The sequence below is a fragment of the Myodes glareolus genome, chromosome 15 (assembly GCF_982192425.1).
Source record: "Myodes glareolus chromosome 15, mMyoGla1.1, whole genome shotgun sequence".
In the NCBI taxonomy this organism is placed as follows: domain Eukaryota; kingdom Metazoa; phylum Chordata; class Mammalia; order Rodentia; family Cricetidae; genus Myodes; species Myodes glareolus.
The window spans coordinates 20,815,957-20,871,890 of record NC_142040.1 but is presented as its reverse complement, the minus strand read 5'-3'; the positions used below and the strand labels follow the sequence as shown (position 1 = coordinate 20,871,890).

The following is a 55,934-nucleotide window of genomic DNA, read 5'->3' as shown; positions in this document are numbered from 1 at the left end:
CAGCAGAAAAAAATAATGACATCTTGAATTTTTCAGGAAAATGGATGGAGCTAGAAAACATTATTTTGAGTGAGGTAACCCAGGCATAGAAAGACAATTATCACATGTACTCACTCATAGGTGGTTTTTAAACATAAAATAGAGAAAACCAGCCTAAAATCACACTTGTGCAAATTCAGTATCAGGAAAGAGGCCCACGGCCCAACCTAAGGCCCAGTTCTAAGGTGCCCAGCCCAACAGATTGGAAAAGAGCCAAGGTAGCTATGAAGGGTTGGAGAAAGTTGAGCGCAGTGTGGGGTACAAGTGTCCAGTACATCATAGAAGGGAGGCAATACCTACCGAGGGCATGCTAATTCCTCAGGGCAGCCATCCTCCGAGACAGCTGGTCCTCCTGGCTGCGCACAGAGCTTTCGCCCACAGCAGAGGCATCCTCTGGAAGCTGTCTGAGCTGGTCTAAGACCTCCAGCCCATTTTCCTCAGCAATCTGCATGATGAGGCCGTCAACCTGCTCCTGAGGTGTGGTCAGCGTGGTGGCTGAGCTCCTGGAACCTTCCGTTCCCGATGTGTGCACATCCAAGTCTGCACCTGCTGCTCAAACCTGTCCATCACTGCAGACACCCTTCTGAAGATCCGTGGCACTGAGCGCCTTGTCCAGAGCTTTGGTCACCGGTGCCATATTCTTGGTCACCCCCTTCATGGTCACAGCTGTCTGCACCTTGGAGGCTACTGCAGCCACACGGGACGCCATCCGGAGCCAGTTTACACCTTCGTTCTTCTTGCGGATGGCGTTCTCAGCACACCCGCGGGCACACTCCACATTTTTCTGCTGAGGGGCCTTCTTCACTTTGGCCTGCTTAGCCTTGGAGTCCTCCTCTGCCTTGGCCAGTTTCTCTAGCTGCTTCGCTGTTAACTTCAAAAGGAACTCGAGATCTTAAGGATATCCGGAGGACTTCCAGGGTTGCTAGCATTTCCGGTCGCGCAGCCTGCTCTCGCGAGAAGACCCATTACGTTATAATTTTTTAAAGTATTTAGGCAAATGTAAAACAAAGAGCAGGTTAAAAACGGTCACTGTTCCATGATCAACAGACAACTACCCTGCCCTGCACTTGAGGCTGCTTCCAGCTCCTTTCGGGTTTGTTCAGCCTTTGTTTTTCATGTAGAACTTTAAAGTTTTCAGTCATTTCTGTGGGGCCCATCCATTATAAGCTAAGTCTGGACAGGTCACCCAAAGGAAGTTCTTTACTTCCAACCATTACAGTCCATCACCTGGGACTCTGGCCGAGATTGCCCGACCCCCACCCAAGAGCAGACCATTCAAAGGAAATGCCTGGCATTCCGAGAGCTACAGATAGAGACACCTGCCAGCGCACCTCAACAGGACACCCCTAGACAAATGTCAGACAATCAGGGGCCCTAAACCTCAGAGACCCCTCACCCCACCTCTTCTACTATAAAAACCCTATTCCAATTGAGCTCGGGGCTCTCCGGATATTCCTATACGTTGGACACACAGAGAGACCAAATTTGCAAACTTGATTAAAATAAAGATTCTTTGCTTTTACACATGGGACTCTGTCTCCTTTGTTGGCTTTTGTGGGGACCCCGCGAATCCGGGCATAGCAATTCCCATTTTGCCCTTTACATGTGAGACCCTGTACTTGTAAGATAGTGCAGGTATTTCTATTAGAAGCACTGTCACTAGAAACTGCTGAGGCTGTTTGACTGGGAGGTCACTGAGAGCGTACCCACTTCTTGAGAACTGGCATTGAATGCTCCTGCAAATGCCAGGTTTGTGCTCCTCTTGCCAGGTGTAGGCCAAGCAGATTACACTGCACCAAGCTCTTGCAGGGTATCACTTCCTCGTGTAGTGATCTTGAATCTTCGCCTTTGTCAAATATTTGGGCACTGAATGGAATTCTTAGGGGCCTGGTCTGGCAGCTTAAATGGGTCATGGGTACCTGATCCCAGATCAAGGTCAGAGACCTGCAACCAGCCAAAAGGGCAGTGTGCCACCGAGCAGGCAGCGACCTCAGTATTTTTTTTTTTTTCTTATCTTGCTTCTCGGTGTTTCCACCCATCTCGGAGACCAATCTCGACGTCTCCTCCTTCAGGCAGCTTCCCAGCTAGCCCCTGCCCCAAATCAAAGGCTGGTGGGCGTGTTGGACCTGGCCAAGGCTGGGAAAACCAAGCCACTGTATAAAGAGACTGCAGCCACCAAGCAACACAGGCTTTGCTACGGGACTGCTCACCTCCAGTCCATAACTGTGTCCAGTGCCACTTACTACACCCGAAAGATGGCACCGGTGGCCGGCAAGAAGGGCAAGAAGGTAAGTCTGTGGGGAGCCTGAGGGCACTCTCAGAGACGCCACCAGCTGGGCACCTCCAACTTCAGTGAGGGCAGAGCGATGTTTGGGGCCCGGCTGTGGTCCTCCTAGTTGGCGGCCTTGGATCAGAAGGGACACCCAGAACTTCTGTGTGACCTGGCTCTTCTACAGAACGCACTCTAGACAGTTTCTGTCCCCGCTCCCCCCTCCCCACATCTCCGGTTCCACTTCGGACCACGGTGCACCCTGAATGTGTTGGATGATTGTCTTCTGAACCCAAGGCACCCCCGCCCGCAACCACCTCGGAAATCAGGGCGTCCCCTCTCGCCCCTCTGATTCTCAACACTTCCTGAGCGCAGCACGCTGAAGATCGGGGAGCTCTCACAGAAGCTGTTCTCGGCCCCAGGGTGCAATTTCCCACCTAGTGGAAGTGGCCCCAGCTGGGGGCTTGCGGGGTGTCTGGAGGGGTGTCGGTGCAGGAGGAGCAGGTGGCTGCGGAGCCCACCTGACTGCCCGACGGTTCCTAGCTCGCGCCACCTCTCACCCGACATCCCACCAGCTGCCGCTAGGAGAACCGGACTGTAGAGGAGTAATGGTAGGTTTCATCCACAGCTTGTTTCAAGACCACAGAAAAATGCCTCACACGAGCACCAAAAAAAGTTTCAGAAAAGAATAAGTAGATTGATTGTAAAACACCGAGGAAGGGCTGTTCATAGAGTTCTAAAAACCAAAATGCCCTCGGGTCCCACTCCTGCCTGACAAGAAGCACATTTCTGCTTCCCAGTGGCCTGCTGGACACAGGAGTTCAGTCCAAATCAGACCTTCTGGGTTAGAGGAAGGAGGGATGGATGGGGAGGAGGGTATAAACTCGGCTATGATACCAAGTCCACCCACAGAAGACCCCAGGAGATGGCTGGGAGACAGATGGAGCCAGGCTGACTCAGTACCCTGCGAAAGTAAGGCATGTCCTGCTGAGAAACCACCTGGTGTGCCCAGTTTGTGAAGGGAGAGCCACCAACTCAAAAAGACATCTGCTCAGGGGAGAAAGCTAATCTTGTTCAAATTTGGCAACACCGTGCCCCAGAGGTTGATGGAATAAGAAGGATGTACAGTTCAAGCTTTTGAATTATTGCCAGCCCATAATTTACTAAATGATGTCCCCCATCCCCACCCCCTCCACACACACTCGTTTGGCCCCATTTGTAAAACCATGGATTCTAATCCACGCCCCCAACTCAAGCTTAGAAACGCCACCATTTTAACGATGACTCTCTAGCAGGGTCTGATGGCACGGCATGAAATCCCAGCACTCAGGAGAAACAGGCAAGAGGATCCTAGATTAAGACCAGCCTTAGTTGCACAGTGACACATGTCTGAAAAAACGTGTGTGTGTGTGTGTGTGTGTGTGTGTGTGTGCGTGTGCGTGCGTGTGTGTGTGTGTGTGCGTGTGCGTGCGTGCGTGCGCATGCGCGTTGGGGGGGTCTTTAGAGAATTATCAAGAAACAAGTGGCGTAAGGGTGTCTCCCCAATACATAAATGCTAAAATAAGGGCAATAATATATAAGGGCATGCCTATATAGCTGCATTTAAAAGATGTTACAAGGACACATATTCACTGCAAAAAAAAATGGTTAAAATACAAAGAAAAGAGCCTGCAATGTATTGATATATATTCTGCCAGTTACCTAGGCTGATACATGCTTTAAAAAAATAAGCTGATGTCACATATACTCCTTTGTAAAAATTTCACACACACACACACACACACACACACACACACACACACACAGAGAGAGAGAGAGAGAGAGTCTAAGTTTTCACTACTATGCCTTAGAGATCCCGGAAACAAAAATGCCTCTGATCTGCAAGCCCCTTGCCCAAGGACAGAGAGTTCCCGAAATGCTGAGGCTATTGTTTATGGGAGATAACAAATCAAAAGTTTCACTCCCCTAAACAAGTTTGTTCGATGATTCTGCACCAAATGCGCTCATTCACGTGTGGGCGGGAGGTTCACAGACTGGAGGTTTGTCAGGATGTATGCTTGCCCCTGATGGGAAACACAATGAATTATGGGTTTTCCTTCTTACGCCGCTACAGACTGTGAGTCTGGACCATTTCCTGTTATTCTGGGTATGGACCTTACCAGAGCCCATTTACCTGGCCAGTATTTAATTAAATCTTGCTTCAAATTTGGCTTTAAACTGTGGTAGTGGTCTTAGTCTCAGCCAGTGGGATTAACAAAACAACATTGCACTGTTTAGCTTAGAAATAAAGAAATTCTGATGTCTAGGGAATTAAAAACTTAGTAGAATCTAAGAGTATGCTGGCATAATCTCTAAAAAATATGATTGGCATGATAATTAAACCACCACTCCGCCTATTTCCAAAGATCAGATTCCTGGCTGTTCTGTGTATTAAAACGTTGTGGTACTAAAACTTGAGAATATGTTCAGTGAGCACTGTTAACTGCCACAACCTCATTAGTTATTTCTGCCCAGAGCGAATCATAGCTTATTTATGGGACCATTGTTCATGTGACTGATACATACATATATAACACATACATATATGGTTATGTATATAGAATATGTATATATGTGTGTATACACGTACACATATATACTACATATGTATACTTGTTAGTTTAAGATGTAGTATTTAGACACATTATAGTCATGATGAATATTTGGACTTCAAGAGTACACAATAGCAACTCTGTATCTTTAGAGTTGTTTGTTAACTCACAGGCTTCCAGGCTTGAAAGTGGTTGGGGTCTGAAAGGAAGAGAAGGCAGCAGGGAGCACACTTCCCCAAGTAATTTCCAGCTCCGCTGTGAAAATGCCAATGGTTTCTCGCTGAGCACTTGCTCTCAAAATGGCGTGGGTGGGGCTGTGGAGGTGGAGGGTGAAAATGAAGGAGGCTTTCAGAAGATGGGGAGGAATTTTGGTGTGAAAGCCTGTGACTCCTCGAGCGGTTCCTGTAGCCCGTGTTCTCGTCTTGTTTCTAAAAACCCACTGATGCAGCTAGTAAACCGAATGTAGTAAGGCTGCACACTGCAATGTGTCCCCAGAAAGATTCCCTTTCTCAGAGCTGCCCCACCCCCTCACCTCTGTCTGAAATCAAATCTAGAAGCCGCTTAAGGATGAGATAGTCATAAGGGCCTTGAATAAATTATTCACAGACTCTGGGCTTTAATTTCCCATTTCTAAAACCAGAGAGAGAACTTAAAGATAGGGAATGTTTAATTTAAAGTTCATGATTCTTAGAAACTGCAAAAACAGTTATACTAGTAAATTACTTTTGAATCTATAAAATCCCTTTCCAATTCACAATTCAAAATTCATCTCTTGCACCTGAGCACAGTGGCAACCGTTGCACAGCAGTGAAATGGAGTAGCTACGGGGAGTGGACTGGAAATCATCCATGAATGCTATGCCTGTCACATCCCTGTTCTTGGCACGGGATACAGGATGTGCGTACTTACAAACTCATGGGTGCGTAACCGATCTGCCGTTGCAGAGAATGCCAAGAACAGAGCCCATAAGTGATTTGGCCCCTTCTGTTCTAGTTGTACCAGGTGTCACGTGACTTTTCAGTCTTCTCCCAGACAGCATTCTATGCTACCCTGACCTCTCTGACAGTGTTAACCCTCTCTCTAGTTTCTTGATAGAGCAAGAAGGCTGTCTGTCATCCTTTAAGAATATGCACCACCGGTGATGGATCTCAGTAGTAGAGTTCTTACCAAGCATGCGCAAAATCCCAAGTTAAATTCCCAGCACTTCTAAAAGAGAAAAAAAGATGTACTACATCAGAGTGGCCATAGTTTACAATCTATTATGTATTTTATAAGGAGCTAGAGGAAAAGAATTTAAGGATCCCAACCCTCTCAATTATAAATAATTAATGAAATTGAAATCCTAATTGCCCCAATTTGCTCATTACTCACTGTATATGAATTGAATTAATTCATATATAGTGAGTAATTTATGCCCACAAGTATGTAAAAATTTAAAAATATATATGCAAATGGGAAAATATGTGCTCTTTTTTTTTATGCTGCTGGGGATAGAACCCTGAGTCTCAGGCATGTTAGGCAAATGCCTTACCACTTTGCTATACATCCAAGTACTTCTCCATGTGTACTGAAAGACACCCAGGTTCTGCACTTACCACAAACCCAGTACATACACACAAGTATGCCAGTTTTCAATAGCTGAGCATTCTAAATAAATTAATGTATAAAACGCATAATAAATTAATGTATATAATACATATGTATTTTTCTGACGTTGATGAAAAAAAACCCAGCTCTCACCTCACAGGGATGAGACGTTTATTCTGGAATCACTCAGAGTGGTTATGGCTCAGGTCACTCTAAGCTCCACGTCCCACTTTTGTGCCAGTTTGATGAAGCTTTATAGCCATACAACAAAGATAGTTATAAGTCAAGGCGCTCTTTCAAAACATTGGTGAAAACATTAGTTAGACCAGTTATGGCAGAGCAGAGAAACTCTGCTCCTGGCCTCAGACACTATCCCAGTTACAGCACAGCAGAGCTACTGGCCTTGGACACTATCCCTTAGCATTCATAGCCCTTTGGCTGCTTGGAAACTGGGGTCTGTTCCAGAGGATTTACTTAATGATCACGATGATGTTAGGTCATATACACATGCACATGAAGACAATTAATGGTCATAAAAGGGACAAACATCAGAGATAATTTGACTCTGAACTTCAACATTTGAACCTCTCCTCATGACTGAAGTTCTTTTTTTTTAATTAGTTTATTTATATTTTTGTATATGATTGCCATATCTGCTTGTACCCCTTTATGACAGAAGAGGGCACCAGATCCCACTACAGATGGTTGTGAGCCACCATGTGGTTGCTGGGAATTGAACTCAGGACCTTTGGAAGAGCAGCCAGTGCTCCTAACCGCTGAGCCATCCCTCCAGCACTGCCACTGAAGTTATAACTAGCTAGTCATCCTCACAAAGGTGGAAACTCATTCACACTAAGAGTGCTACAGAAACTATGCTTTTCGAGACTACGTTTGCAAAAGCACTAAAAGTAGAACTTCCCTTTGAAACTCATCTTCCTTCTCTCCCTCATCTGGAAATTCAGGGCATCTTAGAACGTCTAAATGCCGGAGAAGTTGTGATCGGAGATGGAGGATTTGTCTTTGCCCTGGAAAAGAGGGGCTATGTAAAGGCTGGGCCCTGGACCCCGGAAGCTGCTGTGGAGCACCCAGAGGCAGGTTGGTGCATGCTCCATTCTAAACTATGGTAATGTGTGCTATGAACTGCAGAGCCAACCACGAGACAGGAGCATGCTTGCAGGGTTTCCCATACCTGTTACTGAACCTGAGCGCTTGCTGCTAAGCACAAAGGCTGTCCCTGCTTCTATCGGCGGCCACCTGGCTCCTGCCCTTCACTTTACATGAGTCTAGAACTTGGATCATCATCCTTTATTCTGGGCCTCCCCCCACCAATCTATGTGTGTCCAGTGTTCATAAAGACAATCCACTTCGCAGTTTGGTAATGCCTGAATCTCCTCTCCAGTGAACTTTTGTTTTGTCGTACCTCAGCCACCCACCCTAAAATTTTCCATTACCAAGAGATGCCCACCTAGGATGTGCTGACAACAAACCCCATTTGGCTACTTCCTCCTGTCTTCCGTCCCATCTCCGTAGTTTGCCAATTCCTTCGTCTCATGAAGACTCTCCACCTTTCGTTCCAACCAGCTTAGTGTCTGGTCATTCTTCCCCAAGTGTCTATCATTCTCTTATACAAATTAGGGTCCATGGTGCCACATCATGTCCCTCCATCATGATTAGCCAACTAGTCCTGTTCACACTACTGCAGCCCAGGCCCGTCTGCAGTCTGCTATCCCCTGTCTATACCCTTCCCGTGTGCCTTCTTCCCACTTTACTCTTGAAACCACCAATCGATAATGATCAGAAAGTGCTGCTGGGATTAAAGGTTTGCCCCCCACCACCCAGCTGAGAGCTCACATCTCATAAGGAGGAGGCAAAGTGAACCCCCAAAATGAGGAGTCTTTTTAAATCTCAAATCCGGGCCCCAGTGATACACTTCCTCCATCAAAGCCACACCTTCCAATCCTTCCTAAATAGTTCCACCCACTGGAGACCAAGTATTCAAACATATGAGCCTGGGGAATGTGAGGCCTTCTCAATCAAAACACCACAGGACCCTTTCTCAAAAAACAAGCAAACAGAAACTCAAAATTATCTTTAAAAAAAAAAAACAAAAACACTGGGATAATCGCATAATATCCCTGAGGTCCAGAGCATAATCTTTGGGGTGCCAGGCTAGTAAGCCATTTACATTCTGTTTCCTTTTCAACTGTATGTCCTGCCACTCCCCAGCATCTCTTTGGTGTTTGTGTAGACTTCCAAACCAGACCCTTCCTTGTGTTTGCTCAGGCTGTTCCTACTGCAGGGACTTCCCTTCCCCACCTCCACCTGGCAAGAACCTGGACAGCTCCCACCTGCAGCCCCAGTGACTTCCTTTTCCAGTGGTAGTAAGTAGCTTCTGCAGAGCCCCTCCACACACTGCTTCAGTCAGGTATCCTTGAATGGATCATAGATTTCCCAAGGACAAGACAACATTGTCCCCTCGTGTTTATTAGTGACTTTCACAAAGAATCAATGAAGGAAGAGCAAGTTGTCAATGAGCAGACTAAACCAAGAACACAGCGCCATAACCCCTGCCCTCTCCAGCCACCCCACCATCCAGCCATGACAGTCTTGAGAGAGGTTTCAGGAGACCCAGAGTCCCCCCTCCTTAAGCCCAGATGTGGTGAGTGCCGAGCCGCTGAAACAGCCATTCTGATGTCTGCTCACCTGAGAGCCTCTCTAGAAAGCATTGCACGTGGGTGATTGGGTGACGTCACGTGGGTGATGGGTGACATCACACCTTTGCTTGTGCCCTCCCCAGTTCGCCAGCTTCACAGGGAGTTCCTCAGAGCTGGCTCGAACGTCATGCAGACCTTCACGTTCTACGCCAGCGAGGACAAGCTGGAGAACCGAGGGAACTACGTGGCGGAGAAGATATCCGTGAGTACCGCCCACCACGGCCACCGCCTGTGAAGGACAGCTCAGACACGCCACTCCCGAGAGAAAAAAACTAGAGTTTTGTTTTATTACCAAAATAAGAGACGTGTGACTCACTCTCGGGACTGAGTTGCACGTGTTAGGATTAACCGGAAGGCATTTAGGAAGCAGATTAAGACTGTGCAACAATGTATCCTGCTCCTCCATTGCTAAGCAAAGTGGTGACTTTGCAAGTCCACACATCTCTCCCCGTTTTTTGAGACAGGCTCTCGTTATGCAGCCAGGAACTCACAGAGATCTACCTGCTGCCCTGCCTCCCAAGTGCTGGGATCAAAGGTGTGCTGAGCACAGGGGGACAGCAGCCCGAGCAGCGCCCAGTTCAGCTGCGGTCGCTTCTGTCGGGGTCAAAGCACTTGCCCACCAAGGCTGAGATTTGTGACCTTTCTAAAATGCATTGGGAGTTCTAAAATTCCAGCAGCTGAAATGACCTGTGGTACTGGGTGTCCTGGGGGTTTTCTTTATTTTGCGTGTGTGTGTGTGTGTGTGTGTGTGTGTGTGTGTGTGTTTGGGGTTTTTCGAATGGTGGTTGGTTGATTAGCTTTTTTTTTTTTTTAAGGATAAAGTGGGATTTTGTGGCTGTTGTCTGCAGAGTGAGGGGTGGAACCCAGTACCTCAGACACATTAGTCAAGAGTCCTGCCCACAAGCTAACCCCCCAGGTCAGGTGGTCCCACGTGCACCCCTAGCCACTCAGGACACTGAAGTGAGAGGGTCACTTAGACCCAGGAGTTAAAGGTGACAGGGTGAGACCATCTCAGCATGAAACAAGCTGGCCTGGCTTGCGCATGCCTGTGATCCCAGCACTTGAGAGATGAAGGCAGGGGTATCAGGAGTTTGAGGGCATCCTGGGATAAATGAGACCCCACTTCAAAAAACCAAATGGAAATGCCGTCCTCCAGGCCAGTTCAATCTTACACGTCTAAGCGATTAGAATGTGCCTTACTAGGTGTGTATTTATTGTTGGGTGAGAAATACACATAGTCATAAACTTAGTCATCATCCTAGCTGAATTTCAGTCTTATTGATCGTAAAAGCTATTACCCATTGTCACCACCACAACAGTTCAGGCTAGGTGTTAGAAAATTCTTCTTTAGTTCTTTTTTCATGTACAAACTGTTAATCCTCTCATAGATTTTTGACAGAGCTGGAGCCTAGATGTGACCACTGCATTCATTGTAGTCTTCGTGATTATTAATGTAGTTTTAAAAACTGCGAGGCCCCATAAACCACTGATCTACATAACCCTGGTTTTCCGGGATGAAGGCGATGATTTTGAAAGTATAAATTGAAAGGTGGGCATAATTTTTTTCAATTTCACGTGTCAATTGAGATGTGTCCTCCACTCCCCACCCTAGGGTCAGAAGGTCAACGAAGCAGCCTGTGACATTGCGCGGCAGGTGGCGGATGAAGGAGATGCTCTGGTGGCGGGAGGTGTGAGTCAGACACCGTCATACCTTAGCTGCAAGAGTGAAATTGATGTCAAAAAGATATTCCAGCAGCAGCTGGAGGTCTTCATGAAGAAGAACGTGGACTTCCTCATTGCCGAGGTAAGCGAGGAATTCCATGGCCAGACCCCTGTGTATAACCTTCTGCTCTCGCGATGTCAGCGATGTCAGCGTGAGGTGGTGGTCCAATCTCAACGAGGGACAATAACATTTAGCTTCTGAGATCTTTTTCCATCTCAGACTTCTGCTAGCGTTGACTCAGTTCATCTGACACAGTAATTTTCAAACCTTTTCCTTCGATTCACACTAAGAAACTGTCACTCCGACCTATTCTGCGTCACAAATGCTTAGTAAATGGGCTATCATTAGACGGATCCTTAAGTAATAATAGGTAATAATAAAAAATATAATAATATTACTTATATGGTTATATTTATAATTATTATCAATAGTATAATAATTAATAGATATATAATAATAATAGATATTCTTAGCGTTTTGTGGGAAACATGACTAAGATGTTCTGTCCTTCACTGATTTCAGTATTTTGAGCATGTGGAAGAAGCTGTGTGGGCAGTAGAAGTATTAAAAACATCTGGGAAACCTGTGGCTGCTACCATGTGCATTGGGCCTGAAGGGGACCTGCATGGCGTGACCCCCGGAGAGTGTGCAGTGCGTCTGGTAAAAGCAGGTAATGATAGATTTCCGTTTGCCTAGTTTGCCTCTAGTGAACTTTTAAAATAACATAAAGAAAATGCACGCTGTTTCAGGAATCCATACATGCTGGGGCATGTACCAAGGAAATACATACAGAAAAGCCACACATTTACTTTGTATACATGTGGAGGGATATGCATGTCTACATGTTCGTGTGTGTGTCTGTGTGTGTGTGTACGTACATGCACATAGCATGTGTGTGCACATGTGGAGGTCCAAGATGACCGTTGAGTGTTTACCTCCTCTATTGCTCTTCACCTTACTTCTTAAGGCAAGGTTGCTCACTGAACCTGGAGCTTATGGATTAGCTAGACTGGCTTGGCCACTGAGCTCCTGGAAGCCACTCGCCTCACCACAACAGCACTAATGCTACAGGCGTGTGCCACTGCACCCAGCTTTGTACGTGGGTGCTGGGGATCTGAACTCAGGACCCACTGAGCCATCTCCCCAACTCATGAAATTTATGGCTTTAAGGAACAGTAAAGTTTCATTCTTGGATCCCCAAGCCACAAATGCAGGACAGCCTTCTGAAAGGGGCAGCCAGACATATGGCTGGAGGTTTAATGCTTAGAAACAAGAAGAATGTTTGGGTAAGTCAGAAGAAACGTTAGGAGAAATTGTGTTTTATTTAAACGTGTCTCAAGTCGAGACTCTTTAAACATTAATAACTTCAAAGTTAGTTGTCTCTTTGCCAGATTTTTTCCTTTCTCATAGTGGCTAGCTTGCTTTGCTTCGTGTAATTGGTATAATAAATCAAAAGAAACTTTGATATGAAATACTGACCACCTAATATATCTTTTTATCCAATTTCTGTTCCTAACAGTGGGTTTCATTTCAATTAGGGGAAACTCACAGGCTGTTTTCTAAACTGTCGCATTTTAAATCCAAGTTATAAGTCAGTGTCGGGGGAGAGCGAGCCCAGTCTGAACTGGAGACACTTCGATGATGTGTTTTATTTATGATTCTTATCCACCTCCTGATTTTTCATAAAAATCATTTTCATACTTGTCATTAACAGTAACAAATATTTATATTTAGGAAGGAAATTGTATAATCCTAATTTTATGGGAAATATAAAATGAGGGAGGTAAGTTAGCTATCTTTAAGAGGATCGGAGGGCAATTCCATCATTTGTGTCGGTGATTGGCAGGCATGCGGGGCCTGCAGCTAGGCCTTGCCCGTCATTCAGCTGACCTTTTGCATTCTGTGCTTCAGTTATAGCCTTCATGGGTCTTCACTTATTTCATTCATCTGTTTAAAGTCTGGCCCCCCACTAGATTAACATCTGTGAAGGTGGAGACTAGGTCTGCCTAGTTCAGCCCTGAGCACTCTGTGGCTAGAACATAGGTTTTTAATAACCCCTGTCTAACAAACCCAATCCACCTTCCAATGTTTAGCTCCAATTTTATTTCCACATGTCTGCCACGATCATCTCCGCCCTTAAAGTGCGTTGCTTTCTATATATGCCACCCATTTGGAATATCTTCAGTTGACATTTTTCCATGTGTGAAAACGCTGATAGTCAGATGTATTTAGAAAATGATGTATTTAGATGTATTTAGAATATGCCATGATAAGCCTAGGTGTGCATGGATCTCCACTGTGCACCTAGCAGAATCTTTGACACCTCTTTCTATTGTGTCAACATCCAAGGAGGAAATGTAATGAATAGCCATTGTCTAGTTTAATTCATCATAAAATAGCACGTTACATCCATGGGCCAAGATAAAAGTAAACAAAGAAAGAGAAACTGTGGGCACTTCACATTCAAAATCAAAGTAAAAAGATCAAGATCCAGGTGAAAATGGGTGTGTGTGCGCACCTGTAACCTCAGTGCCAGGGAAGCTGCAGCAGGAGGATTGCTTTGAGTTTGAGACCAGCCTGGGCTACAAAGAGAGACTTAGTAAGATGGTAAACAAACAGAGGTAGGTTGGATGGCTCTCACTGAGGCCAGGTGACCAGTGTGCTCCTGCCTGAGACTGGCCTGTCCCCACTTCACTCGACCCCTAATGTGGTGCTTGCACTCTTGCATGGCTATGCCAGAGGTTTGGTGGGATTTGAACTCAGATCCTTTGGCTTTCACAGTGGGTGTTCATCGAGCCATCTCCCCCAACCCTTTGCCAAACGGTTTTAAATTCAAAAAGAAGAAAGAGAAGCTCTATTGGGAATCCCTCTCATTTTGAGAAGACAGAACCACAGCATGCTGTCCCTTCAAACCTTACGGATGAGGAAATTTCCAAAATCATACCTAACGTGACTGGTCACGCTGGGTCCAGACACAGGACGTAACTGACTGTAAAGCATCTAAAACGAATTTTGTCTCATTTAATCAAACATCACAACCACGAATTTCAGAAGAACACATTAAGGTGACAACTTCTTGTAGCTAACATGCAAATGAGAACCTTGTCCACGTGATTGATGGGTGTGAGCCATTTAGTCACCTCAAGTCAAAAGAACTCCTAATTCTAGACACAAAATTCTCAAAAGTAGAGTTCCAAAATAAACTTTTTTCTAAATGACTTTCTGCTACTGTACCCAAGAAGCCCTTGTGCGTTTGTTAAACTCGCCTGGTGTGAGAGGGCATTTATTCCGGCTTCAGATGAGCAGCATGGTGGGGAACACAGGTGCCACCCGGCAGCTGGGAGTGTTAAAAAGTTATTGTGCTTGCCACATAATGCCAAACACTGAAAAACTGACTGCTGAAATTTAAAGTAAAAAAAAAAAAAAGGCTCTAATAATGATTGAAAAAAAAAAAAAAAGACAGCCAGCCCAGTGTACTTCAGTGACACTTCAGTTATTCCAGATTCTTCCAAGCGCTTTTCTCAGAAACACTTCCTGGCTGCCAGCAGTCACTCTTGCTCACAGGCCATGTAGGTTAGTGTGACGTGAAGACCAACTGTCATTCTTCAGTTCGTCGCTGACTACAAGCTTCCCGCTGGAGACAGGAACCCACCAGAACCTGGTGTCTCCCGCACGCTGACGCGTTCCTCTCGCTTTCAGGAGCCTCCATCGTCGGTGTGAACTGCCACTTTGACCCCACCACCAGCCTACACACTGTGCGGCTCATGAAGGAGGGTCTGGAAGGCGCGCGGTTGAAAGCCTACCTGATGAGCCAGCCCTTGGCCTACCATACTCCCGACTGCGGCAAACAGGGCTTTATTGATCTCCCTGAGTTCCCCTTTGGTAAGACAGATGTTTATATAAATTGTCCCAATCTCTTTGCCTGAGGAATCCCAGATGAATTTATATAGCCAGGGAGCTTTTGTCATAGCGAGAAATGGCTGTGTTGTCATCTCTTGTCCCTCGTTCCTGTCCCTCCAGCCAAAACTCCCATCATATTAGGCAAGGAAGGACAATAGAACCACTCACTAAGGGAAACAACAACCGTGAATTCAAGAGTGAAACCAGTGACATTGCCTTACAGTTGATGAAAAGTGTGTCCTCTGGGGTGGGGTTCTGTGGGGAGCTCTGTTACTGAGGTGTGTGACCTTAGGCAATAGCCAATAGCCTTTTATCACTATTTTTTATTTTTTTAATCACAAAAGTAAGGTTAAATGACTTATTTTCAAAGTTTTATTCCCACTTCAAAAAATATGTTAATTGGGGGGGGGCAGTGGAAAGAGAAATTGAGAGAGAAAGAGAGGGAGAGGGAGAGAGACAGAGAGACAGAGAGAGAGAGATTACATACATGTAGGCTCCAGAGGAGGGCATCAGGGACCCTACCCTCTCTCTTTCCACATTTTTTAAAGATCGACCTTGAATTTTGTGCATACATGTGTATGCCTATGTATGCCACATGTGTATACATGTGTATGGGTATAGCACAGCAAAGTCCAGATCTGGGGCTGAGGCTATAGGTGACTTTCGCGAGTCACCAGCGTGGCCCCAGCCCAGGTCCTCATGCTTGAGCCGTAAGTGCTCTTATTTGCTGAGCTGTCTCTCTAGCCCTTTTAATTATCATTTGTTCCAGGCCTGGAACCCAGAGTTGCCACCAGATGGGATATTCAAAAATACGCCAGAGAGGCCTACAACCTGGGGGTCAGGTACATCGGCGGCTGCTGTGGATTTGAGCCCTACCATATCAGGGCCATTGCGGAGGAGCTGGCCCCAGAGAGAGGATTTCTGCCTCCGGCGTCAGAAAAGCATGGCAGCTGGGGAAGTGGTTTAAACATGCACACCAAGCCCTGGGTCCGAGCAAGGTCAGTCCCTCTCAACTCGGGCTGCTTCCTCTGTGTCGAAATGAGGCCATTAAAGGACCCTGCTCATTTCCTGAGTGATGAGGGCACGGGGGCTAACTCCTCCACTTCAGGGTCCCTCACTGAGCTGCTCATAAACTGTCTTCCTGGTGATTTAAGGAGAAAGCTTCAAGACAGATTGTAATTTAGAGAGCATGCAAATGTGAGCCTGTGTTCCGGGAAAACCCCACCCATGGTGGTGTCCGGTAACACTGAACTTGAAAGAGTTGAGTGTGGTGGTGCACACCTTTACTCCGGGCACTAGGGAGGCAGAGGCAGTCGGATCTCTGAATCCGAGATCAGTATAGACTACAGACCAAATCAGTGTAACCATGGCTACACAGAGACACCCTGTCTCAACAAAACAAAACAGATAAGCAAAAAAGAATTTAGTTATAGCTTAGGCCTGGGGCAGTTCAATGGGAGGATGGTTTCGTCTAAGTGGGAGCTACAGCAGCATTTTAAAAAAATATCAAGAATTGAGTATAGCTTCGTATTAATATTTTATATTAGTGCTCAGCGTTTTGTGTCACCGCAGAGCTGGGAATGAGGTGGTAAAATGGGCAAGGCCTTTCCCCAGAACTCACATTCCAATGGGGGAGACAAACAAAAAAATAAGGCCCAAACTGGCACCAGGCCAGGCACCTACGATGTTGAGGAAACAGGGAGGAAGGACTGAGAAAATCAATACTCGGCATAGCAGTGCACACTTGTAATCCTAGCACTTAGGAGGTGGAGGGGAGGAAATAGTGGGTTCAAGGCCAGCCTCAGCTATATAGTGAGTTTGGGTCCGACATGGGTCACACCTGTAGAAGAAAAAAGAAAAAAGCAACAGGAGAAAGGCAAGGCTGTTGTACGACAGAGTAAGAGCTTAGATTAGAAGTTTCAGCGGACAAGATCGGAGAAGAAGGGCTCGAGAGAGCTGGGTTTTGACGGCTAAGTAGGATCCCACCAGGTAGAAAAGGAGGATGGGAGCTCCAGGCCCAAGGAGTTCCTCCGCTTTCAACAGATATCAGTCAGGTACAACCGTGGATGCTGAAGAAGCAAGGCACAGCCCGGTCCCCAAAGAGTTAGCCTAAAAGACAGAGAAATAAACCAGAAAGTTCAAACGACGTGGTAAGTTCAAGTACAGAGCCGCACAGCAGCGTGGTCCACAGCAGCGAAGGGCAGGCGGGGGTTAACGAAGGAGCCCATGGAAGCTGCTGGCAGAGAAGTTGAATTTTGAGGGATGAATTACATTGCCAGACCAAAGAGCAGCCTGATGGGAGGCACCAAGAGGTGGAAAGAGGGCGGGGTACTGAGAAAGTCTGAGTGGAGGCGGAGTTTCATAGAAAGCTGGCGCCAGGCCAAGGAGGGGCGGGTCCATCGTCACTGCCGTGCTGGTATGTAACCTCACCCCAAGGCGATGGGGAACCCAAGGCTAAGGTAGATTTTCAAGTTTACTAAATGCAACAGCCTTCTAGCCTGCGTTGATGCCTTCTAGACAGGCTAACCAGACATGATGAGGCCGGAAGCAGAAGGAGATGGTGAAAGCAGAATCCAGTCACAGGGGCCAACTGGTCTCCAGACAAGTTTAAATGTGGGCGCAGGGCGAGAGCAGTAGAGGGAAATTGGGGTGGGTGTGATTGGTCAAAGATGTTATCCACACATAAGAGTGCCATCGTGAAGCACATTGTTGCACAATTAATATATTCTAATAAAAGTTCTCTGTGTAGCCCTGGCTGTACTGGAACTCACTCTAGACCAGGCTGGCCTCGCACCAACAGAGATCCACCTGCCTCTGCTTCCTGAGTGCTGGGATTAAAAGTGTGCACCACCACCACATGGATAGTAGAAGATTTTTAAATGTGGCCAGGACACAAGGACAGCAAGGTCCTATATATTGGATCAAAACTATCCTGATTCTAAATTTTAGGCTTTTAGTCTCTATGCTTGGGTTCCAAGAAGGTCTAAAGATTTAAGGGGTGAAAAATGCCTTAGTCTGATTAATATACACGTACTCATGGCCATGTTTTTAGAGACCAATGAAAGCTCTGAGGCTGTATTGGGGATCCTGGTGTGTGCTTTGGGTGGATTGTGAATCCTGATAATGTGTTTTGATTCCACAGGGCCAGAAAGGAATTCTGGCAGAATCTTCGGATAGCTTCTGGCAGGCCGTACAACCCTTCAATGTCCAAGCCAGATGCCTGGGGAGTGACCAAAGGGACCGCGGAGCTGATGCAGCAGAAGGAGGCCACTACGGAGCAGCAGCTGAAGGAGCTGTTTGAGAAACAAAAATTCAAGTCTGCACAGTAGCCACAGGGCAACCGTTTGAGGTGAATTCTCCTCTGTCTGAGCCGCAGTGTGCGCATAGAAGGGAAAGGTGGCTGACAGGCAATGCTGACGTCTTTACCTGTACCTATGCTTGGCCTTAGCTAGACAAAATGAAAACCCAAAGAGTGGTTTACGGTTATAAGAGGATGCCCTAGAAGCAAAGAGAGAAGTCCACAGTAAATCCTAGACAGGTTTCCTATGTGTCTGCCATGTTAACAGGTGTTCCGGAAATCACGGCAGCAAAGAGAAAGTCACTGGCAGGTTAACCCCACTTCAGGTAGGAGGGTGGGACATAGCAATCCCTCAGGGACCATAGCATAAATGGCACAGCAACCAACTTTATCTAAGGTGTTACTGGCCGTGGACCCCAAGGTCTTTTGAGCATGACCCTTAGTGAGAAACGTTTGGTGCAATCGCACTGTAAAACAGAACGTAGAACCGCCAAGAAGAAATGAATTGTCCATTCTGGAATTTTCTGTTCTATGCCCTCCCATCCCACTTCATTAATAAAAGCATGCTATTCAAAAACCTTCAAGGCATTTTTTTGTGGACCATTAATGGTTTTCATTACTGCAGTGGAACGCTTCAGATATGGGACCCACCCAAGGCAAATGTGTCATAGGAAACCAATTCTTTGGGACTGGTTATTAAACACCCAGATCACGGAATTCTGTTCTGAGAACGCCAGCATTCATTCTCTCCATGCCCAGCCACTGAAAAGACGCATGCATGCTGGGGAGGGAGATGAGAAGAATAGGTGGCTCTCTTTATGCGGCTCAAAAGTGGCGCCATTGAAGTGCTTCTATGAATCAGTTAGGTGTAGAGTAGGTACTCTAGCTGAAGAAAGGAATTTAAAAAATCATGTGGCCAAGTGTGCTGGCCGCATCGTCAGGGTTCTCTAGAGGAACCGAATGGATAAGATGAACCTATATTTATGAAGAGGGTCTCATTACAGTGGCTTACAGGCTGTGCTCTGGCCAGTTCAACAATGGCTGTATCCCGACAGAAAGTTCACAGGCTGGCTATCTCAGTTGGTCTTCACTATACATTGGAATCCCCCAAAGGAGGTTCTACTAGCAAAGGAATGGCTCGGCAACAGGACAGATAAACTTACCACTGAGACTGAGGGCAAACAGGCCAAAAGCAAAAGCCTACTTCTCTCTTGTCCTTTTATATAGGCCTCTACCAGAAGGTCCAGTCCATACTTAGGGTGGGCCTTCCAATCTCCAATGATTCAGATTCAGGGTGGGGTTCCCCACTCCAAATGACCTAATCAAGAAAATCCTTCACAGGTGTGCCCGGCTGCTTTGGTTTTGTTCGATTCCGGGCATAGTCAAATTGACAAGTAAGGTTAGACATCAAAGCAGCTCATGCCTTTAGTCCCAGCGCTCAAGAGTTTGTAAGTTCTAGACTAGCCTGTTCTCCTTACCAAGTTCCAAGCCAGCTAGGGCTGCATAGTGAGAGACTGCTTCAAAAAACAGGTAAATAGATGTCATTTTTAAAAGACAGGTCTGGAGAGATGGCTTGGTGGCTGAGAGCACGTGCTGCTCTTGCAGAGGACCAGAATGTGTGTGTGTGTGTGTGTGTGTGTGTGTGTGCATGTTTGTGTGTGTGTGTGTGCACGGGTGCACGCGTATGTGTGCGTGGTGGGGGTATAAGGCATCTACTGGAACTGAAGTAGCCTATCAGGGGGCCATGTCCCTGAAGAAACTGATTCTCCCACAGAAGCCATGAGTTGCCACAGCTCCTCAGCTAGGGATGGGCCTTCACAAGCCCCTCCCACATTTTTGGCTGGATTGACTGTGTGTAGGTCTTACACCTGCACCTGTGATCACGGCCACTGTAAGGGAGTGTGTGCCGTCACCTGGTACTTCCAGAAAATTCTGCCATGTTATATAGTTTCCTGTCTACCTGATAGAAGCTAGTTATTTAGGAAGAGGGAACCTCAGTTGAGAAAATGCCCCCACCAGATTGATCTAGGGGCAAACCTGAGAGGAATTGTCTTCATTGGTTATGGACGTGGGAGGGCCCAGCCCATGGTGTGTGTTGCCAACCCTGGACAGGTGGTTCTGGTGTCTATGAGAAAGAAAATTGAGCAAGTCAAGAAGCGGCGTTCTTCCATGGCCCCATGTCAGTTCTGCCTCTAGAACCTCCAGATGAAATAGATCCTTTCCTTTCCAGACTTCCTTTGATCGTGGTCTATTACCACAGCAATGGACTCCGAAGACACACTGTTTCCTGATCATCACTACGGCTGGTTGTTGAAATCTCCCCACACCCTTTTCTGATGGTACTTGAGCCGTGGTGGGAAGGGAATGAGACATGTGTTCCATCGGGACACTCCACAGTCCAAGCAGAGAGTAACTGGGGGCTTTCATAGCGTTCATGCTTCTTTTGCGCCAGTGGGCCTGTCTCGTCAGTTGTTACCGTACTTCAAACCTGTAAGAGCAGTGACCCTTCCCTTCCCAGCAGCCATCGGTGACTGGTCCTGCACCCAAGCACATCCTGGCAACACTGAGTGTGCTCTGTGGGTTTCAAAAAGAACAGAAGCAGTTGAGAGGTGAAAATGGTATCCATGATATGGGAAACATTAGAGAGGAGGGAGTGGGGTGGATTTAATCAAAACACACTATATGTGCACGGGAAACTTTTAAACAATAAAGCAGGCAACCATGAGCAGCGAGGCTGCCTTGATTATGCTTGATTCATTGTAGTTCTACCGTTTAAGTCTTGTATAAAATCGCTACACCTCAATTTCCCCATCTATAAAAAAATAGCAGCAATGTTTATTTCATGGGGATACTAGAATATTAAAAAAGATACTGTGAAGGGAAGAGAAACTTCTAGAATTTTCTAAGCATTACTCTCCTGCTCCCAAAACAGGGATCTAAAGCAGCACACCTCTCAGAGGAAGCCAAATTAAGAGTGGGTCCCCACCCCTACCTCCAGCCCCATTTCCCACCCCTACCTCCAGTCCCCAGCCCCCACCCCTATCTCCAGCCCCCACCCCCACCCCTACCTCCAGCCCCATTTCCCACCCCTTCCTCCAGCCCCCAGCCCCCATCCCCCACCCCTACCTCCAGCCCTCATCCTCCCACCCCTACCTCCAGCCCTCATTCTCCCACCCCTACCTCCAACCCCCATCCTCCCACACCTACCTCCAGCCCCCAGCCCCCACCCCTACCTCCAGCCCCCATCCCCTACCTCCAGCCCCCACCCCTACCTCCAGCCCCCATTCCCTCACCCCTACCTCCAGGTCCCAGCCCCCACCCCTACCTCCAGCCCCCATTCCCTCACCCCTACCCCAGCCCTCATCCCTGTTTTCTTTACCATCTGCTGTCTTCCATTTCTCTCATGTTCTCAAGCCAAGTTCAGTAATTTTCCATCTAAGATGATAGAAACGCCACCAGACTTACAGTTGTCTTACTCTGAAAAATGTATCTCCCTTTAATGTTCTTTCCAGAACTTTATTACTGCACAAAATATTATAGCTTTTCATCATTCTTATAGCCTTTGATTTAAAAAAAAAAATCTCATCAGATGGAACAATGGTGTTGGAGCTATTCTTGAAGTGTACATCAACACTGGCTCCTAGTGGTAGGCTTCACCATTTCACTGCTTTTTTTTTAATTCAGTCTGTCCTCCAAGCATATATTACTTCCAAACTCTTGTTCATTAAAGGGAAAGGCTCATTTAATGCCTTAGAATTTATTTGAGTTAAATAGATGTTTCTTTCCAGTAAAGATTTTTTTTTTTTTAAGTGGAACCAGAGCGCAAGGTAGATTAGACATCAAAGTCCAAACGCTCCCTTTTAAGGGCAGGATTTCTAAGGCAGGATGCCAAGTCAGGAAGCGCTCCTTGCTAGTCCAGGCAGCCAAGAAGGATGGTGTCGTTTACTTAGTCCCACAGGAGAGTGAACAAGAACAGATGGTTCACGAAGCTAAGGAGTCGTCCCTCGCCCCGGGAAATAAAACTCCGTGAGTTACTCGAATTCGGCATAAACTGAATCAACTTTTCAGATCATGGTCTGGCATTTCTTCACACTTCAGCAAAACACAATTGCAAAGCACAGCCAAGCAAACGCGAACGCAGACGCATAGGGACGTGAGACTGGAGCAGATCAGAAACTTCAGTTCCCAGCGTCTCCAGATGAGGGCAGCAGCTCGCCAGCAGCACTACCTGAGAAGCACCGGCTTTGCTTTGTAGAGCTGTTTCATCCACATAGATTAATGTTACTTGGCAGAAACGTCTGAATCCCTTTTTGTTTTGGTCACTTTTTTTTTTCCATCCCTAAGACATGTGAATCTTTGAATAACATCCAGGACAACAAACCCAGCAAGAAAGCCTTATATGTCTTCAACCAGATTCCCTAGAATTCTCCCCTGCTGTGAGTACGCTCACGTGCTTATCAACAGTACCGACTGTTTTCCCAAACAGCCACCCTTTCTTTATTCAACAACATGCCCTCAGTCAGTCTGGAACTGCTCACTAGAGCAACGCCCCTGGGTCTGAAATAATAAAGAAGGAGAGAGTCGTCTGGAGGGAGGAAAATGGAAGCATACATGAGCGGCTTCGGGAGTAAGCACGCATGGTTTTGTGTTAAAGAACTACGGATGGTCAGGCTCATATTTCTCAGCATCTTCAAAATGCACGTTCAGCATCCCAACAACAGCAAAACGTGAAAGACTTCCAAATGCAAGGTCTTGTTACAAATGGCAATAGGAAATGCAGGACACCTGCATAAATTTGTAGGCACTCAAGCAGGGACAGCAACACTTGCAAATGCTTCCCCTTGGAGAGCAGCTGGAGGCCCTGGAGAGGTGACAAGCTAAGGGGTGGAAAGTGAGGGGACCGATGTCATCATGTGCACTGCTGTGAGCTACAAAAATATTGCCAAACTAGTCCAACACAGCAAAACCATAAAATGAGAGAGAGAGAGAGAGAGAGAGAGAGAGAAGTCAGATTGAGAACAGTATTTTACTCTCGTGAGAACTCCAAGATGACCACTCAATAGTCTCAGGACTATTGCTGTAGAATATTATTTTAAGATGTGTTACGTTTGTTTATGCTGTGAAATATTTGTTTAATGATGCAAAGATGTGTTGTATTCTTTTATGTTGCGTTGTTTAAAGCTGTTAGTCTTTGCCTATCTAAAACACCTGATTGGTCTAATAATAAAGAGCTGAACAGCCAATAGCGAGTCAGGAGAAAGGATGCAAATGCAAATGGAATGCAAAGTGCATGGTTATATTTGATTCTTAGTTTAGCATTATAGTTTGTCATTAAATTTGGTTAATTTATATGCTATCAAACACATGATACTTTTTTTGTTTTATTTTGTTTTTTGATTTTTGAGACAGGGTTTCTCTGCAGCTTTGGAGTCTGTCCTGGAGCTAGCTTTTGTAGACCAGGCTGGCCTCGAACTCACAGAGATCTGCCTGCCTCTGCCTCCTGAATGCTGGAATTAAAGGCATGCACTACCACCACCCGGCAAACACATGATACTTTTAATGAGGCATTTGACTTATGCTTACTTTTAAATTTGTGAGTTTTCTATGTACATTCTTTACATGAGAATAAGCTTTATTTATTTATTTGTTGGTTTTGATTTTTTTTTCAAAACAGGGTAGCTCTGTGTAGCCCTGGCTATTGTGGAACTCGCTCTGTAGACCAGGCTCTGCCAGCCTCTGCCTCCTGAGTGCTGGGGTTAAAGTTGTGTGCCACCATGCCCAGAAAAAAATAAGTTTTCCAAGGAAGTAATTAGCTTACTTTTAACAAAAATGTATTCCCCCAAATTCCTAAAATATCATTAGCAATTATCAGTTACATGCAAATTATTTAATGTGCCATTTATAGAGTAAATAAATGTGCATCAATGTCTTTCGAAGGGGTTCAGCTAGACCTACATGGCCCCATTCTGTGCTTATTTGTTCTAATTTGCCACATGGCCTTGAAAGGAAGAAGATGAAAATCTTTTTAAAATAGCTCAAACCTTTCTCCAGTTCAGTCTGGCCATTCTTCCAATTATTTGGACTTAATGAGATTTTACTGTTCTTTGGCGAGGTTGACATCACAAACTTCTGAACCAGCTTGGTGGGACCCGGCCATTTCTCAAATACACCACCAGGGCAACGCAGCAGGGGCGGGGGTAGCAGACGCCCTTAGAGTCAGGAGGTCGGAGTTTGGGGCACCCACTCCCTCTGTGTTCCTCCTGTGCTGTGAGAAGCCCAGAAAGTCGCTACTCCTCTCTGGCTCTCCCAACGTTACTTGCTCTGTGCAACGACAAACCTTCCTAATTTGATGATACCTGTAAATAGCAGCCTCAATCGCTGTCAATATTTACTGAGTGCCACTTGGTGGTGTGTTTCCAGCAGATTTAACTGTTAATTAATTATTACCTGGCTAAACAGACATCAGACTAAAATAACTCTCACTGTTCACGGGGGCAGGGCTGCCTTCTGAGTAGCCTTTGCCTGGTACTGAAAACTGAAACCATCACACACAGACCCAGTACTGTTTCCTAAGGGGGTTTGAGTCTGTGGCTTGTCAGAGTGTGGCTGTCTGTTTCCAGGACTGGAAGTTCTCTGTAAGTTTACATAAGCCACAGAAATTGTAGAAACTGTCGTGTGAATAATCCCTGTTTTAGAGTGCCATGTCTTCCTAGGGAGGGACAGAACTGGCTTCTCACATTTTGGAAAGATGAAAGTTGGGGAATGAGAAATCTCAGAATGATCCTCTCATGAAGCTATTCTCGACAGTGTGAGGAGCCGTCAGCCTGGACTGCTCCCAAGGATGTGGGCACACATCAGTTCAGCCTGGAGACCTAAGCCAGCATCCCTGTCTACATCCCACGCCCCTTCTTAGGGTTACCCAAACAGTGTGCTCAAACCTGGACCAGGTTCAATATGATTTCTGCTTACCAGGGGTGACTTCCTCCAAACTCTGTCCTCCTGCAGGCTAGGAGTGACCAGTGCCAGCTGTGCCCCCTGAGAGAGGCACCCCAAATCTGAACCAGATGACACAGGACCCAGTCCTGGTTTCTCCCTTTCTGGTGCTCAGTGCCCTCCTGCACTTAATTTTCTTATCCTTCATCCGCACCCTGCTCTAGGTGCACCGAGAAGCCCTGGGAATGGCAGAGGCCTGGGTTCTAGGAAGAGGCCCCAGGGACCGGATGGCTTTCATTAGCCAGCAGATGTTCCTGTCACCAGGTCCGGTGGGAATGGGAAGTCTAGTATGGGACTCTAATTTGGAGTGTTTTCATGTCAGACGCAAAGCAAGGTCAAGGTTCTGGGCCATGGAAACTCTGCCAGCCCTTGCCTGGAGTGATATACAGAGACTGTGTCTCGGCTCCACCCACAGCGTTGCTTAGGGCGGTCAGATGGCCCCTGCACAGGATTCTTTACTCAATTCAGGCCATCTTCTAAAGTGCTTGTACCTTCTCCTCTGAGGTCACAGTGTCAACAGGCTATTACAGTCAGTGTCCCTGGCCTCATGGATAGAGCACCCTTGTGGTCTCGGGGCGGACACGAAGTTATGTGAGATGAAGAAGGGGCATTCCTTGAGTGAATAAGGCCTCTCCCAGGCTCGCCCAGACGCCTTCTCTCCTAATAGAGGTATGTGGCAGTTAGGAGGGCAGGCAAAAATCCAAGAAGGTCACATTTTGCTGCCAATACCTAAAGAATTAAAGTTTAAAAGATGTGTTCTCCCACACGACCATAAAATTCCAAATCATAGGGGCTTGGTGTGGGAAGTCCTGTCCATGTATTGCTTTTATTGGTTAATGGATAAAGAAACCACATTGGCCTGTGATCGGGCAGAATTGAGCTAGGTAGGGTGGGGGGAGGTGGAGGGTAGGGGGAGACAACTAAACTGAATGCTGGGAGAAAGAAAGCGGAGTCGAGAGAAGCCATGTAGCCCTACTGGAGACAGATGTGGGACGGAACTTTACCTGGTAAGCCACAGCCATGTGGCGATACAGATTAATATATATATATGGGTTAACCAAAGATATAAGAGCTAGGTAGCAATATGCTTAAGTGATTGGCCAGGCAGTGATTTCAATAATATAGTTTCCTTGTGGTTATTTTATGGCCTGGGCAGCAGCCTCCTACAACAGATTGGGTCTCCTACAACAAGGGCTGGAGGGATGGATGGCTCAGTGGTTAAGAGTTACCTGTTGAACTTCCAGAGGATCTGAGTTCAGTTCCCAGCATCCACATGGCAGCTCACAATTCTCTGTAATTCCAGCCCCAGGGGACCCAACACCATCTTCTGGCTTCTGCAGGCACTACACATACTTGTGGCATATGTGGGTGATACTGCCTTTTTTTTTTTTTTTTGCCATGGGAGATAAACAGAGTATTTGCCAACAAAGACAGAGACTTCTCTGTTCTTCTTCCTCATTGGGAGTGGGTGAGTCTGTCTGTCATGATGAACTTCTTTGAACATTACTGGGCTAGCAAAGTAGTAATAAGGGCCTAGTTTCAACTTATTATTCTAAATCTTCAATCGGGTCGTCAACCCTCACAGGGGATCCCTCTTTGCACTTCAGAGTCCCCCCACTCCAGTTGGTTTCAACCTCAAGGGTTTTGTACTGGGTGCTCCCCAGTCAGATGCGTGTCGCTCTCCTGATTTCCCCTAGGCACTGCCTTCCTGTCATTCATGTCTCAGATCAAATTCTTTCCAGAGGCCTTTCTCAGTGATCCACCTATACCAGTTCCTACCTCAGTCACTGCCAAACATCCTTGTTTTCAACCTTCAGGGCGTTCACAAGATCTGCCCATTTGCTGCTGCCTACGGGGTCTCCTCGGGCTTGTCCCTTAAGCCCTGGGTGGACGAGGACATTGTCCTGCTCCCCTCCTCTGTTCGCTACTTTTCAGGTCACTGTGACCAAGGACGTGACACAAGTATCTTAAGGGAAGGAACATTTATTGGGTCACAGTTCCAGTGTTGGGAGCGAATAGATCCCACAGTGAAGGCCCACTCATAGAGAGCCACAGCAGTTGTGTAGGCTTCGACAACCTTCCCAAACATCACTGGAAAGAACATGTTTAAATGCACAAGCCTGCTGGAGACGCTCCACATCCAAACCACAACCCGGTGCAGCCCCAGCACCTTCAAGAAGCCGGGCACAGATGAGGGGCTCAAGCATACCAGTTGGATGGCTCTTTGGAAAATAACGATGCTTCTATGGAGACATGGAGAGTGGAGGCCTGTCAGTGTAGGGGTGAGGGTCAGCATTCTACACCAGGAGAAAGCTTTATTTAAAAAAAAAATAAAGTTGGGGGTGGGTGGGCTATTTTCATTATCTCCCTTGAGGTCCCAACTTCAAAAGTCCTCAAGTTGTAGGTGATACAGGGGGTCATAATCTCAACTTTTGTAATTAAAAATATTTCATACTAAACATAAACAAACAAACAAAAATAAACAAGTTTTAGGGCCCAGTAAGAAATCTAAATGTATGAAACAGGTCAGTTTCAAGGGCCTGGAGACCATCTGCTGTGGACACACGCAATCATACCCAATCATTTCCCATCGGGAACTCCATCAAAAGAGGAGCAAGCCAGCCAGTTGTGATCCCAGCACAGGACAGGCCAAGTCCTGACTCCCAAATAACCTAGCCACTCCACTCTGTAAACTATTTAGGAAGGAATTTCCAACTGCTCAGAGACCAACCCCCCAACGAAGCGGAAGCCTATTCCTCCCGCCCAGGCCCATTCTTTCGTTTCTGTTCCATTTTGTGACAGACTGCTCCTTTTTCTATTTTCTCCCAAACTCCCCACAGACAAGGTTGGTCGCAGCTCCTCCAGGCTCCAGCTGCAACGACCAGCCCTCCCCGTCCCCTCCCTTCTCCCGTGAGGCTTGGGCCGCAACCACCCACAATCCCCTCAGTCCTCGTTCTTTCTGGTTCTGTTCCAGGCCCCTCCCACCAGCTCTTTTAGCGCAGTCAGTAGAGCCCTGACCACCCACCTCCAACTGACGGCCATCATCCTAGAAAATTAGAACCATCCATGACGGTGTCCCAGCCCCACCCTCCTGCTCTGAGAGTTTACCTCAACAGCCCCTTCCTGCCAAGCCATTCTTGAAACAGGACCGCTTTCCATTCTAAGAGTCCAGGCGAGGAGGTAGCCTTCAGTTTGCATCCTGTACGGTATCTAGGGTCCCACGCCTTACCTTTCTGTCTTTTTAGCCCTTCAGTCCTATCTCCTTCCACTTCTTTTCCTTAGCCACAGCTAAGTGCTAGTTGCCGGGGGAGCTTCCCTGATTCCGGATGACTGGCTGGGCCTTAGTTACAGCCTATGCTCTGGAGATCCTCAACCCCAGCGCCTGGAGGCTCCTCAGGGGATTTCCAAGAGCAAAATGGACAGCCCATCAAGGGTCCTGCACCCACCACCAGGGGCCCCCAGGGTTCCTCACGGAATGTTTTCCCTCTCTGCTCTGTATTCACTGAAAGGCCTCAACCTTGGAGTTGTCCCACCCACTGTGCACTTGGGTTCCTACTTAAAAGCCCCAGAACTCTCCTAAAAACACACCAGCGTTCATCAGAAGGCAGGTCTTACCTAAGGGGCTGTCCTGGGGGATTTAAAGATTACCAGGAAGCCATAGCAACCAGCCCTACTAAATGCTGGAGGAAGGGTGAGAGCTGTGAATGCAATTGGAACAGAACCGACCAGCCCTACTAAGTGCCAGGGGAAGGGAGAGAGCTGTGAATCCTGTAGGGACACAACCTACCAGCCCTACTAAGTGCTGGAGGAAGGGCGAGAGCTATGAATCCAATAGGCACTTGCAGTTTTCAAAGGAATCAGGAGGAGTCTGACTGACAGATGGGATCAGCTGTCCTTTGCTGGTTCCACCAACTGTGGCTGGGTACACAGCGGAAGAATGGCTGACTGGCGGCTAATGAGGGAGGCAGGCTGAAAACTCTAAAGCAGCGAGCACCTGGGACAAGCTGTTCTTCCTCACGGGAGGTGGAGAAGTTTAAGAGTCCTGAGTTTCTGAGGGGCCAAGGCTGCAGGGAGGAAGAAGCAGAAGAGCGAGGCAGAGTGCAGCAGGAGGATACGCCCTACTGTGTGCCGGGCCAAGTCCGTCCACTTCCGCTACCAGGTGCCGCAGCGTCCACACGTTTGTCTGCAGCTTGCAGGGCTCCACAGGAATCACGTTGGACTAGTCCGTTACCAGAGCAACGCATTACTGTTTACAAGGCAGATGAGAAAAGAACAACACAGGGTCCATGGACTATCTGAAAGAATGTGGAGAAGATTAGAAAAACAAAATATTGCTACAGAAAACAACAACAACAAAAAACTCCCCCCCCCCCAAAAAAACCCCAAAAACCCACTAGGGTGGGAGAAGGCCTGGCTACAGATACCTTTAAGGTACGACAAACAACTGGGATTCTATCGTCACATCTGCCTGGGAAACAAGGGTGATGCACAGCATCGCTGTGAAACAGAGGCGCTATTACAAAGGAGCAACTCCAGGTGACTGCCCAAGGGTAGCCACCTGTCGGAAGCATATGACTGGCGGGATGAATCAGAGCTGTGTAAATTAACCAGCGAGTACACTGTAGGCAGAACTATGTGTTTTAGTGAGAGACAGGCGCCTGGACTGTGTGGGCAGGAGTGGGCGTGCGGAGAATGAAAAACAGCTCGAAAAGACGAAAACAAATTCCCAGTTCTTCTCTTCCACTGTGGATGCGATTTAGTCGCTGGGCTCGCGTTTGCCACGGGATAAAAAGGTGGCCAACAGCAGCATCAGTTAAAGGGCCAGTGGATCCCGGAGAAAGGCTTGTGTGTTATTCTCACAGGAAAGCAAGTCTGATAAAGGCCAGGTACTTACTTTGAAGGTGAACCCAAGTGCAGAGTTCCTCAAGGAACTCAAAACCGCCGCATGCAAGCAGGCAGAGCGGTTCATTGACGAGCCTGCTCTCCACTTCCTAGGCCTCATTAACTCTTCAAGTTGTAAACACCCACACCCCCAACTTAGTGTTTGAGAGCAAAGAATGGGATCTAAGTCAGTGAAGTGCGCATTAAACCAAGTGGGGTCGTCCACACTGTAGTACCAGCACAGGAGAGGCTGAGGATGAGGCAGGAGGACTGGGAATGTGAGCCCAGCGTGAGGGACATGAAGCCCTATCTCAGAAAACAAAAGTAAATGGAAAAGGAATGCATCACCAGTTTGGGTTATGTGTACAAGCAGGATCTGACTGTGTCGGGTGCCCATAGTGTCAGGTGCCATTTCCTCTCTTCCATGTCCCCAGGGTGATGTCCTTTGAGGATGTGTTCAGGGACAGAGGTGGGGAGAGCGGAGCAAACACAAAGAGATCCTAGGGAAGACCTCGGAGGCCTGGGACTTGAGCCATTCACCTGGGAAAGGTGAAGAAGTGACCTTTCAGCCCATCCCACTAACCCGCACATGATGTGTCTTCTACAGACCTCATGACTCCGCTCTCAATGAGACGCTGAAACCCTGGTCTCCCACTGCCCTCGGGAACCTTCCAAGGCATAAAATGACTTTTCTACTAGATCATTAAGTTTCTAGGAAACCTTCCGATTTCCTGGGAGTATGTTGTATAATTTATAAAGAGCTCACAAATTCACACCCCAAAGACTCGGCTAATAAAAGTGACGGGGAAACATTGAAATAGACAGAGGCTCTCTGACAGGGAGATTTATGGCTCCTTTGGACAGTTAGGAGAGAAAGAACCATGCTAAAGAGACGTACAAGAGAATGCATTACACAGTGTAAATGGAACTATATGAGAATAGCCTGCCGACCGTGTCCTGCCTTCCGTCCACAAATGGGACGGATCATTAAGATGGGTGTTGCTTTCAGTTGTTTGCCAATTCTTTTGCTGATCCAGCAGCATTCGAGTGTCGGTCTCTCTATGCTGGCACTGCCGCAGGTGCCTGGGTGGAAGGAGAGAAACAATTGCGGTAAGAATAGCACTGTTTCCTGCGTGCTTGCTGCATGACTGTCTCCTAGAGTCCTGAAGCAAGACTGGGAGCAACACGAGTGCCTTCATTTTCCAGGAGACGAAACTGAGGCCTGCCTGGAGCCTGACATGCTGGAAGGATACAGCCTTCGTCTACCGAAAAGGGGCCAAGGGTTGGCTGATTGCTACTGATTTTATACACACCTTCCCGCAATAAGCTAATGAGGTTAGAATTAATTTCAAATTCTCCAGCTGCCAATATGTTCTTGGCACCTATTAGACTCGATAAATATTTGCTAAATAAAACATTTAGCTAAATTGACAACTGAAAATATTTGCTAAATTTAATAATTCAAATGAATGGTAGAAATTGAAAATATTAAGCTAAGTCATTGAAGGCGCTGAAAATATTTGCTAAATGGGAAATGAATCATCAAACCACCAAATATTTTCATTCCAGTTTAATTTCATAAAAGGGTGATGCTTGCTTGCTGAGTGTGATTGTGAGGAGCCTTGCTCTTCCTAATTCCCTATAAGCATCATGTTGGTCATCCAGCTACCACGCCTGAACGTCCTGAATAAACAGGTTCCCCACAGCAAGCTGCTAATCAAAAAGTATGTGCTGGAACATTCCAGAGCTCAGCACTCCTTTTCCTCTGTGGATTGCTCATGGTTTGGTTTTGACCGGAGTTGCTGGGGCTTTATAAACTAATTGCACTTGAGTAAATTCATAGATTTGTATATTATGTGTAATTTTTAAAAAATATTTATTTACTTATTATGTATACACTATTCTTGTCTGTGTGTCTGCCTGCAGGCCAGAAGAGGGCATCAGATCTCATTTCAGATGGTTGTGAGCCACCATGTGGTTGCTGGGAATTGAACTCAGGACCTTTGGAAGAGCAGGCAGTGCTCTTAATCGCTGAGCCATCTTTCCAGCCCTATTATGTGTAACTTTTAATACTAACATTTCTAAGTGTGGAAGCTACAGAAGTGTAGCCTGGACACTCAGGTCCCACCCGTGTTTTCTATGAGTCACGCCGTGACCCCCTGAAGTGCTCAGCTCTGTACCTGATTCAAAACGCACGGTTTTCCAACCAGGGATGGGACATTCCTCTGGGGACACAGAAGTGGCTGTTCAGTTTCCATTTCGAAGGATTCTGTCCACTATTAATCTTCTGGAAAACTCACCCCGTGGTCCTCCTGCCCACCTTCCCCATAATGATGACTCTTTGCCATGAAAACAAACCGGAACAAGACACTCTCTGCCCCTTCCAAGCCTTCCTATGGCACCTGGATGTAAAACCCGGCTCTCCTGAGATGTAAGACCCTTCGGGACCCCAAACACAGACACCGTACTACTGAGACTGTTGCTGTGAAGCTGAGCAACTTTAATGTTGACGACGTGATCTTCCACGTCAGGCGACTCCCGATTTGTCATCAGTATCTCTCGGGCAGGGCGTCCAAGCTGACAGAACATTGTAAGTCATGGGGGTAGATCTCTGCATGGTTTGTGAAGTAAAACTTGGAAGGAGAACTGAGTGATGGTGCTGTAACGAGAGCTTCCATTCCCATCAACTTACTAGTGAGCTCAGAACTCACAGCTCCCAAGCAGTAGATGGGCTGAGAACTGATGCCCAGCTCTGTCTCACTCAGGGGCTGTCTTGGTATCCAGGCAACAGCATCTTAACCCCACTCAGTGGCCCACCTCACACAGCTGCTGTTGGACATTCACGACCCCAGGAAAGAGCGTGGGGATTAGGGACATCTTCCCACCCACCACAGGAGCTGCTTATGTTGTGTGAGCTGAAAGAATGAACTGGCCCTGCAGAATGTCTGCATTAAGAAGTCGGTGTGTCTTCGGGTTCACATGTGACAATGCTGTGGAGAGATACAAGGATGAACTTACTGGTTTCTTCTCCTGAGACTGACAGTGTTAAACACAAATTTCACAGTAAGCCAAAAGACCTACGAGATGCTCTGTATCTATCTCGTGCTGAGCTATGAACCACTGGGGCAGGACAGATGATGGCGTTGCCTTTTAATAATTTTAATCATGTGTTTATAGAAATGAAGTAAAAAATCTGAAGCCAAAAATGAAAAGAAGATGATTTGGAAAAGTGTGATAACATCAATGGCTTTTCTAGTATTTGGGAGGCCAGTGAGCAAGGACATTTGAAGGCTGTTATATCAAAGACCCAAAGCTCATGGAAACTAAAGAATATGTGGTTTTATTGTTTCAAAACTCCCAGTTAATCTTCTGTACTATTAGGTACAAGCTCCTGCTTCAGCAAAGCATCCTACCAATCACAATTAATGTTTGGGACATTACAGGATATGCAATTGAGATTAATTAAGTTGGTTTTTATAGAAAATCAACATTCATAAATTCTAATTCTAATAAGCTCCAGAGATTGACACTAAATATTATTTAACATCCATTGACCCATGCGGCAGTGAATGACAATATATTGATCCCCTCTCCTAGGCTGCACCATGAGGACCAATTCCCTATTCTCGTGAGTTCTCACTGCAGCCAGGAGAAGGTAGCGTGGAAACAGGTATGCATGCAACTAAAACAAGAGAGAGAGAAACAAAACCAGTATGAAGTGACACACGCCATTGGCGGAGTGGAGCTAGACTCACAGCAAGTCACTCTAAGCTTTACAACTCCTCCTCTAGCTACAGAACCCTCCTGAGCCCTGGGAGGAGTACTAACCCTGGACTGCAGACACGCGTATACACACTCCCCACATACCATGCAAGTATACCTCACCCCAGAGATATTCCACAGATATGCCCCACTACTACACACATGTGCACACACACAAACCATAGAAAACACACTACCACATAATACACACATATATCATACAGTATACTGCACATACACGCACACATACTATCACTATAAAATTATACCACACCACATTCATGTACTCTGAGCACAAGTACACTCTAACATACACATACACCATGGATACACACCACTACAGACAATACACACAAACATCATGAAGCTACAACACAGAGGCGTATACAGGTACACCGCATCATATACATATACATAGTACAGAAGTACTCCACCATACACCGCATGCACAGATACACATAGAAACACGATACATAGCCGGGTGGTGGTGGCACACGCCTTTAATCCCAGCACTCGGGAAGCAGAGGCAGGCAGATCTCTGTGAGTATGAGGTCAACCTGGTCTACAAGAGCTAGTTCCAGGATAGGCTCCAAAGCTACTGAGAAACCCTGTCTCGAAAAACAACAACAACAACAACAACAAAATGACACATATACCCACCATATATAACATGCACACATGCACATATTCTTGCAGACACACCCCATCACATACCAGAAAGTCCAAACACTTGAAACATCCTAAAAATTGAAAGCTTATATAAAAAATAATAGATATTTAATAGATGATAAATATTAACAATTATTAAACAATTAAATATTATTTAAAAACAATATTAAAATGTTCACGATATTGCTGACAATGAATTATGAAATACAAAAGATGCTTCTTATTTGTTACATGGAAAATATCCCACAATCATTGTATATGAGGAGGTAATCAATGAGAATTAGTCAGAATTGCATGGTAAACAAAATGGTATGTGTCAAGTAATCAATAAAACATGTATTGTTCTGGCCAGGCTATTTATCAGGTTGTGGGGTTTGGTTTGTTTTATGGTTTTTTAAGACAGGGTTTCTCTGTGCAGCCGTCCTTGCTGTCCTGGAGCTTGCTCTGAAGACCAGGCTGGCCTCAAACTCACAGAGATCCGCCTGCCTCTACCTCCAAGTACTGGGATTAAAGGTGTGCGCCACAGCCGCCCAGTTTATTTATCGGCTTTTTAACTTGTGATTTCTATGACTTTTTATATTTGTAATTTTGTATTATTTTTCTCAAATTATATAAGCTTCCACTTCTACAAACCTATGGAGCTCTGTGGTGGAGCTGCTTCAGATGGAAAGATCTGGAAAATGCTTCCTGAGCTGTTAACTTAAATGAAGTGATCGTTTCAGGAAGAAATGGTGTTGGACTCTCAAGGGGGATACAGGGTACAGAAAGGATATCAGACGTCTCCTTTGGGCTGTGGAAACCGATGTGAAGCCTGGATCTCAACCTTGTGGTTGATACTTAAACAGCAATATCAATGTGAAGTGTGGAATATTAAGAACAGCCTGAAGGCCAGGCATAGTGGCGCACACCTTTAATCCCAGCACTCGGGAGGCAGAGGCAGATGTATCTCTGAGTTTGAGGTCAGCTTGGTCTACAAAGTGAGTTTCAGGGCTACACAGAGAAACCCTGTCTCAAACAAATAAAACCAGCCTGAAGTGCTTAAGCACATGTATCCTCTCCTCAGTCCTGGCAGCATTACATCATCACCCCTCAGTCCTGGCAGCATTACATCATCACCCCTCAGTCCTGGCAGCATTACATCATCACTCCTCAGTCATGGCAGCATTACATCATCACCCCTTAGTCCTGGCAGCATTACATCATCACCCCTCAGTCCTGGCAGCATTACATCATCACTCCTCAGTCATGGCAGCATTACATCATCACTTCTATGGCAAGGGCTGGCTCCTAAGAGGCCTTTTAAATGTAATGTCAAGTGTGGAGATGCACATCTGCAATCCCAGCTTCAGTGGGCTGAGGCAGGAGGATCTCTAGTTTGAGGCCAGCCTTGGCTACATAGTAAGACACTGTCTCAACAATAAACAACAGAAAAAGAGGAATCACTTCAGTCTGGGCTAATGTAACAAGATTTTATTTTAAAAATGAACAAAAACTCAGAGTAACATGGTTTGAACAAAGTGAATAGAAAATTAATTTTTCTTGATTTTCCCCCCAAATAACAAACAATAAATATCCAAATTTCTGTAAAAAAAATAAATTTTAAGGCGACAAAATTAATAATACAACTTTTAAGTAAATCTGAGAATACTAAGCCCAGACACTAATGGCTCATCATGATCAGTGCCCAGAACCGTTCATTGCAATCATCTCTGAGGACCTGATAGGCGTCCCCCACCCTCCCATCTTTCCTGGCTCCCTTATTAGTTCCCTCTGCCCTCCCTATTCCTTTCTCCTCCTGACCCCCACCTCCTGCAAGTGTTCCCTGCAAGGGGCCTCTGGGGGGCACACACTTCAGACGCCTCCTGCACACGCCTTCTTCTGAGAGGGAAGTGAGAGGTGCCCACCATACCACAGGTATCAGAGGATGGCTTTGGAAAGCTCTTCCCAATACAGGAGCCTCCAAAGTGCACCGCTGCTGCGAGGACCTAACTTTGCAGACTCCATTTTAAAGAGGGGGCTTAATCTTCAGCCAACAAGCAGGGGCCGATCTCAGCTCCAGAAATGTGCTGTGATAGCAGAATTTGAACGGATACCCTGAAAACAGCCAACTAAGGAGCTAGAGAGCGGGGTCATAAAATTTAACAAGGTCCAGGTGTTCCTAGGAGGCACCCTGTCCTTGAAGATACCTTGTCCGTTATTAATGACTCTTTATTAGGTTTTCATGCCTAAAAACTGACCAGTGGTTTTAGAAACTACCCTATCCTATTCTCTCCTTACCCAATACCAAGATGGCAAGGCATGAACCCCCCTGATTTTCCCCAGGCGTGGGGACCACACTTCCCGCACCCACTGTGTTGCTGTGGCGGAGGTGTAGCCCAAACTCGAGTTCAAATATCAAAAACTCTCTTGTCCTTTACTTAGGAATCCAGCTCCGTGGAGTTTCTTTTGGGGGGGGGAATTAACGTGGGCCTAACACTGAGAATTTAACAAGGATAGGGCTGTGGGGAGGGGCACTCTAGCAGGGAAAGAGCATTGTCAAAGGCCTTGGGATAGGAAGGAGAATGGGCTCAGAGGAACTAAGTGAAGATGACCAAGGAAAGTGTGGAGGGACAGGGAGGAGGCAGGTAGAGGGGTGGAGGCTCTGTTACAAGCGCCAACACACAGCAATAAGGACTTCAGACCTACACCTAAAAGCAAAGGAGAGTACTAAAGCTTTAAAGAAGTGGTTTGGTAGGGGTTGGAGAGGTGGCTTAGAGGTTACGAGCACTGGCTGACTACTCTTCCTAGAGGATGTGAGTTCAATTCCCAGCACCCTCATGGCAGCTCACAACTGTCTATAACTCCAGGTCTAGGGGATCCGGCTCCCTCACAAGGACATACCTACAGGCCAAACACCAATGCACATAAAATAATAATAATAAAAAGTTACTTATTTTTAAAAAAGTGGCTCAAATAATTGCTTTTTTGTTGTAAGTAAACAAACAAAACAAACAAACAAAAAAACCTAGTTCCGTATTGTCTCTTCACCTGGATACCTGGCTTGGAAGAAGCCATCTCACTAGAACTTTGTAAACCCACACAGACAGTCATGCATGACCTGCCAGCTGGTCAGCCTTTCATATACAGGACACAGAGCAGCCTCCCATAGATACTGTCTGGACTCTTTTTCTTTCCTAGGCTCTTGCTTTCCTTTTCTTCTTTTAAAATTATATTTATTTATGTATTGAGAGGTTTGCTTGAACGGATGTCTGTATATCACGTGTGTGCCTGATATATGTGCAGGTCAAAAGAGGGCATCAGTTCTCCTGGAATAGAGAGCGCTACAGATGTGGCTGCTGGGAACCGAACCTGGGTTCTCTGCAAACACAGAGCCATCTCTGTGGGGCCCTTTCTTCTTAGTGATCAGCACACAGAGAACTGCCTCCCTGCTCCCTTTGGACTATGCTGTTCCCATGTGTGACTAGTCCGTTATTTATTGACCCAGCCCTCTACAGTAGACATGGAGACTGTCGCCAGGCTATTGCTATTTCTCCAGTGGCACAGTGAATGTCCTAACACACCCAGCTGTCATGGGACTTCTTGGGGTGGATTGATGCCCCAAGGGTTGTTTGGAACTTCAGTAGACAGTGCCTAAATGCCTTCCCTCAACTGATTTAGTTTATCCAACGGCCAGGATGTGGCAGGTGGAAGCAGGGGTCTCAACAGAGCTTTCATTTGAACTTCTTTCACTGAATCAAACCTGAGCAGATTGGCTCTGATTAAAGCAAGAGCTTGTTATGAATTAAAAATGATCCAATTAGGCTGGGAATCGAGTGAAAGCCTGCAGCTAGAAATGATGACTCACTAATCCAGCAGCTTCTAAGAACAATCCTGTAGTAAAACACTCTTTGCTCTGATGAATCTGAGGTAAGGAGCCTGGTGTTCCCTGGCTGAGCTGCAACCTAATGAAGGAGAAAGGTGTGGAAGCATGCTCTCTGAGGCCACGTTCTATTTGCAGCAGGAAGGGACGGTGCAGTGGTTGCAATGAGATGACCCACATAGGCTCAGCATTTGAACACTTGGTCGCTATTGGCCGGGCTGTTTGAGAGGTGTGGCTTCACAGAGGAAGTACATCAGCAGAGGGTGGGCTTTGCTGTTTCAAAACCATAGCTCCATTCCCAGTTAGTGATTGGCTTCTTGCTTGTAGTTCAGGAAGCCAGGCCTCAGCTTCCTGTTCCTGCCACCATGCCTGATGCTTGCAGCCATGATTCCCAGTCATAATTGACTCTTATCCCTCTGGATAAGTTCAAACATATAAAGTCTTCGATATGTGACCTTGGCCATGGAGTTTAGTCACAGCAACAGAAAGTGACTACGTGCCAACTCTCATGTGCATTTCCTCAAGCACCTGGCAATTAGTGTAGTTGCATTTTTTTTCGAGGTCTATTTGAATTTCTTTTTAAAAATGTGGCTCTGAAACCGGGTAGTGGTGGCGCACGCCTTTAATCCCAGCACTCAGGAGGCAGAGGCAAGCAGATCTCTGTGAGTTCGAGGCCAACCTGGTCTACAAGTGCTAGTTCTAGGACAGGTTCCAAAGCTACAGCAGAACCCTATCTCGAAAAACCAAAAAATAAAAATGTGACTCTTTGTGTTATCAAAAGTATCTGTGACTGTTTTAATAGAATTGAGGTAACAAAAATGTCTAAAAATGATTTAAAAGCAGAGTATAATACACAAAGCAATGGCTAGTCATTATTATTATTACTGTGTTGCCATGTTCTGTGTGCCATACATACCAATGTGCTCTGAGGGTCAGTACTAGATGGAGTGAGCCAGTGGCTCCCAACCTTCCTAATGTTGTCATCTTTAATACAGTTCCTCATGCTGTTGTGACCCCCAACCATAAAATTATTTCATTATTACTTCCCAATTGTAACTTTGTTACTGTTTTGAATCATAATATACAGCTAAAAGAGGAACCAGGGGGCTGAGGCAGCCCGTACACTGGGGAAAGGAGGAGCTGGTTTTTGCTCACAGCTGAAGCCTCACGGAGGTGTATTAGTCTAAGAGTTGGGAGCTGAACTTTGTCATGCTAGATGACAAAGGAGCTCAGTCACAGAACAGGGAAACTGGAGAAGACGCTTTGAGGTCTGTGCTGGCTAGTTTATGTCAATTTGACACAAGCCAGAGATACCTGAGAGAAGGAACCTCAGTTGAGAAAATGCCTCCGTATTACAGTCTTTGACACAGAAAGGTACTCTGCAGGACACCAAAAGAGAAAAGTCAACACCAGCCCATCAATGACACCTCTGCCCTACAATCTTTCCTGCCTGTAAAAATATGCTAGGGCAATGATGGCACAAACCTTGAGGGAGTAACCAACCAATGACTGATTTGACGTAAGGCATACTTCGTCAGATGGAACCCATACCTGACACTGCTTGTGTGACCAAAAATCAGAGACTAGATAACCCAGACACTTAGGGTAAAACTGGTCTTTAAAATAAAAAAAAAATCAGTAAAATGATTTCTAATGATATTCTGCTATACCCATAGATCCGTGCCTTATTCGGCCATCATTAGAGAGGCTTCCTCCTGCAGCAGATGGGAACAAATACAGAGACCCACAGCCACACATTACACAGAAAGAGAGACCTTGGAACCACAACTCTAAATGAGATCTCTCCATCAAATCCCTCCCCTCAGTGCTCAGGGAGGGATTTTTGGAAGAGGAGGTAGGAGCGGTAGAGACAGACGAGGGAAGACACCAGAACAGGGTCCTCTAGAACAAATGAGCAGTGTTCACCTGACCTCACAGGACTGAAGCAGCATGCACAGGGCTGCCCCAGGTCCTCTGCATACACTGTAGATGTCAGTTACTGCTTTTATGGGACTCCTGAATGTGTAAATGTGGGGGTCTCTGATCCTTGTGCCTTCGGTTTGGTCTCTCTTACTTTTCTGTTGGGTTGCCTTGTCCAGCTTCAATATGATAGATTCTGGTTTATGTTATTATATTTTGTTGTGTTGTTATCTCCTAGATGGCCTGCTCTTTTCTAACGAGAGACAGAAAGGGGGTGGAGCCACATGGGAGAGGAGGTGAGGAGGAGCTGGGAGGAACAGATGAAGCAGAAATGACCTTCAGCTTTATTGTATGAGAGAAGAATCTGTGTTTAATAAAGGGGGATCTCTCCTTGCTGGTGTGGTGGGACCACCTTTCATCCCAGCATTCAGCGGCAGAGGTAGATAATCTCTGTATACACACAGAGAGTTCCAGGCCAGCCAGAGCTACATACTGAGACCCTGTCTCAAAAATGAATAAATAAATAAATTTAAAGTTTTATTTATTCATTTACTTTATTATGCATACAACGTTCTGCCTGCTGCGTGTATCCCTGCATGTCAGAAGGGGACACCAGATCTCATTACAGACGGTTGTGAGCCACTATGTGGGTGCTGGGAATTGAACTTAGGACCTCTGGAAGCGCAGCTTTGAAGTCCACAATAACTCAAAAACATTAGCCGCCTATCCTGCTTCTTCTGTTACATGACCCTTGTCCCATATGCTCTGCAGTTACCAGAACAGTTGGTTAGAAAATTAAAACAAGACCCCAGCTGTGTCAAGAGCTGTGTTAAGATAACCAGACTTGTGTAAACAAGTTATTAGTAGCCCCCGTTAAGCCTGTACAAACACCTTGGTATCACAAATTGAACTACTAGCTGTGAAATGTTATCACAGGCTGTAAATTCCTGGAATGTACTGTCACCCAATTTAACCTCAAACTGTAAAAATTCTTTCTTATATCACCCTTGACCCCCCTCCTACCACCACCACCACTTGTGGCTTTTGCTTTTAAAAAAAAGAGGCCACTCTCTCTCTTTGGAGTCACAACACCAGAACCTGACCTGCTCGTGGCCTTAACTAATTAGAAGTTCTGGTACCCCATGGTGAGAGAATAAAGTTGCCTTTGCTCCTCTAACTTTGGTGGTCTTGTCCTCGATATTTGTGTGACTCCCAGAACCAACAACACAGCCACTGCTTTTAACCGCTGAGTCATCTCTCCAGCCCCAATAAATAAACAATTTTAAATCAAATAAATAAAAATACCTTCTTTCTTCTGGACTTAAGCAAACAGAAGCCTCAGAAGTGGGTCCCTGCTGTTCACGGTTCTGCACTTGAGTGGCTAGTGGGTCCTTTCTGGTGGAGCCCACGGATCATGCTGCCCCATCAATGTCCTGCACGCTGCACTCTTGTTGGTTCTAGATTCCCAGTGATCTCCTCCATCAGCCTCTACTGCTGGCTTTTGGAAATTAAGTGTTATTGGAGAAGAGCTAGTCTCATTTATTTACATATTGTCTGTGGCTGTTTCGCAGAACTAAGCGGTCACCATGGAGACTTACATCCCTCAAAACCTAAAATAAAGCCTAAATATCCTGTATAGAAAAGATTTCTTGGGCTGAGAGATGGCTCAGAGGTTAAGAGCACTGACTGCTCTTCCAGAGGCCCTGAGTTCAATTCCCAGCACCCACATAGTAGCTCACAGTCATCTATAATGAGGTCTTCTGTTATGCAGGTGCAGATACGGGCAGAACACTGTGTATATAATAAATAAATAAATCTTAAAAAAAAAAAGAAGAAAAGAAATACTTGCCACTACCTGTCTTCACTGGTTCCTTAAAAAGGACTTTGAGATCTTAGCTCAGTGTTTGACATACAATAGGCACTCAGTGAACCTTCATTCAATTATAGGGAAAGACACAGATATGTAGGTTCAAGAATAAGAGAAAAAAGAGCTAGAGAGATGACTCAGTTGGTAACGCTAAGTGCGAGGAGCCAGGTTGGGATCCCCAGCTCTGACACAGAAGGCTGGGCATGGACACTATGGCCTGTACTCGGAGTGCAGAGCCAGCGGCTCCCTGAAGCCCCTCGACCAGTTGGCCTCGCTATTTCAATGAGCTCCAGGTCCAGTGAGAAAATGTCTCAAAAATTAAAAGTAGGGAGTGATCAAAGAAACATACCCAATATCTGTTTTTCACATGCGTGTTCACACACACACACACACACACACACCCCAAATTAACAAGTACATACAGCACACACAAACATGAAGAATCAAATAGGGGAGGAAGAGGAGAAGGAAGCTGTAAAAAAGGGTGTGTCTAAGGACCGGTGAGATGGTTCAGTCTTCAACACCCAACCATAGGAAGGACAGACTCCTGTGAGTTGTCCCCTGACCTCCATGAGTGCTAAGTGCTATGGCACACACACACACACACACACACACACACACAAATAATGTAACAAAAAATTTTAAAAACATAAAGCCATACTTGTATGACTATTAATGTAGTTAATTTTCTTGAACCACCAAAACAAAACAAAACAAAACAAAAAAAAAACCTAAAGAAAGATGAAAACAAGGAAGAAGAGGAAACTCAAGTATGTAAAGGGTTATTTTCAGAGAAATAACCTTGTATTTTAATTGTATGATAAATAAAGTCTGCCTGGGGATCAGGAGAGTAAAACAGTCCCATTGGTCAGCCTTACAGCCATGCAATGGTGACTCGCACCTTTAATCCCAGTAGCCACACTAGTTGCCATAGAAACCGGGTGGTGCATGCCTTATTTAATCCCAGAACTAGAGAGGATTATAAAATAGGAGGAAAGAGCTCTCAGACACAGTCTCATTCTGAGACTCCTGGAGGCAGGATTGCCATTTTGTACTGAGGTAGAGGTAATAGCCAGTGGTTAGCTGCTTTGCTTTTAGGGTCTTCAGGCTGAACCCCAATTTCTCTCTCTGAGTTTTTATTAGGTGTGTTTCAGTCATGTGTGTTTCAAAACAAATGAACACAAAGATTTGTTTTCCTTCTACACTGGGCTCCACCTTGTGTATGTGCGCACACGCACCTGCACGTATGTGTACATGTGTGCAAGCGTGTGTGTGTGTGTAGGGAGAGGTGTCACTTTGCTAACATTGAGTATCTAGAGTTCTGCAGATGGGAGTGGACATATATGCTGGATGTGACTTCAGTTGCGTGAGGTTTATGAATGAACTAAAAAGTACCCAGGAGCCTCTTGAGCCCATGAGTCCAGGTTCACATCAGCAGCACAGCCTATGAGTCTCCAGGATGTATGTGTTTGGTCAGAAGCGTCACCTCAGCTCCCTGACACCCCTTTATACAAAAAGTCTGGAACATTTAACTGGGGGCTCCACCCCAGCTCCCGGCATAAGCTCCCTCACCTGGGAGTTGCCTCAGTCCAAACTCCACCTCTGAGAAAGCCCTCCGAATGGAGACCCCTCTCCAGGGAAGGTTGGGACCACTCCCACAGGCTATTTAAACTGCCCCTAGAGAATGAACACATGGTCTCCAGGCTTCCTGCGCTACCCCCTTCTCTTTCTTCCCCTCTGCATGTTTTCCCAGGGCCACCTGAGAGTATGGTCATCAATTAAACATGGGCATCTTTAATTCAGTCTAATTTGGTTTGATTGGGATTATTTACATCGGCCAAGAGGTTTGTTTTAAGAAAACACTTAACAGTGTGAAAGGAGAGGGCAGGTGGAATTGGCATTAGTGGCATTAAATAATTTGAAAATTACATTAACAAAATATTTTGCATGAAAAACAATTCAGCTGAGCACACTCAAAGTCTTTGTAGTTACTTTACATACTAAAGTGAATTACGTCTGCAGGCAGAGTTGACTGGAAGGAGATTTTGCTGTTTGACAAACAGGACAAAAATGTAAATTGATTTTACATGGCGTTAATGAATAGAGCATATGCCCTTTTAAAACTTAGAAAATATAACTTATTCCTGCTAACAAACATTTTTATTATGACTTTTTAATAAGGGGGCATTTTATTTCAGTGTGTGTGTGTGCACGCGCGTGTGTATGCTTCTGTGTGTCTGTATGTGTGTGTCCGTGTGTACCATGGCCTGCATACGAAGGTCAGAGGACAAACTGTGGGACTCTGTTCTCTTTCTGCTTTGTGGTCTCAGGGACTGAACTCAGGATACCAGACTGGCAAGTGCCTTTACCCACTGTGTTGTCTCACCAGCCCTTTGACTCTCTTCTTCCTCTTCCTCCTCTTCTTCTTTTACCTGCATGTACGTGTGTACAGCACATGCATGTACATGTGTACAGCACATGCATGCACGTGTGTGCAGCACATGCATGTACGTGTGTACAGCACATACATGCACGTGTGTACAGCACATGCATGTACGTGTGTACAGCACATGCATGCACATGTGTGCAGCACATGCATGCTTGTGGAAGTCAGAAGAGGGCGTCCAATACCCCGGAACTAGAGCTAGGATGTGAGTGCTGATAACTGAATCCAGGTCCTCCTCCAGAGCATCAAATGCTCCAAACTACTGAGCTATCTCTCTAGCCCCTGACTTTTCTTTTTAATTGGAGGTCTCTTATTGGTTCTGCTTCCATAAGAGCCCACACCAAGGGAAGAGAAAGGGATCTGTTGGTGCCAGAAAGGGTCATTTCCACAGCATTCCATTTGCCACAGAACTAAACAGTCTCGCTATCGTGATTAGAAGGAGGCAGCATGGAACTAAAAACAAGGAGAGTTCTTAACTAACTATGATCCTCTCAAACTGGATGCCTGGCAGGAGTGGGTGGGGGTGGGGGTTGAATCTGTTTTAACCCAAGAGTCACAAGATCAAAAGTGATTTGTGGGGCTGGAGAGATGACTCAGCAGTTAAAAGCGCTGACTGCTCCCTGGCTTTAAGTCCCAGCACTAGCAGGGAGGCTCACTACAGTGCCCAGGGTCTCACTTTCTCTTCCAGCCTCCAAGGACACCGTCCGTGTACATGGCACGCTGATACACATTCAGGTGAAATATCCATGCACATAAAATAACGTTTTAGAACTGCACTTTGGGAATGCTAGAACTGCCAGGACTAAAGGAAGAAGCAAGGCAGGGCAGAGGTGCTGTTGGGGGCTGTTTATCAGCTCGGATGAACTACTGCACTCTACTGCTGGGACTCCCTCAGCACCTGTTGTCTGGCAGTAAGTGGGCAACCTGCAGCTTCTTAAGGCACGGCTGAGGCTGCCAGACATTCCAAGGCAAGAGCTGAGGAAGGTCACAAATGTTTACCCTCCAGCTCCAGCGGGACACACACACACACACACACACACACACACACACACACACACGTGTTGTCACCCAGTCTCTCTGAGCTCCTCAGAGCTACTTCCTAATTCCCTCTTGATCCTGGTCAGCCTCTTCTTTAATGTGTCCTTGAAACTACAGAGACCACTTTGAAAAGGTGCACTCTCAGGGCTCAGAAAATAAGCACTGGGTTCCCCTTCTTGCCTTTTTGCACTCTTTGGTCTACTAGGGTAGCCTCGTGGAGAACCATGTCGGAAGCACGGCCACAAGGGTGGTACGGGAGATGTGCGCTGTGTGTTCTCCTCACACCTGCCAGGATCTCCTTGGCCTCCTCCAGCGTGGTGTCTTTCTGTCCTCACTCCAGCAGAAGAGCCCCGCCTTCAGAGCTTCCTCGTTTCCTCCTGCTGGAGGAGGAACATGCTTTCAGGTCATAGAACACCTTTGTGACACTGTCAGAGACAGCTACACCCTAACCCTTGTTTCCAGAGGCGAAAGGGAGCAGCCAAGGCGAGGCTAGAAAACATCAGGTGTGAGTGTTGCTGGGATACGACCAACAAAAATAAGAAGAAAATAATTTTTTTTTGAAAAAGAATATTGTCTCACAATGCCCAAACTGCTTTCAGACTGCCAGGCTCAAGTGATCCTGCTCCAGCCTCCAGTGTAGCAACAGGCATGTGCCAGCTGAGAAAATAATTAATTACTATTACAATCAAGAATTCCAAACTAGCCAGCGTGATAGCACATGCCTTTAATCCTGGCACTTGGAAAGTTGAAGTAGGTATTCTCTGAGTTCAAGGTCAATCTGGTCTATCTAGTGAGTTCCAGGCCTGCCAAGGCTGCATAGTGAGATCCTGTCAGAGAAAGAGAGAGAGAGAGAGAGAGAGAGAGAGAGAGAGAGAGAGAGAGAGAGTGTTAGGAAAGGAGGGTGGGAGGGAGGAGCAGCTTCAGCAATAGAATTTTGCGAGATCATTGCCTGCAAAGTAAAATTTTAGCCATTGAAAAGACATACTAAAACAAAATGAATGAACTGAAGGAGAAGAGCTAGTCTATATCTGACAGGTAGTTCTTCTTCATTTACCAATAGCTGATGGATTGGTTTTTAAGACATTTTGTAAGCAATAGGAATTCCCATTTCTTATTGGTAGGAACATAAAATGGTACAGGCACTTTGGGAAACAATACAATAGCTTCTTACAAAACTAAATATGCTCTTCCATAGAACCTGCTATCCTTGGACATTCCCTGGAGGAAGCTGGAAATTATGTCTCCAGGGAAACCTGTTCATGAGCTAGATATGTGTCATCACATAAATGAGGCCTGCTGTGACCCCAGCACCCAGAGGCAAGGGCAGGAGGATCACGAGTTCAAGGCCAGCCTGGACTACACATTGAGGCCCTGTCTCAAAAACAAAAACTAAATGGCTGTAGGTCACTGTTTATAGCTGGTTATTTAAAACTGCATGAACCTGCAAATCAGTAATCCTTCAACCAGTGAGTAAATAAGCCATAGTTTCAATGTCTACACACTAAAATATCATTCAGCTATGAAGGTAAATGAGCTATCAAGACACAAAAAGACAGAAAAGAACATTAAATTGCTATGGTTTATGTTCATTGTTAATAAAAGCTGATTGGCTGATAGCCAGGCAAAAAGTATAGGCGGGGCAATCAAACTGAGAATACTGGAGGGAAGGAGGGTGGAGTCAGAGAGATGCCAGCCAGTCCTCAGGGGAATAAGCTATGCTAGAGGACAGGTAAAACCACAAGCCACATGGAAAAAACATTGGATAATAGAAATGGGTTCGTTTAAATGTAAGAGCTAGGTAGTAATAAGCCTGAGCTATCAGCCAAGCATTTACAATTAATATAAGCCTCTGTGGTAATTTGGAAATAGCTCCCAGAACAGGGAAACTTCGCCTAACTTTGACTTGTTACTAAGTCAAAGAAGCCAGTCTGGACTACATACTGTGTGGTTCCAAAGATAAGACATTATATGAAAACAGTAGGAAGATTAGAGGTGCCAGGGGATCGAGGAAAAGATGGTTGAACACACAGAGCACAGATTTTTAGGGACTATTCTGTATGATCATGCAGTGGTGAATATATACATACTATACGCATCTGCTGAAATCCATACAGTATACTTTGTTGGCTTTATGTAGCCATGGATTCTACTTTTGTGGATTCAACAAACCTCACAGTTTACCTATCTATGGTAGCAGTGTCTTTAGTGGACATGTATAGATACTATTTTCTCATTGTTCTCTAAATAATACCATTTTAAAATGCTTTACATAGTATTTATATTTTATTGGGTACTAGAAGTAAACCAGAGATGACTTGGTTTATATATGTGTGGGGATATTGTGTAAGTTGTATGAAAATACTGCATCATTGAATATAAGGGTCTTGAGCATCCATATTCAAGGACTTTGGTTTCCTAGAGGAAGGGTCTGAAAACATCCCCTGGGGATACTGAGACAGTAGTCCTAAAATACAAGGGAGAAATGCCAATGTGACATGTGGACTTCAGGGAAGAGTCAGGAAAGAGCATTGACCCATCAATGGTAACGTATGTACTGCGCCATTGCACGGTGCTAATAACAGAGGGGAATGGAGGGAAGGAATGGTGGGGGTGTTGAGAGAGTGGGTGCGAATGCACATGGGAAATCTCTACTTTCCATCTGTTTCCATAACCCTGAACTGCTCTGTAAAGTCTCTTGATTCAATACTGTAGATAACCAAAATGGGCAGCAGTTAAGGATTATATCATTCAACTAAATTGCTGGCTATCCCAGTGCCTAGGAGGACTTTGAGTTTGAGGAATGTCTGAGCTACATAAAACCTTGTCTCAGAAAATGAATAAACACATAAGTGGTTAATAAACCAAAAGTATCTCGAATATTATTAATAGTGAATAACTGTGAATATAAATGGCAATGAATCACTATGTGTCATTTTATCATTGAAAGATATTTTAACTACAGTAGTGCAGCGTATGCCTAGCACAGATGATCTCCAGGACTGCAAAAACAAAAAAAGCACAATGAGACCAGATTCTATATACACTAGTAGAGGAAATAAAACCATACTCTTCCTGGGCTGAATGTGGTGACTCACGCCGTAATCCCAGCACTTGGGAGGCTAAGGCAGGAGGATTGCCGTGGGCTTGTTGAGACTAACCTGAGCTGCAGAAGTGAGACTGTCTTACAAAACAAAGCAAACGGAAACCGCACTCGGATGGGAAGCAGTTCTGCTGTGAACCTCAATGTGTTTGTTTCTTTTTGGTGTGTTTGTTCTTTTCTAGAGACCCACACTAGAAGGGCTTGCATGTGTCTGTGTGTCTTTGTGTGATACTGAAAAGTTAATATAATATGTGAGTTATTGCATGTTCACATGACTTATTACATAAACTATAAGGTTATGTTTTTGAGGAAAATGTAATGAGAAAATGTCCAACTCATGTTCAAAATTTTTGCAAGTGTATGTGTGGCATACATGTGTATTTGCCTGGTCACGTGTGTGTTAGCCCATGTGTAAATGTGGGGGTCCACACGTATGTGTGCACATATGTGCGTGAAGGCCAGAGGTGAGCACCAAGTGCTTTCTTCAATCACTTTCAATTTATAGACAGAAGCAGAAGTGCTGTGGACAATGGTCTTGTACCCTGTAAAGATTTGTTGCTTGTATTGTTGTAATAAAACACTGATTGGCCAGTAGCCAGGTAGGAAGTACAGGCAGTGTGACCAGAACAGGAGAATTCTGGGAAGAGGAAAGGTCAGTCTGCAGTCATCACCCAGATGCAGAGGAAGCAAGATGAGAATGCCTTGCTGATAAAAGGTACCAAGCCACGGGGCTAACACAGACAAGAATTATGGGTTGTTATACAATGTAAGAGTTAGTTAATAAGAAAGCCTGAGCTAATAGGCCAACCAGTTTATAATTAATGTAGGCCTCTGTGTGTTTCTTTGGGACTGAATGGCTGCAGGACCGGGCGGGACAGAAACCTCTGCCAACACAGAATGTCTTACTTGCCCCCAGATCTTGTTAATTCAGCTAGTTGAGTCACCCAGTTGTTCTAGGGATCCTTGGCACATCTCCCATTGGCTGGGATTATGAGTGAGCTGCACCTACCCAGCACTGACACAGGTTCTGGGGATCCAGACTCCAGTTCTCGCCTTCTCTTCATGCTTACGTGGCAAACGCTTTACCTGCCGATTCATCTCCAAACCTTTCAATGCAGATTTTTTGTTTGGTTGGTTTTGTTTTTTTTGTTTGTCCTGATTCATGTTGGATTGTGACCTTGAAAACTTGGCTGTGTTAATAAGAAAATCCTTTCTTGGTACCAGTTCCAAGGGAAACAAGTATCCCCTTGTACCAGGTGGTCAAGCGAAAAGGATCAGGGAAACTTGAGGCAAACATATTCTGTAAATGTTGACTTGATACCAAGCATGAGGAGAACCCAGTCCAGAGGGCCTCTCGGTGCTGCAGATTAGTAGATCTAGAAGTCCACGTGCAGCTGCCTAGGAGTCCACGTGCAGCTGCCTAGGAGTCCACGTGCAGCTGCCTGCAGATCAGGGTGTAAGCTCCAGGGCCCTCCTGCCTACACTGCCGTGCTCCCCATTAAGAGGGTCCTGGACTAACCCTCTGAAACTCTAAGCAAACTCCCAATTAAATGCTTCCTTTTATTTAAAAAGAAGAGGAGGAGGGGGAGAAAGAGGAGCAGAGTACATACCCCTGAAGACCCCTGTACATTGAGTAACATCCTTAACCTCTTCTAAAACTCTTTTGTTTGCTTGCTTGCTTGTTTGTTTGTATTACAGCTCTGGCTGTCCTTGAACTTGCTCCTTAGACCAGGCTGACCTCAGACTCACAGAGATCCACCTGCCTCTGCTTCCTAAGTGCTAGGATTAAATGTGTGCACTACCACCACCTGGTTTAACATCAATTTCTGAGTGTAAATTTGGGGCTTCATGGGGCCTGCTTCTTCTGCATCTTCTTCAGGACTGTTTTCTGTCTTATTGTAAAAACATATTCTTGATATTTCTGTAAAGTGATTGATTGGATGTTGGACAAATGCATCAGTGTGGATCCTATTTGCCTATGCCTAGACAATGGGTCACCTACTTTTAAGGAAAGCAATTTGGGAACTCCTCAGTCTTCAACAGTTCTCTTATTGGTGACATGTCCTGTGTGTGCGTATGCTTTATAATTCTGGTTTATACTCCAAGAGGTCTGGGAATTGTTTGCTGCTTTGTCTTTTATATACAGAGCTGAAATGGAACTATAGAGCCCCTTTATTAAAGCACTTTTAAAAAGATGGGTCTGGTTGTGTACACCTTTGATCCCAAAACTCAGGAGGCAGAGACAGACAGATCTCTGAGTCTGAGTCTAGCCTGGTCTACAGAGCAAGTTCCAGGACAGCCAGGGCTACACAGAGAAACCAATCTCTAAAAACCAAATTTAAAAAAGGTTGGGCCAGGCGGCAATGGTGCATACCTTTAATCTCAGCACTCAGGAGGCAGAGGCAGGCAGATCTCTGTGAGTTCGAGGCCAGTCTGGTCTACTTGAGCTAGTTCCAGGACAGGCTCCAAAGTTACAGAGAAACCCTGTCTCAAAAAACCAAAAAAAAAAAAAAAGGTTGGGATGGCATTTCAAAAACAACTTTAAAGTCATCACACAAACACAAAAAATTACTTCCATCTTAGAAATCTGCCACTGATACCCAGGAATAAAGTATAGGTGCTAAAGAATGAGCGGAAGATGCTCTCTACCCAGAGTTGCCACCGTCTCCTGCTTCAGCACTGTTTGAATGTGGGTACCAGCCGTCTGCTCCAAGCCAGAACCCCCACCACCTTGTCACCACTGTGACCACCCAATCACCCTCGCAGGCACCCAGAACTACCACCAGAATGCTGCCATGAACCTCCAGATCACCTTGGAGCTGCATGCATTCAATGTCTATCTGTCCATATCTTGCTGCTTCGACCAGGATGTGGTTCTGAAGAACTTTGTCAAATAGTTCCAATGTCATGAGGAGACGCTGAGGAGCTGATGAAGCTGCGGTATCAATGAGGTGGCCAATTTTGCTGCAGGACACTGAGACCTGATGACTGGATTGCGACAGCTAGAAGAACAGGCTAAACACAGTAGCATGTGCACTGCATGTGGAAAAGTGTGAACCAGTCACGACTGGAACTTCACAAACCTCCACTTATGTACTTTTGTGACTCCTTACCTGAGTAGGTGAAATCCATCAGAGAACTGAGGGACCACACAACCAACTTGGATAAGATAGGAGCTCTGGAACCCGTCTTGGTAAAACACCTCTGTCAAGCACGCCCTGAGACACAGTGATAACGACAGCTAAGATGGACCCCCAGAACCACCAGTGACTTCCACGGTCATGGAGGCAATACATGCATGCCTGGCTACTTTTATCTTTCCTAGAAGCAACACTGCAACATCCACTTAAGTTCTTCAATTTGTATCATTCCTTCAAATAAAGAAAATTGGTAGAAGAATAAAAAAAATAAAAGAGTGTGTGGGCCAACTCCACATCTAATTCCGACTGCAGCACGGTTCTTACAGGTATTAAAGGCAATAGGACCTCACTGTTAAACTGTGCAGGTACGAAACTAGAGATATGTGTCTGAAGCGTAAAACAACTTCCACTTCCACACACACGCACACAAACCACCCTTGTGTTAAATACTGTTCAAGGATGATTGACAGATTAGGACTAGAGAGGTGGTTTAGGAAGGGTTACTGCTCTACAGAGAACCTGTCACCCACATCAGGTAGTTGACAACTTCCAGTTCCAGGGGATCAGACACCATCTTCTGGGCTCCACAGTCACCCACACTCACATCTACATATCCTACACACACCCTCTCGTGCGCGCGCGCACACACACACACACACACACACAATTAACAATGAAATTGTGGGCTGGAGCAATTATGCAGTGGTGCCTTTGCAGGGAACTAGGTTTGTGAACCTTCAAAACCCAATGGCGGCACACGACTGTCTGCGACTCCGGTGCCAGAGGATAATGATGGCGGCTTCGCCTCGGCCTACCCGATGTTCCCACCAATGCAGTTTTCAAAAGATCTATTTTTATTAATTTGTCGTGTGTGTGTCTGTCTGTTTGTGAGAGGGTGTGTGCACATGAGGGCTGGTGTCCAAGGAGGCCAGGTGTGTCAGAGTTCCCTGTGTGAGGCACCTGATATGGGTGCTGGGAACTGAACTCAGAGAAGAGTGTGTTGCTCACCGCCAAGCAATAGCTCCAGTCTGCCCACCAATATATTTTTAAAGTCCCTTGATTTATGACCTTTTTTGTTCTGTTGAAATAAATACTTCATGAAACTAGTACCAATTAGAATATAATACTTGGGGCAACAGGAATCTGCGCTCCCAGCTGTGGGCACTCATACTTAGCTCCTTTGAGGCAAGAGCTAAGTTTCTGTATCAACAAAGCTCATCTACTTATTTCAAATGTTTGCAGGTACTTTAAAAAGAAAAAAAGTCAAGACACTAGAAATGAGGATATTTTTCTTATCCAAAAAAAGAAAAGAAAAGAAAGAAAGAAGAAAGAAAAAGAGAGAAACTCTAAATAAATAGTGTTTACTTAGATTTGTAATAGTCAAACACTGACATCCACACCACCCCTAACTCCTTTCACCTCCTCGTTTGAAAGCTTGCAGTGTTTCTGTGCCGGGTTTTTCTGACTTGGTTTGGTTCTAGTTTGTGAGGCAGTGTCTAATGTGGACCAGGCTGCCCTCAGACTCAACCTACGGCTGGGATAACCTTGAATTTCTCATCCTGATTCCACTTTCCAGAGTGCTGAATTACAGGCTTGAACAACCAAGCCCAGCTTGGGCAGTGCTGAGCGAGACGCTAAGCCCCAGCCCCTTTGGGACTTTTTGGTTTGTAAATTTCCATTTAGTCTTACCAGAAGAACCACACCTCTAGCCTTAAAATGAAAATCTCAGGGAGGTCTCGATAGATTGATTGATAGATAGATAGATAGACAGGCAGACAGACAGATAGACAGGTGATAGATAGATCAATAGATAGTAGATAGATAGTAGATAGTAGATAGATAGATAGACAGACAGACAGACAGACAGATAGATAGATAGTAGAGAGATAGAGAGATCATACGTACACACACACTACTCATTTTCAGACATGATGGGGGAGAAGGAACTTTATTTTGGGAGCCAACTGCTATGAAAACACCTTCACTCAAAATTTAGTTCACAGTCTGGAAGAGCTCTCTCTCTCTCTCTCTCACTCTGTCTCTCTGTCTCTGTCTCTGTGTGTGTGTGTGTGTTAGTGTTATGAGTGTGTGAAATTTTTCACTGTAGTTAGCTGCCAGTCTATAGCAGCAGTCTATAGATCACAGCCTGTCTATGTAGAGAGACCCTGTCTCAAAATAAAACAAAACAAACAACAAAAGTAAGTCAGCCTACGTGGAAGCCGATGTCCAGTTCCGGTTTTTAGGCTCTGCTATTCTCGGTGTTCCTTTCTCCATGAAAACACTCAGCCCGCTGTGAGCCCTTTCTCTGGAGTAGCTAGCTAATAGCTGACTGAGGAGAAGTGCTTTATTGTAGACGTGAGAGTTCAGCCAGAGGCATCTGGAACAGTCCAAACTGAACATGGCCCGCAGAACAGACAGGGCCATGAGAGGAGAAGGGGAGAGTGAGCGAGGAAGAAAAGAGAGCGAGGAGAGCATGGAGACCAAACGAGGGCAGAGTCCAAATGGCCGAATTATATAGGAATCAGAGGCTGGGAGAAGGGAAGAGAAACGCGGTCCTCCAGTCGGGGAGGTTGCAGGAAGCCCGGCTGACTGAGAAGTGCTGGGCGGAGCCACAGGTCCTGAGTGATTCTTGTACCAAGTGTCTCAGGGACCTGACAATAGCTCCTGTTTAAAAACTAAACGTGTTTTCCAGTTGCTCCCTAAGACCCAGTCTCTCCTTTTGTTTCAGCCCGTCTTTTCTTCGGTCTTAGCACAGAAAAGCTGCTACAGGCCTCCTTTTGGGGGTCTTCTGTATTCTTCTTGGAGCCCCCAAGTTCATACACCGATTCCTCTTCGATTTGAACCCCTGCTCTCTTTGGATTAAGCCCCTCATTCAGAAACCTAGCTAAGGAACACAAACTAAGGTAAAAGCCACCGTTCTATTTTGAACAGGTTTCTGAGTTCTCTGCTAGAACCATCTTCCCACACTGTAGCCTCATGGCTGAAAATCGAAAACTACGAGATCTCTGTTGCCTTCTGTATTCTTGTGTATGCAAATGCGCATGTGTGGGCCAAAGTGTGAGCTCCGTGAGAAGGTGCTTGCCTACATGTTCTGGCAGCATGCTCGTTTATGTTTATATCTGTATTGATGTGTTAACTACATGCTATCAATTTTGTCAGAAACAACAACAAAGCAAAACCAAGGCAATTTCTTTTTGCCAAAAGGTTGTACTGGAACCCGAGCAGGCCAGCAAGCACACCAGGGCAGGAAGTTAGTGTTTAGTCTAGCGCAGACGGTGACTCTGTCACACACCCCAACCCCACCCCGGTTGGCTAGAGTTCAACATCACAGTCTTTCTCAGTTGACTAGGCTTTTGTTTTGTTTTAAGGTTTATTTTTATTTATTTGTATGTTTGAATGTAGGCCATATATGTACAGGTACCCTCAGAAACCAGAAGAGGGCATCGGAGCCCCTGGAACAGCAGTTACAGAAACTTTTATGATGCTTCTGGGGGTGCTGGGGATGGAACACCCAGACAGCTCTCTGTCTCTCTCTGTCTCTGTCTCTGTCTCTCTTTCTCTCTTGCTTTGTTTTATATTGTTTTGGTTTTCAACACAGGATTTCTCTGTGTAGCCCTGGCTGTCTTGGAACTCTAAGACCAGACTGGTCTCAAACTCACAGAGATCTGCCTGTCAGGGATACATGCTAAGACCCCCATCTTTAAAAAAAAAAAATTAACAATTTTAGTCAGGTAGTGGTGGTGCCTGCTTTTAATCTCAGCACTCAGAAGGCAGAAACAGTTGGATCTCTGTGAGTTCCAGGACAGGCTCCAAAGCTACACAGAGAAACCCTACAAAAACAAACCAACAAACAATTTTAAACTAGTGTTTTTGTAGATTAACATCATTTCAGACTCCATAAAATTATAATTTGTTGTGGAACAGGGTATATTTACTAAATATGTTTGAGTCTAAATAAATTATTTAGTTTTTCTATAAATCTAAGAAACCAAATATGCCTGAGTTCTTATTCCTTAATTAACATTCTAGTATTTTGCCTCATCTGAAAATGACCTATCCAGTGTTTAACTTAGCAAAGCAATTTAAGGATTTGGGAAATCTTTCTAATAAATAAGTTGTAAAACATAATTATTGCTCC

The 55,934-nt window shown here is 45.7% G+C and overlaps 1 protein-coding gene and 1 pseudogene across 1 annotated transcript; one reads left to right on the top strand and one right to left on the bottom strand.

Annotated features, from left to right (window-relative positions):
• Positions 1-257: 257 nt before the first annotated feature.
• On the bottom strand, positions 258-1,952 carry LOC125414062 (charged multivesicular body protein 1a pseudogene; annotated as a pseudogene).
• A 137-nt stretch (positions 1,953-2,089) lies between these two features.
• Bhmt (betaine--homocysteine S-methyltransferase) lies at positions 2,090-18,698 on the top strand. Its single transcript, XM_048455936.3, has 8 exons — positions 2,090-2,327; positions 7,449-7,581; positions 9,284-9,402; positions 10,813-11,004; positions 11,446-11,593; positions 14,623-14,805; positions 15,593-15,821; positions 17,966-18,698. The coding sequence occupies exons 1-8, from the start codon at positions 2,295-2,297 to the stop codon at positions 18,150-18,152; spliced, it is 1,224 nt and encodes a 407-aa protein (XP_048311893.2). The 5' UTR covers positions 2,090-2,294; the 3' UTR covers positions 18,153-18,698.
• The last annotated feature ends 37,236 nt before the right edge of the window (positions 18,699-55,934 follow it).

What these genes read in the sequence shown, in the direction of transcription:
- Bhmt (XM_048455936.3), top strand. Translation starts at nt 2,295, where the DNA reads ATGGCACCGGTGGCCGGCAAGAAGGGCAAGAAG. An exon ending in TGGACTTCCTCATTGCCGAG is followed by an intron (nt 11,005 to 11,445) that starts GTAAGCGAGGAA and finishes CACTGATTTCAG; the next exon opens with TATTTTGAGCATGTGGAAGA. An exon ending in AAGCCCTGGGTCCGAGCAAG is followed by an intron (nt 15,822 to 17,965) that starts GTCAGTCCCTCT and finishes TTGATTCCACAG; the next exon opens with GGCCAGAAAGGAATTCTGGC.